The following is a 63258-nucleotide window of genomic DNA, read 5'->3' as shown; positions in this document are numbered from 1 at the left end:
ATTGCATATGAGTCTATGACCATTTAATACCAGGCTTTAAAATTTTTTTTTTAAAAAAAAATTCTATAAGGAGCTATCATTTCCACTTTGATTTTACTACTTTAGTCAAATAAGTTCCATAATCGCAAGGAAAAAAAAAAAAAAAAACCTATTTTACAATGATGGTCCAAAATTTTGCAATATAAAACCAAAAATATAAAAAGATTAATTAAGAATTTTTTGGGAATAGAAAATTATACTAATAATTTGCAAAAAAAAATATTAATTAATGTTGCAAATGGATACATAATTCTATGCACACATTACATAAATAAATGCTAATATTCAAAAAAAAAAATAAAAAGTATAAAGGGAACAACATGAATAAATCATACTTGACAAAATTTATTTCATTTTGTTTGATAAATTATATAAAATAAATCCTATTAAATTAGTTTTAGTGTATTTAAATGATCTAGAAAAATAATGAAGCATATACTTTTGAGCCTAATCACATCTAGCAAAATAATAAAGCATTCAAAATATTGAAAGGCAATTTAAGTTCATATATGCTTGCATGAGATACGTACTTGTCCATAGTAGCAATGGAAGCCTCATCTTTGAGATGAAGAATCAATGTAATGCTAATAAAAAATAAAAATAAAAAAGAGAGAAAGAGAATGTGGTTGATTTTATATATATAAATGATGCAAAAATTCATATCTAGTTAAACATCTAGATGATGAAAGACAACTTGCAAAAGTGACAAATTTAACAAAAAGAAAAACATGGCTAGGTTCTTAGTTGCGCCGACAAAAAAACAAAATGCATCACAGATAATCAACAAATATTAAGCATTGAATCCAACACTACTTTCACTCATCATCCTCATCATCATTGGCTACAGAGTTAATAGCATTCAATCTCTCAATCAATTTGGCCTTCCTTTCCTTGTTTTTTGGCATAGATAAAGATTATCAAATTAATGGAGATATATACTATTTCTTGGAATAGATTTATATTAATCACCTTTGGAAGAATTTGGATTTTTCTTATCCCTTAATAATCAAGTTTTGTAACTTGATATTCTGATAAAATAATATTAATTTAATAATAATAATAATAATAATAATAATAATAATAATAATAATAATAATAATAAAAATAAAATTTAAGTTGCAACTTGAGGAAAATAGAAACAACAAAAACGAGGGATGAGATTTAAATTTAGAAATTTTTTAAAATAGACTTTTAATTAGAGTAGAATTAAAATTTTAAAAATTTAGATGATAAATATTATCTAAATTAAATTTTTATGTGTTAAATATTATCCCTTAATTTAAAAAATATATCCTAACAAATAAAAAATAATGTTAATTAGATGATATATATTATCTAAAGTAAATTTTTGTATATTAAATATTATCCCTTAATTTAAGAAATATATTGTAAGCGCACAATTTGTACCCGGACCCAAACGTGTGATAGGCTCAGGCCCAAATGGCCTTATACAATCAAATTTGTAGAGTATAGGTTTGAAACCTAGGTCTTATGGATAGTGGACTACAGATGGAGGGCTAGATTACCACTACACACACAATCAAAGGATAAAAACAATGAGAAATCCTCCTCGGACGTAAACCAAGGAAGTCTTATATTGTTTTTCCTTGTTTGAACAATGAACTAAAATTGAAGGTGAAGTATACAATGCTTTCTTTCTCTTTTTCCCTTGTTCTCTTGCAATCTCCCTTCCAATACCCTCTCTCCTTCTTTTATATCATTCTTCTTCTTCCCTTTATCCTCCACGTGTAGCACAAATTACCCTATTAAATACTTGTCACATCCACCACCCTCTGGAAGTCTTCAAATAATAACTGGAAGGCTAAACACTACTGTTCAGAGGTCGTTTCCCCATTAATGCGGCCAGAGAGGTAGGTGCAGAGTCTTTAATGCGGTAGTAGCAATCTTTTCCCTTAATATTTTTCATACGTTCTTCCTCTTTAGGACTACATGGAACATATTTTTACCCACCAAACCTTCCAGAATTCTCTCCCTAAACATCACGACGTGTCATGCAATCCATACTGAACTCAACTGAGGAGATGCTTCTCCTCGGACAGCCTCATCACCCTCTCCAGCAAGAGCAAACTTGTGGGCCTCAAAGGATCTTCTCAGACAGGCTTATACCACCAATATCAGGCCCAATGCCCAAATACGTGTTTTAATCATTCTACCCCCACATATATCATAACAAATAAAAAAAATAATGTTAACCTAATTTATTTAATGATAATAATGAATTAGAGTCCCGGTAGTATACTATTCCTTTTTAGTTCTTTAAAAATCTAAAATTTTAATAAAATTTTTGCAATTTGATGAAGCCACGTGGCCCAACTACAACGTCTAAGTTCAACTTTTATTATGTATAATAATATAATATAATACAATATGATGTCAAACAGACACGCGAGTCCACTAAAACAATTGCATGTTTAGCACCTATCAATACATTGATGACTCTAAGTCTCTAATATTACTGAAATAAACTATCTTTAGTATAACAATTCTTTTTTTTCTTTTTTTTTTGATGGGAGTATAACAATTCTAAAAAGCTGTGGATATTATGAGATTTTTCATTATAATGAAAACCGTATTAGGCTTCACACGTCAGCTTTTCGTGATAGTGCAAAAGAATATTTTATTTTCTTACTTTAGTAATGATACAATTATCACGATACTACTACTATAATAATATGTCTAACGGTGCTACAATAATAGATTCTAGTTAGTTTAATTAATTAAGTCGCTTATTGTCAAATAAAAAATTTAGAGTTTAAATTCTGTTTAAAAATTAACTAGTGTCTCGGACCTAATAATAAAAAACAATTATTATGGTACCAGCACCATAAATTAAAATTCTACTGTGTCTATCTAAAAAACGAAAATCGTGCCCAAAGTTTTTAGAGAGTTTCAGCAAATCGTGCCCAAAGTTTGTTGACTTTAATCTAAATTCATGAATGATTGGAAACATGATTTGTCCGCAGTTTTAGCACAATGTACATGTCAATTATAAGTTTGACATGCATGCTATTAACAGCAAAAAGATTCTCATAATTAAGCTTAGACAACGCCAACTCTGAAGATAAAATTAACTAGATTATGTGAGTGAGACGAGCTCTCGTGCACTACGCTAATTGATCACATTTGTAGCCGCAAAACATGGATCAATTATTATATACCTAAGCATGTTGATGAGGTCGATCAAATTTTATTCTATAAGCTCAATATGGACAGTGTAAAGAATAAGGAATATTGGTGCATTATTACTTAAGCACATCTGAATAATGGTCCATTGACTTGATAAAACACCCCCACATGGGTTTCCAATGGCAATCGTTGTCAAAAATTAATAACAAATGAAGGGTCATAAACAAAACCTTTTTTTTTAAAAGAACACGATGTCTCTCTTGTATAGGAAAATAGTAGATACCCTAAAGAAAGGGAAATTCTTTTTATACATTATACGGTATAAGTATAACGTAAATTTATGTTGTAGAAATATAAAAAGTAACAAATATTGTACACATTTGTAAAAAGTGTACAATATTTACTTCTTCTTCTTTTTTTTTTTGCAAATATGTACAATATTTGTCACTCTTTGTACATTTACAATGTAAATTTCTTTACCAGTACAATGTAAACATATAGAGGTCTCTAAAGAAAATAGCTCGAGTTTGGCATTTAAAAAAAGAAAAAAAAAAAACCATCCTCAAAACTAACTGCACATCATGACATACTTAACTTTTCTTCCTTTTTTTTTCAACGCTCTCACAAAAAATTTCTTCCTTTTTCTCTCTTCTTTTTTTTTTTTTTTTTTTTTTAAGGTATATAATAAGGAAAGAGAGAGGTGGAGTTTGAACCCTGCACAAACATGAGATACCATAAATGATATCATTACTGTTGATTTATCACTTAACTCTCATTCAAAACTTTTCAAGTGAAAGTGGAACCATATTTCAACCAATGTCAAAAAAAAAAAAATCAACCAATGTCGTGTAGCTTATGTCTTCTATAGATTAATTAAACAGTCTTTACTATTTAAATTAAATTATAGCTATTTACAAATATCACTCTTGGACTTTATTGTATATGTCAATTTGGTTCTTTAAACTTTCAATTTGATCCTTGTAATTTTACTTTTTCAAAAGAAAAATCTTTGTAATCTATTTTTGTAATAAATTAAACCTTTGACAAGAACATACCATTAAAAAAATAACACATATAACCACATGATATGTATAGTTTTTGTCACATCATTATTTTTTCTGCCCTCATAATAAGTGATAGGAGGGGAAATTTGAACCCAAATTCTTCTCATTTGAAGAATCGAGCAATATCACTAAAGCTACATAGCTTTTGGTGCATCTATCTATACATATACAATATATAGTAATAGAATATTAGCAATAATCTCTTGTTGTGCTATATCAAAAACATTTCTTGTTACTTTTTCTCCCAATCATTCCTCACTACACCATTAAACTTCCTCTCCCTTTCTCAATTCTTTTTCTTCCTATCATTTCTCACCTTACTGTTACTCTTCCTCCAACCTTCCTTCTCCCTTTTTTGACTCTTCTTCTCCCCCCATCTTCTTTTTCATAAATTTGCTATTACACCTCTCTCCCACTCATTCCATGTTTCGCTAACAACGAAAAAGAATATTACTCTCTCATTCTTTGATTTTCTTCTTTTTGTTAGTGGATTTTTTTTATTGCTCACACCATCTCCGTTATGGATTTCTGCTTCTTTCTTGTAGCTCTGCTTCACATAAATACATTTTGGTGCTTGTGGCACCTCTACTTTGGATTGATGCGTTTTAGTGTTCTGATTCTCCCATTAGGGGTCTTCTCTCTCTTATAATTTTTTTAAAAAATTTTACTTATTGTTGATATTTAAATGTTTTGGAAGTGAGAATTTGAGTTTATATCATAACACATTTTATTTGGCTTTACATTCAAATGTACCTACCGCTTGTTTGGATAATTGATTTTGAAAGCTCGGCCCAAATTTATTTGTGTTAGGGGTTAGGAATATCCAACAATGGAAGGCCGCAAAGATGCTGTTGTAGCTTATGAAGGAAAGGACCAGGGGTCCTAGACTACTTCCTTTGTAACCCCCTCTAATCAAAGTGATTCAATGAACGTGGCATTTATTAGCGAAATCCAAGCAAGATTTCGTTCTCCCCGGTATCTATTTTTTCATACCACTCTCGTGACTCTTTCCCCCAATTTTTCCAACCCTCCACCCTCTACCCATTAGTCTCTATTTATAAACTTTCCTTAATGGGGTCGTCATGATGAAAGGGTGGTTTTCCATGTTGATGGGTCCCTCTAAGGATGGGTTTGGATTGGGCGTTTCAGCCCAGCGTCTGCATTTCACGATTTTTTTTTTTCTTCTTCCTAGACGCGCACCGTGCACTATTCATTGGCCATGAACAGTGAATTTAGGCCAATGAACAGTGATTTTTAAAGTGAACAGTAATTTTTACACATTAAAAAATTATTTTGCTACGATATTTTTTAGTTTTAGTTTTCAGCTGTATCCAAACGGATCCTAAGCTATATTCCTGATCGGGTGGGACCCACTATTCGTGACTAACATAACTCTCTCGGAACTTGCACCAAGCGCCAATAATTGCTCGGTAAGTGGATTTTCCCAAGACATTATCCCTTGGCCTTGGTACCTTAGAGGTTGTTCATTAAGAGTTGGGAGCTCGGACCAGGCCCATCAAGGGAGTGGGCTAGGTGCTTGGTTAGTAAGCAACATGAGATGGGCCCATTTAGGAGATATGTCATGAGCTTGATGCAGGCTGATAGTCGTGGACCGTATATTGATTATTACAAAGTCTATCCCTTGTGGCTTTGGTTTCATTATAATTTTAGTTTGTTTCGTTGGATTTTGGGTCTTGGAAGAGTTTGATCAATTTTCTTTCTTTTCTTTAGTATATAATTGCTTTAGATACATTTTTTGTGTTTGATTATTAGGCAGATAAAGTTGGATATTTATGTGAATTTTTTTATTTCAAATCATAGTTTCATTAGGTTTAGGTCCTAAAAGTGTTCGTTTTCATTTTTTTTCTTTTATTCAAGTTATGAATTTTTAGTTACGTACATTTTCTATGAGAGAGAGAGAGAGAGAGAGAGAGAGAGAGAGAGAGAGAGAGTGTGTGTGTTTTTATATTACTATGAATTTTCTCTTTTCATTTTGTTTTTGAATCTTGGCTTTTTTGGGATATTTTGTCCAAGTAAGCTTACCATCCCTTGCATCTCGAGTGTTAGTGACTCAAGTTTTACATTAAACTCGAGTTTAGAGTCTCGAGATGCTAGTTTGTTATATAGTTTTGCAAACTTGACAACTAATGAAAATGTTAAAAAATAAAATAAAAAAAAAAAAAAAAAAAATCCTATAGTACCTCACCTAACTTGATGTGGGATTGCACCATTTTGAGAGAGAGAGAGAGAGAGAGAGAGAGAAAGTTGATAAGCTATATTATCTCACCTAACTTGATGTGGGATGGCAACGTCTTAGTGTTTTTTAGCAACACGCTTGCATGATGTGTGGCATTTTTTGGATTGGACTAGGCATATTTTGGCTAAAATTCCCATATATCCATCATGATACAAATACTATAACCATAAAGTACTGAGTTCTTTTCCCTAGTCAAAGTTCGTATTCATTACTGCTGTTCGAATTGCTGTTGTGCTTGAGATTGGGAGATACAAAAGAGAGAAACAGAAGGCATAGTAGAATCAAAATTGTTCAACCCGACAACTTATATCTATGATGAAAACATTGAAAAGTCTTTGAGCGAGTCCATCTTTCACATCAAGTTCTATGTTTATAGTTTGAAAACATTCAAAGATATTTATAGTAGAATAAGGGCATGTTTAGTATTTAGTAATAGATCCGGAAATGGGATGGTTATTCATGAATAATAAATATTAAATTATTTGGTTGCTTCTTTGTTACAAGCAACAGTTATTAATTAGGAATAGTCATTTCTTAGTAGGTTTAACAACTTTTGAAATTAATATAATTCCAAAAAAATACAAACTTTCTATAGACATTATCTCTCACAAACTTTCTAGATATAACAACTAATTTTACAACCAAACATATGAATAGGAGTAGTTATCCCATTACAACATCATTTATTTCCAATAATAATGCATATCATTCCTATTGTAATCTCCATTTAATATACCAAAGTCGTCCAGTTGCCCTAAATCCTAACAACATTTAGCATTGAATGTAATGTCCTTGGACTTAATAACTCTCTTCAAGTCTTTCAAGGATGAATAGACAAAATCTTTAAAGAACTTAAAGATTTTGTGTAGTTTATATAGATGCTACTTTTATGTTCTCATAAACAATACATATTTAGACAAATAAATAAATCTTAAAATTGTTTGTGAAAAATTCAAAAAAAATTGAATAATCCTTTCCCCCAAGATAGTTGAGGTAAAAAAGGACTCTATAAAATTTATAGGTTTAGTTTTAAATTAACCAATTTTAAATATACAAAAACATATAATATAGAATAAGAGAACTGCCTAAAAATTAGAAGTTTAAAAAAGGAAAAAAAAACTACTTAAAATTTTTTAGGTTTGGTGATGTTAAGGTTATTTAAATTTTTTAGAAATTCTTAATTATGGAAGTTGTATGAAAATCAATAACCTTTCTTTTTGAAAATCTTGAAAATAAAAAAGAATTTGTGTAGACTATAAGCCAGAATTAGTAAAACAAATTAAAAAAAGATTTAGAAAATTCACCTGAGGTTTATTTTCCTAAAATTAAAAAGGTTGATAAACTACTTTTAGCAAATGCTTCAAAGTTCAGACAAATAACATTTGTTTGAAGCTTTGGGTATGCTTTTTAAAAGCAATAAATACTAGAAAACTTTTAACAATAATATGAGCATCATCCTCAAAAGATTCGTATAGGAAATAGATCTAAAACAAATCCTATCCCTAGAAAACTTTTTCTTTTTAAAAAAAAAAATTGCACTTACACATGAAGACTATTATTATTTTTATTTTTTTTTAAAGTTGGCAAACTTTTTGTCAAATAAAAAAAAAAAATCACTAAAGGAAGATTGAAATGGTACAAAGCCATTGCAAATTATACCTAGATGAATTTATTCAAGGATCTAACAAATTTTATTGCAAATTATCTCTTAGCATGAATCATCATGAAGAACTCCTAAACAGGCAACCAATAAAAATTGACCTACATATGTAGGAATCCATGAATCCGAATTAAGGAGCACGTAAACAAGCTATATGATATGATCAGAGGATTCCAACCACAAAAATCTAAACAACATAAACAATGCCAATCACAAATTGATATAAAAAAGGATGTTACATAGACAATTCAATAATGGGTATCAAGGACAGTCTCAAATTTGATGATAACTTAAAGATTTTAATTTTGGGTGAACTATTTTGCGCTTTTTTTTTTTCTTCTAGATGAATAACCATCCATCTTGTGCATTTGGGTTACAGTGGTCTCTGTTCCTGCCATATGCCATTAAAATTTTCCACAACACTCTTGGATAATGCTTTGACATAAGCAAGCATGTCCATTGCAAAATATGGAAGTCATGCTAGGACCTTGAAGTTCACCCCTACCCCAAAGAAAAAAAATAATACAAAAACCATGTAAGGTGTTTAAAACCGTAATAATCTCAAGCAGTGCTCAAAAGAAATACTCTTGAAGGAGTCATTTCCGTCAATCCAACGGAGTACTACTCTTCATTCATGGATTTCCTTAAAACTACAATGACAGATCCAGATGTTACACTTAAAAAAGGCTCTACAAACATAATTATCAAATTTCCAAAAACTAAGCATGCATCATCTATATGGCATATCATGCAGTTCTCAACATCATTCTCTTATATCAAGCATAAAATACAAATTCAAGACTATCCAAAATCACTATGTCACAAGAACATCATAAAGATTACAAGGAATAACAGAACCCAATGGCTTCAATTAAAAGGAAACCATGATGGTGGTGGTGCCCATTCAATTTATGCTTTCTTTGTTGCTCTTCAACATTCCTTCCAAGTCCCAACCTGGTCCCTCACTAAAAGCAACAAATTATTTGACACGTCATATCTATTAATAAATCCATCTTTCCACCCAATACTAAAGTAAATTTCAAATAAGAATACTGGACAGAATTTGCTGTCATGATCCATCTACATTTTGCAACAAAACACCTGCAGAACAAGGTCTCTATCACCAACTCCTTCATGAAATTCTAAGAATTCAATAAAGAAAAATCAATGCATATACGTGTAAGACTAAGATTCTCCAAATAAATTAAACAAAATCTAACTTACTAGTCTTATAAGAGATCAAACTTCCTAGATAAAGCAAATCCACAATATAAATTAACCAATTGAAGACCTGCTATAGTCTAAATCTAAAGTGATCATGAAAGTATAAAAGTTAAACATCTAAGCATTGAGGTTACATAATGATATAAGGTTTGATGAAAGATGCCCCTTTGGAGTCTTTCAAAAAATAAAAAGCCATGAAATTAAGTACACCGAGGCACTTTGTGGTGGATGATTCAGCTTTTGTGCAACTTTTTAAAGCCTCACTTTTTCTCAAGACCACTGTACGCTTACACAACTTATTTAAAAAGAAGTAATAATTATAAGCTCAACCAAACACATACTAAGACAATTGTCTTAATGTTGTTTAGGGTAGCCTCAAAAAAACTTCTTTTTATTATTTAATAAGTAATAATTTCATTCAATAGTTCAAAAAGGGGTACAACTCTAGAACCTGGAACATATACAAAGAAAAAGCAAATAGAAAAGGAAACAATGAATTGTCCAGAATTCACTTTATATATAGTAAAAAAAAACACGCAAACTTGAGGTGGAGTAAGAAAAAGACACCAAAGTTCCCTCATACAATGTCAAACAAACTTTAAGTGTCAAAGAATTTGTTAGGCTATATTATACATAATGTTTCTTTTTGTTTTTAATGTTTAGAGCAATGCGTAACTCCAAGGGATTGGCCTAGTGGTTCCTAAGGCCTCATGAGGTTTTGGGTTTGAAACCTTTAGCCAACATCTTGGGGCCGACCCAAAGGGATTTCTCCCTAATATTACCTAGTATGTGTGGGAGGAGGGAACTACACACACTCAGGAAAATAGTCAGATACTCAAAGAGCTCTAGATACCCTCTTTAGCCAAAAAATAAAAAAGTTTAAAGCGATGCATGACTGCCATTCTTACAAGGAAAAATGAATAGTGTGACTAATATTGTATGGAATTGATACTGCTAATAGCTTTGTTAATGCTAATTCAACAAAACAACCAAACCTTAGTCCCAAAATTTTGGGGTCAGTCAATCACATGTATTCTTTTGCCATTCTATTTTATCTAAAGTCATACTCTATGTTACCTATATAATTGGCATGACCCTTTTTACTACTTCTACTAAAATTATTTTAGGGGTCTTCATCTACTTTTTTTCATTTTTTTTCATTCCATGGACTTAAATCAACTCCTCTTCCTCAATGGTGCATTGTAACTTTCCTCTACACATGATCAAACCATTTCAAACGACTTTCCCTCATCTTTTCATCAATAAGGACCACCCCTATCTTTAAGCGAATTTACTCAATTCAAATTCGATCTTTCCTTGTATTTCTACATATCCTTTTTTTTAATAGGTAAACCATGTTCTTATTACCAGCAAGCTAATGCCACTAAGACTGTATTTCTACATATCCATCTTAACATTTTCATTTCAGCTACACTCATTTTTAACATGTTACTTCTTAACAGCCTAGCATTCAATGTCTTATGCATAGTTGGTGTAGTAGCAGTCTTATAAAAATTACATTCATATGACAGTACAAATAAGCTTAAAATGTCTTAGCAGCGTATTTGTAGCAGAAGACAAGAAATGGTTTTTTCCAGAAGCAAAAATAAATAGATAAAAAATTTCCTCAGAAGAGCACGCAAGGTTTGGAGAGTGATATCATTTTATAGTTAAACGCTTCTTGAACTTGCTTTAGAATAATGGATAAATGACCCTTAATCATTCTTTGACAACATATAACAAATGCAATCAGAAACAAATAATGACATTTGCAAGACAAAATAAATCTGTGTAACCTCCACATATGCAATCGTCTGATTAGACATTTCAAGCAAGCCCTCTTTGATTATTAGCAATATTGAAGGTTATTATGTAAATGATGAAAATCGGTATTTAAAGATATTAATTAAATTCAGAATAGGTTATTTGAATTTCCAGCCAAAAATACCTGTACAGGATAAGGTCCAGAATGATGGATCTTTCAGCTTCCGTGGAGAACCTTCTGAGGATCAAGTTGCCCACTACAGTAACTGGAAGGAACAGCAGAAAGCTCCTGCCTTCCTTTCCACTCCTCACCAGCTTTCAGTGTGATAGATTTCTCAACAGCAGCAGCCTCCACACACAGCATATGCTTGTACTCTTCATCTCCAAAATCAACCATAGCCTTTGCCTTCTTATCCCAGGGATTCCAAACCACTTATGAGGGGAAAAAATAAATAACATAAAATATATAAGATTAATGCTCACAGTGGAAGGGAATTTCAAATAACAAATCAGGAAGTTCAAAATATCTAAACGAAAATTGAAACCCTAGTTTATATACAAAAATCATTTACATTATATTATTCCAAAGGTTTCTAGTTTATCTTTACTAAGGGATAGGAAGAAGACAAGCATGGATGGAATACAGGAGCTGGACAGGAAGGAAGAATCAGAAGTCCTCTCACATGAGGAGAGATTAAGAAGGGACGAGCTAAAGTTGGAATTAGAAAACTTTGCACATCTTGAGGAATTAATTGGCGTCAAAAATCAATATGAGGTATTTTCATAGGCTTGCCAACTCCCACAGACGTTTTAATTATATTGACAATCTTGAAATGGACAGAATAAGCCTCTCAGAAGAGCAGGAAGTGAAGGAATCAATTGCTCATTTTTATAAAAATTTCTACTCTGAATCTGAAGAATGGAAACCCTGAGTGCAAAACCTTTATTTGTTTTCTCTTAATGAGACAAGTTGCAGGTGGCTGGAAAGAGATTTTACTAAAGAAGGCCTTTTGGAGGCCCTTCATGACATGGATGGAGACAAAGCACTCGATCCAAATGAATACACTATAGCATTTTTCAAACATTGTTGGGACAAAGTGGAGGGGAATGTGTTAGATCCAAGAGTTTATCACTCACTGTAAGTTTGAAAACTCCCTAAACTTCACATTTGTTACTTTGATTCCTAAAAAGCAAGCAGCTACAACATAAGGGATTTTCGTCCTAAAAGTCTAATTGGTGGCTAATCGTTTGAAGCATGGTATTGGGGATATAATTTCTGAAACACAGAATACTATTGTGGGGGACAACAGATTTGGACTCTGCGGACATAGCAAATGAATGCCTAGACAGTATATTGAAAATAGGTTCTCCAGGAGTTATTTGTAAACTTGATACTAAGATCTCTTACAACCATGTCAATTGGAACTTTGGTGAAAAATTGTGTCAGTGGATCCAGTTCTGTATATTAACCATCCACTTTTCCATCACGATTATGGTTTCTCCCATAGGTTTCTTCAACAATTCAAAAGGTCTAAGGTAGAGGGACCCTTTGTCCCCATTGTTGTTTCTCTTGCTTATGGAGATTTTGAGCACAATGATATAGAGAGCAACGGATGATGGTTGCCCTAAAAGTAAGGGTGGCCAGCAGGATATATCCCATCATCTCCTTTGCAAATGACACTTATGTTTTGTGAGGCCCTATCTGAACAACATAGCTATCCCAATGGGTTATGTTTCGAACCTTATAGATCTTTTTGACATTCTAGGGTGCAAGGTTGGATCATTACCTATGACCTACATAGACTTAACCCTGGGTTCTCTACTTTTAAAGCCAAAGGTATTTGGAATCCTACTATGGAAAAGGTGGGAAGACAGTTGGAAAAGTAGTATTTGTCAAAAGGAGGATGGGTGACCTTGATTAAGAGTACGCCATCCTCTATTCCTACCTATTTTATGTCATTGTTCACAATGCCTATTCATGTGGCCAATAAATTGGAGAAACTCCAAAGGAATTTTCTATGGATAGGTATTGGTGATACCAAAAATTTCTATTCGGTGGACTGGAGAGTGGTGTGCTCCCCCTTAAAAGAGGTAGGTTTGGGTATTAGAAAACTTCGTTCTCCAACCAAGCCATTTTAAGGAAAAAGGCTTAGTTGAAAGAACTATTACAATTCAAGATACAAGACGGCTCTAAGTGAGGTTTTGTAAAACATTTGGTGTGGTGGCCCCTCTCTGAAAGACTTGTTCCCAGACCTGTTCGCATTTGCAATGCACAAGGGGGGCTCAGTGGCATCTTACTTAGCTAATACTTCTAAAAATGGGGTTAGACATTGCATTCCTCCCTTAATTCAGTCTTTTCAGGATTGGAAACTGGAATCAGTTGCTTCTTTTTTTTGAGTTGCTCTATCCTAATTTGCCTTCGTCATCAGGTGAATACCAAGCCTTGTAAATGCCAAACAAAAAAGGGTTGTTTGAGGTTCGATCATTCTATAATGCCCTTAGGCCATCCACAGGTATTCCCTTGCCATGGAAGAGCATTTGGATGGCCAAGGTCACGCGAAAGGTGTTGCTCTTTGCCTCTTTGTGTGATCTATGGCTCTAGGTTAAATATTGACAATTAGTAATCCTTGCAAAAGGCATATGTTGATAGTAGTTTGATTTGTATGTGTAAATGAAGTGGAAAATACTTCATTGTTCTTTATTAACAGATATATAGTAATTTGTCTTTGAATTATTTGGGCTAGTTTAGGTGGTGCCCAAATATGCAATTGAGCTTTTGGACTTTGGAGTGTTGGCAAGATGATTTCATCACCATAGAGAAGATAAGGTGTGGCAACCCATACCTCTATTCCTACTTTCATAATCAAAGAGCACATTTTGCAGTCCTTGTATAATTGGATGTGTGCCCAGGACAATATCCTTTCAATGTCACTTGTTGATGATCCTAGTCTCTCCACCTTTGTGGTTTGTATTCTTTGAAAAGGGGACTGTACAATCCTACTACGTGTCATTCTCTTTTCCTTTTTCAATAAAAAATTTTACTTATCAAAAAAAATTCTGCATCTAATTCATCTTAAAATAGTAATGTTCATAATATCTGCTTTAGATGACAAATTGGTAATGCCTAAGCTGGCTCAAGGCAAGTAAAAGCATATAGAGACACAGCAGAAAGATAAAGACGTTCTATACACTAGTTTATCCTAATCATGTGTGGTATTTATTGTGCTACAAGGTAGAAAGGAGACCCAGGCCTAAGCAGAACGAAAAGAAACTTCATGATAATAAACTTGGATCCCTACACATAATGAAACTGCAACTAAAGAACATACTGACTCGAGCTCCAATCATAAGTAAAATAACATTATTACGATATCAGGAGGGAGATGGTATCCCTTACCGGCATCCGGAAGTCCATCTTTGCGTAGTACAAATGTCCTCTTTTTTTCATGATCCAGAATTGCAATCTTTGTAGGAGTGCTAAGATATATCTTGTCCACCTATTTAACCAAAGCATTAGAATCAAACTTTCATAAGAAAAATAAAAGGTGCATCTTAAACTCACTTCTGATTCAAATGTTATAGCATCCCCTTGTTCAGTAAAACGCTCCCTATTCTGCAAGTTGTCAAGATAGTCCAAAGTCTCCAGTCCTTCTACACGAACTTCACTGGACACAATCAAGTAAGCTATTAGATACAATCTAAAAAAGCAGATTATAAATCCAACTGTACATTATCTGAAAATAGTTAGAATTTCCAGCAAAAATGACCCACAAAATCATTATACCACTTGGAAAAGTGATAAATATATAGATTCCTCACCAAACAGCCAAAAATTATTACAAAATTTCACTTATTTGATCATACCTTGGTTAATCCAGATATTCTTGTCAAATCTAGTCTCCAAACAGCTCAACTCAAGTTTGGCAACATATTACACACCTGGCTTAAGGTTAACCCCCCTTCCCCCAACCATGCTACAGTATAAGTACAGAAGAAGCTGTCTACAGCAGTTGAACTAGATTAGGTGATCTACACCTAGTTTACATATTACACTCAGAATATTTTGCAAGCTTCATTCAGTTGGTCTTATCTTCATAATTAGTGCCCCAGGCAGTGAACCTTTTTCTTTTTCTTTTTTTGATAAGTACCCCAGGCAGTGAACCTAGAACACAACAAAGGGTTTTTACCTTATACAAGCTTGACAACTTTTAGCTTTTTCAACCAGAATATCAATTGGATGTTGCATAAGGAACAATTTTTGAAAATAGATAAATTGACAAAAGATTACTTTTTAAGTGTTACAACATAAACTCACAAACGTCTTCACCAACAAAGGTACCCACAACAAGGTGTTGTGCAATTTACCTTCTTTGGGTATCATTATTCACCCACCATGGAAAGAATGGAGGTTTATTAGTTATTACACTGACAAGTAATAGGACGTGCATTAACTCTTTTTAAGTTATTAAAACCTCAAGGACACTTACACGAACTTCTTTTTTTTCGATAAATAAAAACCTCATTGAAAAAAAAAAAGGGGGGGGGGGGGTTACAACAAAGAAAGCAGTTACCCATGTGCACAGGGAGTGTACAATGGGAAACAAGGCGTTATACAAAACTACATAAATCTTAAAAATCCAACAAAGAAGATATGGGAAGACCACTCAACACAGTTATCAACTCAAACAAAGATAAGAAGAAGATGCGCTTCAACTCAATGATAGACCACTCCTCCCCTTCAAAAATCCGATTGTTCTGCTCCCTCCAAATAGTCCACACAATATAATGAGGGATAGCCCCACAGATAGAAGCTGCAGTACGACACCGAACACCTCCATTCCAACAAGCCAACAATTCAATCAACCGATTAGGCATAACCCAGGATACTCCAAACTTAAAGACTATTCAAGCAGATCATCATTCTCAAGAAGCTATTAAAGCCTTCTGTGAACTGGAAAGCAGAAAAACCAATCATCGATATACAGTGAACTTTAGTGAAGCTTGTGGCTTCATAACTATGGGAATCAATGAGTATAACCTTGACTGACCATTTCTATATATTCTCAATTTTTTCTAACAAGAATAATAGATAAACAAGCCATAGAGACAGGAAAAAAAAAGTGGTCAACTGTATGCATAATAAACAACCTGATGGAATACAGCCACATCATAAAGTAAAGAATCATAAACCAAGTTCATAAGTCACCTGATATCTGAAACAGAGAAATAGGTGTGATAAGCAAATGTGAATGAGAATGGCTTTCCATCAATACTGGTATTCCTGATGCGAGATGTCAACAGCAGATCTCCTCCAGGGCCCAGTGCTACCCTCAGACGAAACTCAAAACTAGAATTAACACAAAGAAAGATTTTTTTTTTTTTTAAATCATAAAAATAATTATCCAAAAAGAAAAAGTTGTAAAGTTTCTAATAAGAATCTATCTTTCTTTTCAGAAACACATGTTAAAAAGTCCATAAAATGCATAAGAAAGTGAAATATTTTCAAGTAATTACCTATGAGCCCAGATCTTCATATCTTCTTCAGAGGGCTTAAGGATTAAATCAACATAAGTCTTACTGGAAGAAGTAGTTGAAAAAGGAGGTGGGTCAGTGTCAATTGTCCAAAACCTGTTTCTTGCAAATCCATGCTGCTCTAGAGAACCAAGGTTGCTAAACTGCATATGCAGAGAAAATTTCACTGACCATGATGAATGCCACTGAATTAAGCAAGAAAGGAAAATGTGAAGAAGAACATACTTGAGGAAAGCATATTGGAATTCCTCCACGTATTGCTTTTGGGGGCTTAAATGTAGCCTGCACAAGACTTAAAACATATTCATTGGAAATCTCTTTATCTCCAACTTCTCAGCAACCATAAATAACATAACAAAAAAAACATAGAAGTACTGTTTTATTAATGAAATATCTATTACCTATCAAAAAAAACATAACAAAACACAGATGAGAAAGTCTGCGATGGAAACAAAGCATAGAAGTCTTAGCAGTGGTACAATGCACATAACAATGCCAAAGCCAATTAAGCCAGCTAATTCCTTTCTGACCTAAAACTCTTAAACATCAATCCTTACTCAAGAATTCATCAAGAAATCTAGTATAGTGCTGAATTTTGAAAGATCCTGCATCAGTTGGATGTACACTTCATTGGTCTAGGCACAGTATACAAAAAAAACTACCTAGGAGTAAGCCAGCAAACCATCTTAATCAGCTTTACTAATGATGCAAAAGTCAATAAAGCCAACTAATTTGAATATTGGCTGTACAATTCATTGTCTTGCACCAGTATATAGAAAAGCCACCAAATAGTAGCTATCAAGACCAGCTTAATCAGCTTTAAAGACCACCAAAACAGAATGGGTGTTAGAAGGGGAATCCTGCTAGTAAGCCAGAGTTTGCTTCTACATTCAAACTCCTTTATCAGATAAGTATTTGCATACTTAGGTCACAGGACACCACTTCACATGAGGACAATACTTCTATACATACTAGTGCCACCAGAGAGAGTGCCCAAGAATCAAGAAAGAAATAAACATACCTAACCATTATATATGAATCATGACCTATCCTTATCAATAAGTCTAGCACCAGTACAAAAAGTTGGGAGTCTTGCCCTTAAAAATTTAAATACATAATTAGCATGGAAAATCAAGATATTTAAAATAAATTTTTAATTTTATTGTAGAAAGGTAAGTAATTCACACACATGATGCATTCTGCTGGATTATAGAATGTAACACACCGTGAGAACAAGGTATAGACAATAATTTTGATTTGAATTGTGGCCAAGTTGGAGAAGGAAATTTTTCATTTCAGTGAATGATATATTAGCTAGGACCTGCCTAATTCTTAAAACATAATAATAAAAGAAATAAAAAGTTTGTTCCATTTAGTTGGCAGTGCAGACAGGGTCCTAAAACAGTGACAACCAAAGGCATCTTATGTGGGGTAAAGTCTTGGATAATTTCTTACTATTTGGAGAAAATTATAAATAAAATATAAAAAAATTAAAAGGAAGCCGTTACATAAAATGTTTGGGATAACAAGTATTTTTCTGAATTATCTATGTATATTCGTAGTTTTTTAAGAACAACATAAATTGAATTGATGCCACATAACAAACTCAAGTAATTGGAAGAGCCACACATTTTAAATTGGTACTAGCATTGCCTTGCAAGTTGACAAGTAATTTTTTCTTTCGTAAGTCACAAGTTGGCAAATAAAATCGGTGCAATAAATATATATATTGTTAATGCAAATTGACTCATTTCAGAATGTATCAGTAAGAAAGTACAGATCAGTTTTGCTAACTCTATTGAAAGCTTATATTACACAATTACCAAACAGCACTCTTATGCAAAGCTACGTTTTCTGTTTCATGTTTGAACTCATCTTAACAGTTTTGATACACAAAGATCATGGACATGCATAGTGAATGCACATTAAGGATTACAATCAACAATGGACACAATTACCTGTTTGGATAGTGGAGACTATGCATGACAAAAATCAAGTTGAATTATATACCATAGTAAGGAAACACTTTACAAGAAGCAGTGAAAAAGTGGATTTATAAAAATGGTTGACTGATCCTTCCATAGCATGCAAGATATGTGAGATAGAGGACCAGGCCAACCTCACTCAACTATTGGAAAGCCTTTGCAAATAAATCCAAATTTAGCAGAGACCTAGCACATAAATCCAAATTCAGCAAAGCCTTGGCACATAAATCTAAAGAGATTACTACAATACACTATTGTGGTCTGCATGACTGTAACATTTAGAGATAAATTCACTTTTCAAAAATATTTAGAGATAAAGCTCCAGAAATATGGTGAAGGTTGGGGAGGTTGGACAACAGTTTAAGTTCTGGGTTCAAATGGGGTCAATTTGTGGAAGGGTATACGTACGGGATGGAACTCTTTCTCCAAATTCTTACAGTTTGGGTTCGAGATGAATCTAGAGTGAGGTTTTGGACAAACATTTGGTGCAGCAACCAATCTCTAAAGGATTTGTTCCCGATCTGTTTGCCTTAGCAATCTCCTAGGAGGCTTCAGTATTTTATCATATAGTTAACCTGTCAGAGGAAGAGGACCATCATTGAATCCCCAGTTCATCCAGCCTTTACAAGATTGGGAGTTGGAATCCATTGATACTTTTTTCGAGGTGCTATATGATAATTTGCCTACTTCGTCCAGTCATGATTGTGTCATGTGGTTACCATTGAAGAAAGGAGTGTTTGAGTTAAGATCATACTATAATGCTCTTAGGGGTTCTACATGCACTTTTTTCCCTTGGAAGAGCATTTGGATGGTTAAAGTTCCAAGTAAGATGGTATTCTTTGTGTGGACTGCGGGCCTTTTAAAAGTTCTAATTGTTAACAATCTTCGCAAGAGACACATTTTGATAGTTGATTGGTGTTGTATGTGTAAGTGTAGTGGGGAATTCATTGATCACCTGCTTCTTCATTGCTCAATGGCAACAGATAAATGGTCCTTTGTCTTCACTTTGTCTTGGGTGATGCCCAAATCTGTGGTTGAACTGTTTGAATTTTGGCAATGTCAGTTTCAGCACCACAGAGGAGCCAAGGTGTGGCCAGCCTTGCCTTTGTGCATCATATGGAATCTGCGGTATGAAAGAAATAAACGGGTCTTTGATGGAATCGAACAGCCAGCCTAATCAAAGATCATGTTTTGTGGTCATTGTTTGATTGGATGTGTGCTCTAGTTGGCACCCCCTCCATGTCTTTTGTTGATTTTATTGACTCTCTTTCCTTTTGAGTTGTATTCTTTGAAAAAGGGCTTGTACACATCTTTTTATCATGTCTCCTTTTCTGATAAAACTTTTTCTTATAAAAAAAAGGTACATAATTAAAGAGCCAACATGCATCTCATTGATTGCAAGAAATAAACATTTGATAAAACAGAAAATCCAGAATGTGGCACGGGTATGTTTTCCTTTACCATGACAACATCTTAAGTTTAAGGTTAAAAAATAGCGTGCTCTAGAGGAAAAGTTCAAAAGCCAACCACAAGAAATTTGTGGAACAGTCTACCTAATGGCGCAGATACAAGACCCCCAAGAAACCACATGAAGAACATGTTATATAAATTGCAATTTATATGTGTCACACAATCGATCAAGCAATGTAACTTTACTAAATTTTAAGACCTACTTAGATATTATAATGAAGAAACAAATTCAAAGGCAATGGATGAATTTACACTTTTCTTAATTGGTAAGTTACACCTGCATCCAAGGCTCTTGAACTCATGACCTCATCCTCCACCCCTCTCTTATGGGGCAAGTTCCATATGAGCTAAAGCTCAGGCAATGGATGATTTCCTAGAAACACAGAATTTTTTGTGCTATGCTAGCATGACTTGCTTTTTTCACTTTTCTAACTTGGTTTCAAAGATTGAATGAAAAAATTCCTCACCTCCCCCCCACCTTTCCCCAATTAGTGCCATTAGAGGTAGAGCTCATTGGTAGGCAATGGATGAATAACTAGAAATGAGGTCTTTATTGCTATGCTAGCATTACTTGCTTTTGTCACTTTTTGTTTACTTTTTAATTAGTGTTCTTTTCTCACTTGTTTTCAAAGATTGACTAGAAGATAGAGAATCAAAATTTGCATCAAGATAGGAGATGCAAAAATGAGTGCTTTTCGGGGAAGACCTTGTCCGTTTAATTTGCTCGTCAGGCCATTTGACCTCAAACTTTTACAACCAATTCTAAGAATCTTTGTGCTCAAATACTACAAACCTATTCATCACGTATTAGATTGCCTCTTTGAGACTCTGTCAATGCATGGCGAGATCAAATTCACTAAGCTATGTGATTTTTGCCATACTGACATTTACTAATCCAGAATAGATAATTGCATTATAGTATAACAGTTAGAAGGATGGAAATTAAGATGATGTATGCATAATCATCTTTGGTGCGAGACAGTCAATCAGGCAACTAAATAGAAAGATTGGCCCACCCAAATTATCTAAGAGTTATGATTGAAATGTTGATAACCCTTTCTAATTGACAAAAAACACTCCTGTCTACAGCTTCTACTAATCAACATTAATAAACTAATAAGAAAATGCACCTTACTACTGACAAAAAGCAACTCCTCCCCATGGTCATTCTTCCAAGATGTCACATGAGCCCCATATAAATACACCTGGAAAACCCACAAATAAAACACGAAACAAATGAGTATCATAATTTGTAATGAGCATCAAAAACTATATAATTAGGGAAAAGTTGCTCGTATTTCGATGATGGCCAAGATAAATTAGTCCAGCATTATGCAATATCTTATCAGGTTACATACTTATAGATAATGTAAGTTAACTGTATTGCATTTCACCCAAAAAAAAATGCAATACAGAATACTTGATTAACAGAATACTCATACCCATCTGAGTTAACGCTGTTTCTTTCAATTATACAACCGAATGGTACAACCATACAACACAGAAAAGGTGACAATACATTTCCATAAGAAAATTTCCATAGAATAATAATAGAAAGTTTATACTTAATGAAGAACCAAATAATACTTTTTCTTTTAACGATAGAGCATGAACCTTAGTCCTAAAAACAACTCTGACAAGTACATCAGAAATGGAGGCTCCATCACTACCACATGCATCATAAGTTGGATAAAACCCAAGTACCTAACTCTTTCTATCAACACTATCTTTTTGTTCTTCAAAAAGTAAGCGGCAAAGAGCTCACTTCATGGGAACCAGTATTTCAAAGTAAACAATAAAACACTAATACATTTTTCTATAGGTAACAACAAAACATTAATATAATTCAATCAACACTAAAAATCGTGCTTTCAAAACACAATTTCAACCAAATTGGCTGACTTTTTAAGCGAAATCGCGCGTTTACGTGATTTCAACACTGTTTTCCAAAACACAATTGAAAACAGAAAACTAGATTCTGCCAAATTTACATAATTTATTATTAAAATAAAAAAAAAATTAATTTGCAAAATTTTTCACTCATTGGCCTCTAATCATATCTCTCCCAAATATAAATTCCAAAACTCTCCCTAGAAAACAATCCTCAACTTCTGAAACCTTTCAAATCAAATTCACAAACACTGTGTTGAGTTCAACAGAGAGATCTGAGCCTTACGGTTCACAACAACACTAAGCCCTAGATTTCACAAAAAAAAAAGAAAAAGGAAACCGAATTTCCAAAACAAAATCACAACCATAGATATGAAAAAAAAACGAAGCATATTGATCATCAGATTAGGTACCTCGGCGGAGCTTCCGCGTGGATCGCGGAGAACGACCTTGTTGAGGCCATTGATGCCCTTGCAAACCTCAGCGTGAGGAGAAGCCAAAGGAGCAGAGGCCGAAGCCGAGGCTGAACCTGAACCTGAACCTGAAGAGAGAACCTTTTCGCTACTCATAATAATAGTAAAAAAAACTAATCTCTAATCTCTGAGCTCTTTTTTTGCTTCTTGATTTGTTATTTATAGCGTGAATGAATGAATTTCAAAGTTATGGCTCAGACTTCGATTCGAATCCAAGCCATTACTGTCAGTGTTTTTTGCTTTTTATTATTATTGGTTTTTTTTTTTTTTTTTTTTGGGAGAAGATTCTCTCTTTTCGTTCTGTTGTGAGTGAGTGAGTGAGTGTTGTGAGGAAATTTCGCGGTACGGTAGTTCTTTTTGTTGTGTATTTCTTTTTCCACTGGCCCTTTGTATGTCTGTCTGTCTGTCTAGTGTCTAGACTCTAGCGTCTACTGTTTTCGGATTGACTCCGGATCTCCCAACTTTCGATGAAAACCCGACACCTCACCCACCGTATCCTATATTTTTTGAGTTATTATCTACTCAATTTTTAATTGTAAAAGTTAAATTGACTGTAAATTAAAAAAATTGCTCAGTTGATTAGGGCTATATTATTTTTGCTTGACATATTTGAAGAATAGTAGTTTTTAGGAGGATAAATGAGTATTAGACAATGTTTAATAAAAACAAAATTATGATTGTATATATCATACCCCTTCAATTCAAAATTTTTAATTTTCTCTTTATCATACTTGTCAAAAAATTTTATTTATATCATTAAGAATATGGACTTTTTTGCATACTCCTTCTCAACAAAAAACAAAATGGACTTTATTTTTAGAATAGAAGACTAATAACTTTAACTGTTTCTCAAAATAAATAACTTTATAAGAGCTTGTCCAAGTGAATGCTAAAATAATCAAGAGTCTATGGTCCGTATTTTAAAATGAGAATGTAATCGTGGGTTTTAGTTTGGTTAATTGATAAAATTTCTTATAGTTAAATAAGAAATATGGGATTCAAACGTTCAATCTTTACTTATGCCAAAAATTGATTGGTGTCTTGCTTTGATGATAAAAAGCACAATCATTAGAAGTGGATACCATAAATTGAAACTCTATAAATAAATAAAAAATGGTATCATTCTACTTCTACCAAAGCAAATTGAGGTATCATTGTCATTCAAATATATATATATATATATATATATATATATATCACTAGAAGTGGATACCATAAATTGAAACTCTATAAATAAATAAAAAATGGTATCATTCTACTTCTACCAAAGCAAATTGAGGTATCATTGTCATTCAAATATATATATATATATATATATATATATATATATATATATATATATATATATATATATATATATATATATAGTGTGGGAACATCAAAACTAAACAATTAATTAGCACTTAAAATATAATAGGTAAAAAAGATTTACAAGCAATTTAGAAAATATATTTATATATTATAAAAACTCTAGGCTCCGTTTGGGAGTTCATAAGGGAATGCAATAGAATGGAATGAAATGGCCATTAAAGGAATGGAATGGAATAGAATAGAATGGATTTAGTAGGGAAAGGAATGGAATGGAATTAAAAAATCTTGTTTGGATGTTTTAAAATAAAATAATGGAATGGAATGTAAGTAACATTATTTGGAAGTGACATTAGAAGGAATGGAATGAAATTATTTTATAATAATATTACTATTATACCCTCATTTTAGAGAACATATAAATTGATTCTAGTTTAGGGGGAAAAAATTTTATTGTAGCTAAAAATCAAGTTTTGTATATTTCTAAATTGTAAAGCAATTAACGCATCACGTATTTATTTTCAACAAAATAAACATTGTCTAAAAATGCAAACAAATATCTTTTTAAAAAACTCTTGTAATGAGTCTTGTCAAAACAAAACAAAATAATAAAATAAAGCAATCTAAAATTGGCCAAGAAATTCCACACTTTTTTAATTTTTAGGCCTAGACATCAGTGTCAATTGGACACATTTGCGCTCATGATCTAGGTAACCAAAAAACATCTCCTTATACATTGGATTTTTCATCAAAAATATGTAGGCCTCAGTCTTTGATATTGGATCCAAGACCAATACACACAAATTTACATTAACTTTTACTCCATATGACTTTGAAAAGCACTTTGCCATAACCTCAGTCACCCTATCAATTGCCATTAATACATTATCAAATGATTGGAAAATTACATTCTCAAGTTCATCATCTTCTATCAGTGTTCTTTTTTTGCTTTTAGAAGACACTGCATCTTGTGATGACACTCGAGAACATACAACATTAATTTACGGTGACCTCTGATCATCTTCGACTTCAAAGTTCTCCAAAGAAACTTCATTTTGAGATACCAAATTATCAATCTCATCAATAGTGGTCAATGCAGCATACCTAGCACGTTTCTCCTTTGTAGTTTTAGCATGATCGAGCATACCAAAATTAAATTAAAGCACATGTATTACACAATGATGAACCCTGTTCTAGCATACCGAAAATATGGGAATGAAAGGAAAAAAACAAAAACACTACATGTTTTAAAGGATACAAACTGCACTATGCTGACCCGACGCTACTTGCACATCAATGATAGGAATTAAGAACACATGCACAAGCTGAATACATATACCAAAGCAAATTGAGCCATCATTGTCATTCAAAATATATATATATATATATATATATATATATATATGTATATATGTATGTATATAGTGTGGGAACATCAAAACTAAACAATTAATTAGCACTTAAAATATAATAGGTAAAAAAGAATTTACACATGCAATTTAGAAAAAAAAAAATGTTATAAGAGCTCTAAGGGTTAGAAACTTAGAATAGCTTCACGCCTTCACCCCCAAAATAATGAAAACAAAAAGACTATAAAAACCTTACAAATTTTCAACCCATCCATATCTTTAGGGGTAAAATATTAATTACAACCCCATTAGGCTTAAAAAGATGTATTAAAACAAAAAGACCACAACAACCTTACAATTTTATAACCTATATATACTTTAAGGGGTAACAATGTAATTTCATCTTCTTGCCAAACAAACTCATTTATATATATATATATATATATATATATATATATATATATATATATATATATATATTAAAAACTGCATTCTATTTTAAATTTAACATTACATAAGAGGCGTCTATGGCCTCTTTTGGTCCAAGTTCCACCAATCCTAGACCCCAACTACCGATACACAAACCATAAATTTCATCAATGCCATCAAATCCACTAACCCCCATAGATCCACTAACCATATACTTCTATGTCCTCAAAAAACTACCCTGTGAGCTAGTCTTGCTCTAGGACTCATTCCCCGATGAATCCACTAAAAACTTAAACATTGGGTGGGAACATTAGGTATGCATGCTTAAATCTCATGTTGAGGAAGGGTTGACCTCATGGCTTCAACACCACATGGCAAGAGCCTCAATGAAGACAATGGGACAAGTTCAAAAAAAAAAAAATGAAGAGTTCATCAAGTACAAAAAAGAGAGTTCATCAAAGAAAGTGATCAAGCAAGGAGAGAAGAAAATCCATCAAGAGGAGATAAGATTCTAAGAAAGCATCAAACTACGAGAAAAAAAGAAAAGAAAAGAGAAGGTCATCAAGCTAGAAAAGACACCAACAAAAAGGAAGAAAAATAAGAAAAGATGAGAGTGTAAGAATTTCCATCAAATTGTGAGAAATAATGATCTATTCAAAAGACATATGACACATGAGATTCCATAAAGGATTCATTCAAGTTGAGAAGGATGAGAGAAAATATGAAGATTCATCAACAAAAGAAATTCAATCAAATTGGGAAAGATGAGGAAAAGAAAAATCAAGAGTCATTTCATCAAAGAAAAAATGTTCAGTAAAGTCAAGAAAAATGAAAATGCATTAAAAAAAAATGAAGATTCATAAAAGAAATGAAAAGAAAAGAGTGCATCAAAGAAAAATGCAAATTCACCCAAGAAAGATGAATCTTTGTCAAACTGAAAGAAACAAAAAATGCATTTGGTTGAAAGGCAATGGAATCCATCAAAAAAAATAAATCTGCTAGGCTGAAAACCCGAAAGGACAATTTAGGCAGAAGTTAGGGCCAAAAAAACAATTAAGCCTGTTAGGCTGAAAACCTGAAAGGGTGGTTTAAGCAAAAACTATGGCCAAAAAACAAAAACAAAAAATGGGAGTAAGTGATCTAATCATAATATCGTAGGGTTTTGAGCCTTTTATATCATTCCTTTTATAACCTGAATTTGGCCTACATTAAAACCTTTTAATAAAGACTTAGTTGAAGTCTTGCTGATTGTAGGTACACCTTTAGCTCTGATAATATTTTCTTGGACCCAAAAGAAAAATTGCTCAAGATTTTTAAGCCCCACTACATCTTTAAAGACAAAATTTATCAAATTCTCAAGTGACTTGAAAAAACTTTTAAGCTTAGAATACTCCCCATGTTTGCTTCCAACAAAAAATGACTCGTAAGAAACAAAATTTTCAAACTTGAGACATTCTCCCCTCTTGCATGTTTCCAACATGTATAATTTCTAAGCATTTAATTTAATTTTATTTTTTGTCTTTGAAGACTTAATTTAAAAATATTCAAAATGAGAAAGCAAATTTGATTGCATGTTTTTAATGATTTCAAATCCTTCATCGACAATAAGATTGAGTTAACTTTTGAGCATCATGATTGGCCAAAAAGGTTGGTCAAAAGGACCAACTTCTATTCATTTGAAAGAGAAATTAAAAAAAAAAAATCTAATTCTACATTAAATTGCTTTTTCCAAAAAAAATTCATTTAAAAGATTTTTTATTAAAAAATTTCATTTTTCAAAACCAAGTTTTTTCGAATTATGTTTAGACTTGATCCTCTATGAAAAAGGTACATAGACAGCCTTTCAAAAGTCCGGTCACAATCACCCAAAAAAAAAATTAAAAATAATCATAAGACTCAAAATCAAAACATTTGTTTGGGTGAATTTTAGGGTAGGAACATTTGTTTTGCATCAACCATGTCTACACTAGGGGCATTGACCCATTAGTCTTGGTATGCAAACATGTCATCAATCTTCTGTGCAAAACATGTTAGCAACTTTCTGTGCAAGCATGTCCATATTAGGGGCATTGGCCCAAAATATTTTCATAATAACTAATTACTAACAAGCTTATGAAGAAAAAAAATTTGCAGGGGGTGGATATGGATCTTTATTCTACTAAACATTCACTATCAATTTTTAGTTTAGATGTTGCCATATCTCCTAAAGAAAAAAGAGAAAAGGGTTGAAAACATGTCCAAATGCGGAAAAAATGATGATGCTGAGGATGTGCCAATTGGCACACTCTTCCAATTTAGCCTAGTTTTGCAATTTAGACCTTATTTTGCTCAAATTTTGCTCCATATGAGGTCTTTATTTAATAAATTTTTTCAAAATTCATAGTAATTGTTAAACAAGGAGCATTCAACTATGCCTCATCCATTTTTTTGTAAATAATCAACTAGGGGCATTCAGCCATGCCCCATCCATTTTGTATAATAAAAATATTCTCTTTTCTAGCTGTTTGGTAATGGCGTTCTAATAACGTTGTTTATATTTTTTAAAAATACGTAAAAGTGTGTGAAAATGCATGTAATGTTGTTTAAAAACTGAAAACATGTGTTTAAACACATGTACCAAGCAGACCCAGATTTTCAAAAAAAAAAAAAAAGGGTTAGATGTTTTCAGTTTAGATGTTGCCATATCTCCTAAAGAAAAAAGAGAAAAGGGTTGAAAACATGTCCAAATGCGGAAAAAATGATGATGCTGAGGATGTGCCAATTGGCACACTCTTCCAATTTAGCCTAGTTTTGCAATTTAGACCTTATTTTGCTCAAATTTTGCTCCATATGAGGTCTTTATTTAATAATTTTTTTCAAAATTCATAGTAATTGTTAAACAAGGAGCATTCAACTATGCCTCATCCATTTTTTTTTGTAAATAATCAACCAGGGGCATTCAGCCATGCCCCATCCATTTTGTATAATAAAAATCTTCTCTTTTCTAGCCGTTTGGTAATAGCGTTCTAGTAACGTTGTTTATATTTTTTAGAAATACGTAAAAGTGTGTGAAAATGCATGTAATGTTATTTAAAAACTGAAAACATGTGTTTAAACACATGTACCAAGCAGACCCAGATTTTCAAAAAAAAAAAAAAAGGGTTAGATGTTTTCAGTTTAGATGTTGCCATATCTCCTAAAGAAAAAAGAGAAAAGGGTTGAAAACATGTCAAAATACAGAAAAAATGATGATGCTGAGGATGTGCCAATTGGCACACTCTTCCAATTTAGCCTAGTTTTGCAATTTAGACCTTATTTTGCTCAAATTTTGCTCCATATGAGGTCTTTATTTAATAATTTTTTTCAAAATTCATAGTCATTGTTAAACAAGGAGCATTCAACTATGCCTCGTCCATTTTTTTGTAAATAATCAACCAGGGGCATTCAGCCATGCCCCATCCATTTTGTATAATAAAAATCTTCTCTTTTCTAGCCGTTTGGTAATGGCGTTCTAATAACGTTGTTTATATTTTTTAGAAATACGTAAAAATGTGTGAAAATGCATGTAATGTTGTTTAAAAACTAAAAACATGTGTTTAAACACATGTACCAAGCAGACCCAGATTTTCAAAAAAAAAAAAAGGGTTAGATGTTTTCAGTTTAGATGTTGCCATATCTCCTAAAGAAAAAAGAGAAAAGGGTTGAAAACATGTCCAAATGCGGAAAAAATGATGATGCTGAGGATGTGCCAATTGGCACACTCTTCCAATTTAGCCTAGTTTTACAATTTAGACCTTATTTTGCTCAAATTTTGCTCCATATGAGGTCTTTATTTAATAAATTTTTTCAAAATTCATAGTAATTGTTAAACAAGGAGCATTCAACTATGCCTCATCCATTTTTTTTTGTAAATAATCAACCAGGGGCATTCAGCCATGCCCCATCCATTTTGTATAATAAAAATCTTCTCTTTTCTAGCCGTTTGGTAATAGCGTTCTAGTAACGTTGTTTATATTTTTTAGAAATACGTAAAAGTGTGTGAAAATGCATGTAATGTTATTTAAAAACTGAAAACATGTGTTTAAACACATGTACCAAGCAGACCCAGATTTTCAAAAAAAAAAAAAAAGGGTTAGATGTTTTCAGTTTAGATGTTGCCATATCTCCTAAAGAAAAAAGAGAAAAGGGTTGAAAACATGTCAAAATACAGAAAAAATGATGATGCTGAGGATGTGCCAATTGGCACACTCTTCCAATTTAGCCTAGTTTTGCAATTTAGACCTTATTTTGCTCAAATTTTGCTCCATATGAGGTCTTTGTTTAATAATTTTTTTCAAAATTCACATTAATTGTTAAACAAGGAGCATTCAACTATGCCTCGTCCATTTTTTTGTAAATAATCAACCAGGGGCATTCAGCCATGCCCCATCCATTTTGTATAATAAAAATCTTCTCTTTTCTAGCTGTTTGGTAACGGCGTTCTAATAACGTTGTTTATATTTTTTAGAAATACGTAAAAGTGTGTAGAAATGCATGTAATGTTATTTAAAAATTGAGAACATGTGTTTAAACACATGTACCAAGCAAGTCCAAATTTTCAAAAAAAAAAAAAAACTTTAATTTGGAAACTAGGGGCTAGGGTTGTAAATGAACCAAACCGATCATGAACAACTCAGGCTCGGCTCGATAAAAAGTTTGTTCATATTTGTTTGTTTATAAATAAACCAAGTTTGAGCCATAGTTTTAGGCTCGTTTAATAAACAAGCCGAGCCCAAGCAAAAAAATTTCTTCACAAACAAGCTCGTGAGCTATTAGGCTTGATACACAATAATTCAAGTATAGACTCATTTATAAGTTTATATGTGTTAACTAAATATACTCATTACACATATCTTAATAATGACATGGCCAACATGAGACAACTACCCATATTACCCTTTTTTTTTTCTTCCCTTTAAACTGATCAAGAATTACTTTAGACTATAGGTACATTTAAAAATAAATAAATAATTAAATAGGCCACATATGATCCTTCCCTATCAATCATCTAAAGTAAAGTTATGAAACATGTTAGTATTTTCTCATTCATAATAGTTATAAACAAGTATTTTTTTAGTCCTTCACCATCTAACGTGAATGTAATAATTGTATTTTGAACAATTACTAAATCTGTAAATAAAGAATGATGAATGAATGAATTTAATTATGTAAATTATTAATTTGAATAATATCTAATCATAAGTAAGACTAAATGCATGATAAAATGAGTATATTATTATTATTATTATTTAATTTTAGAGATTTAAGCATTTAATGATGTAATTTTTTTAGACCTCAAGCTCAAAAACTTGACCTGAGCTCGAGTTTGAGCTTGATATTAAGTTTGAGTTTAGCTTGACTAATTAATCAAGTCAAGTCAAGCCAAGCCAAGCTCAGCTCAAACTTTTTGGCTTTCCCCCAAGTTCAAGTTCAAACACTATTTTTAGGCTTATTACAAGCTCAAGCCAAACTCGAGTTTTTTATTTTTCCTGACAAGTCAAGCTTGACATTGCACTACTGGACAAAACTTGGCTCGTTTACAGCCCTAGATCACAAGTAGGGCCATTCGGCTATGCCTCGTTCCGGTGAGATCACCCATGTCAAGCTCTGTCAAGTGTAAAATTTTGCATAGCAAAGTCCTATCAGGTAAACTCTAAACTTTTTCTAAAGTTCTACAATACTGAGTTCCGCAAAGATCAAGGAGTTCACTTTGAAAGCTAATACAAGTTAAATAACTAAGAAATGTTTTGTCATGTGCTGGAAAATAAAGGGAGAATACAATCAAGCATCATTTGGGCCACGAGTTCTTCGACGGGAAGATCTCCTGGGGCCACCCCAGGAAGAGCCAACTTCTTCATGACCTTGAGGTTCCTGATTTGCATGAATTTGAGGTCCTGGTTGCCCCTCATGAAACTCAAAGTCTCTGATTCTTTCTTCCAAACTTCTTATGCGAGCATTAGCAACTGCCAGTCTACTGGTCTACAAGAAGCAATAAACAGTTGTCAGTTTCCATCCATGAGTCTCAAAGCAAAAAGATCCAAGAAAAATGATTGTTTCATACCAGTAAATTTTCTTTCATCAAGTGTTGAAAAGATTGGTCACGTGCAACTCTTTTCAAAGCTGCAATCATCCTCATACATTCTTCCACAAGATCAACATCAATCTAAGACATAAAATCAAGATTCATGAACAAGCATAAAGAAAATGAAATGTTAGACTCAAAGAGCAAAGGTCCAAGATATACTGGGCCACTCCAAGGTACATTTTGTGCATATTTAGGCCGGTCCAAGTTCACAAAGCTAAAAGATCCATCAGGATTCATCACTTTATATTGCCATGGTGGAAAATAGGGACATCTCTCCGCAAAAGAAGCATAAGGACCAACATTACTAGAAGGAGGAGGAACAGTCCTACTCGGAGAAAAGCTCCCCAAACCATGTGTAGAAGTCTACAAACAAAGAACATTCAGATATCTTCACATATGACAAAAGATGCAACTTTAAATTGAATAATATCTTATCAAGTTACTTATAGTTATGCATAATGCAAGTTAACTGTATTGCATTTCACCAAAATAAATGCTGCAACTTTAAATTGAATAATAATATTAGCCAAGTGCATAGCAATTTAATATGATTACATAAATCTAAATTGGCACGAGCATAAAAATACTTGATTAACAAAATATTCATACCCATCTGAGTTAACGCCATGTCTTTCATTTATACAACTGAATGGTACACCTAAGAGCATCTCCAATAGGCTCTTTAAAGCCATTTTTTGATAGCAAACACACAAAAAACACCCTCCAACAGCCTCTCTAGACTCTAAATATCTTTTAGAGTTACTACGATAACTCTCTTGAAGAAGAGAGTACTGTAGCAACTACTTTAGCAACTCTAAACATTTTTCTCTCTTAAAATAATCACCCAGTTGAAAAAAAAAAAAAAAAAAAAAAAAATTCTCTCTCTCTCTCTCTCTCTCTCTCATTAGAAGACAACAGGGAAGCAGCGCTCTCTCTCACAAAATCGATGCAGCTCTCTCTCACAAACGATCTGCCACATATTTTAACTCCCAAACTGTGGCTCAACAACTTGTGAGGGAGTATGGAGATTTGAGAACATCTGCTCAGCAACAAAAATCGGTACCCAAAATTTGATTTCATGCGGTTTTGTTGCATCATGCCTGAATTTATTGGCTTATACTAGATTTGGTGGTTTTACATGATTTGCTATTGCTATTGCTATTGCTATTGTCTGGATTTCTGGGTTTTTTTTCTCTGTCTCGTTCATTTATGTTTTTCTTTTTCACTCTGTTTCTTGATCTCATCTCTAGCTATTTAATTAATCTTATTAGAGTCAATAAGCTAATCTTCTTGGATTGGTGGTATGTGCACAAGTGTAATGGTGAATCGGTGAACCATCTCTTTCTTCATTGTCCAGTTGCTATGAATTTGTGGTCTATGGTCTTGGGTTTATTTGGAGTAAGCTGGGTTATGCCGCAGTCTGTTGTGGAGCTCCTAGCCTACTGGCAAGGCAAGCTTGGTCGTCATCGAAATGGTCATATATGGTTAATTGTCCCCCATTGTTTAATGTGGTATCTTTGGAGGAAAAGAAATAGTAGGTGCTTTGAAAATAATGAGAGATCCATACTAGACCTTAAGTTATTTTTCTTTAGAATTTTATTGGATTGGTTGGTTGCTTTGCAAAACCAATCATTCACCTCTTTCTTTGATTTTCTTGATTCTTGTAATTTTTGTATTCGATTGTTGACCCTTGTACACTCTGTGTGTACTAGGGTGTCTCTTTTTTATATCAATAAAACTTATTACTTATAAAAAAAAAAAAAAAAAAAAGGCCTCATCTCTATATATTTACATGCCAATTGTTTGACTCAAGGCCTTCCCTCATTGATATACAGAACCAATGATAATGTCAGCACATTGTTAAGCAAAAGTAATCCACTTTTGGGCGAAATTTGGTTGTTTTTTAATATCCCAAGTGAGACTAACCAGGGCCATAACCATAGCACAATAGTGATGGTAAATCTGCCTGCAAAATCAGTATGTGATACTTAGTGTGCTGTGCAACACAGCCAAAACAAAGTGCCATGTCAAGGAAGAAGCACTGATAAAGAATATCATGTTGATATTTCTTTTGAGGTAAGTATAGAAAATTTTATCAACGAGTATCCCGTAGGCATTATCAGATTCTCTAAGTACTCACATGTCTCTATGTCTCTTAGTAGTATTCCATAGGCACTAATCTCAAGAACTAAATAAATCAACAAGGGAATTGATAGATATTGTAATTTTATTGGTATTAATGCAATTTTTTTTCCTGCTCACCACCACATGTATTGAGTTTGCAGACAATGCATCAAACAGGCTACAGATCTAAAAGCACGAGCTTAGAAATGCAACAAAGGTTAATTGTGGTGACTAATTTTGAGCATAAGATCCTTTTAAAAGACTTATTAGAAGTACCAGCTATCCAGAAAGAAGGGGGGAAAAAAAACACTCTAATGATACATACTGTTCTAATGGGTTATGCTTCCCTTTCTTTCTTCCTTCCTTCTTCTTGTTCTTTTTTGTCAATGCATTTTGATTCATGTGTTAGAGTAATGTAAGAAACTAGAAGTGAGCTGGTTTATATTGCCAAAAATGTCGGCTTTGATTTCAATCAAACTTGACGTCTTAGTAGTTAGAATTGTCCCCCTACAATAATATAACAGTTAAATAATTGATGGGGTCTCGACTTCACTTTACAGAAATGGAATTAATCAATTATGATTGAAATCCTGTTTGTAGTTATGAGATACAATGAACTCTAGTTGTTTATAGCGTAGCCAGATATTTTTGCTATACTTTTTTAAATGTTTCCATTTGCAGAGATTATATCTATGTAGCTCATAACATTTCTTTTATTGTTGTAAAACACCTTGACTGAACTTTATTGAGCCTATATATATATATATATATATATATATATATATATATATGTATGTATGTATGTATGTATGTATGTATGTTCTAGGTTAACAACCATTAAAATTGTGCCAAAAAGGAAAGAAAGTAAACAACGATTAATCTTGTAAATATATGTGAATCTAATCCAAATTCATACGAGCATATTATGTTGGATGCCAAGTTGCCAACGAAGTATGATGCTTTGGTTGAGATTCAGGCTAAAGTATTCCAAGTTACTCTAGCTGAGAAAATTTCTTTTCAAGTGGTTTGCACTCTACAGCTATGTCTGGCATTTTTAGTTGGGCTTAAACATAAGAGGCAATTAGATCTAAGCTCCTGGTTGCTAATTGGTGGAGGTTGGTTTAGCACACATCTAATATACCAAGACATGTTTTTATTTTCTGATTATCATTCAAAAATTGCTTGACTAGTCGGGATGAACTATTGAAATGGGGTAACTAAGGCGACTATTTGTGTGCATTTTTGTAGGAGTTGTATAAAATACAAGGATCACTTGTTCTTTGAATACCAATTCACCAAGAGGATTATGGCTCCAGATTGAAAGCTTAAGCCCAACTCGATCAATTAAGAAGGCAGACCAGGCCTGAACTCCTTCAATGCGGTGTTAAGGACTTGAAAGGAAAAGGGAATCTAAAATCTGTAATCTGTAAAAGTCGTAGGATCATCTAATTTTAAGTTTCATGCTTGCATTAATTTTAATGTCTTTAATCTTTATTGTAATTTGAATTTTCTCTTCATTTATGTTAGTCTTGTGCACGTACTTTAAAAATTCTATGTAATTTGAAATTTATCAAATACTAATATTTAAATGAGATAGAGAAATGATAGAGATACTCTAAGTAGATAGGTAAAAAGTAAATACAACTGTACATTCTCTAAATAGTACAGTAATTTGAAACTGCTAGAGATGCTGCAAGTACCTAACTCTTTGTATCGACACTATCTTGCCGTACTCGAAAAAGTACATAGCAAAGCCAGGAGTTCACTTCATGGAAACAATGTTTCAAAGTAAACAACAAAACATTAATTTTTTTTAGATAGGTAACAATAAAACATTAATATAATTGAACAAACATTAAAAATCGTGTTTCAAAACACAATTTCAACCAAATTGGCTGAATTTTAAGTAAACACGATTTCAACACTTAAAAATCATGTTTCTAAAACACAATTGAAAACAGAAAACTAGATTCTGTCAATTCAAATAATAATAATTAAAATAAAATTATTCTGCAAATTTTTCCTCATTGGCCTCTAATCATACTTCCAAAATTCAATATATATATTCCAAAATTCCCTTACCATTACTTCAGAAAAAATTATAGAAAAAAAAAAAAACAATATTCAATATAACTCTAACTCTCCCTAGAAAACAATCCTAAACTTCTGACATGTTTTCAATCAGATTCACAAAGAATTAAACGCAATTGATGAAGCCCTAGATTTCACAAAAAAAGTGAAACAGAATTTTCCAAACAATGCAGACATAGATATGGAAAATGAAGCATGAATGAGATTGGGGAAGAAGATTTTGGATACCTCGGCGGAGCTGCCGAGGCCATTGATGCCTTTGCAAACCTCAACGTCAGGAGAAGCCAAAGGAGCTGAGGCTGAAGCTGAAGAGAGAACCTTTTTTGTACTCATAATAGTAATAATAATAACTCACTGACCTCTAAGCTCTTCTTCTTCTTCTTGATTTGTTATTTATAGCATGAATAAATTTAAAAGCTTCAGAATCTTGGAAATAATCAAGATTGTATTTAATAACAACCCTCATGCCTTCAAAAAAAAAATCTATCATGTTTCAGTTGTATGATTCTTCCCTCTCGCATGGGCGTGGACTCCACATTTTTTCATGCTTTCATCGTCTAGCTACACCCCATTTCACTGGGGGAGAGAGAGAGAGCATAGGGTTTTTATTTCCTTTTTAGGATCTATATCTTAATGAAATCTGCTTATTTTGCTAAAATTGAAAATTTTTTTTTGTTAAAAGTAACGTAAATAAAGATAAAAATTAGTTAAAATAGTATAGTGAGACCCGTAAATAGTATAAAAAAGTGCAGTAAGACCCATAAATAGTAGCAAAAATAAGCTAAATAGTCAAATAAGTTGACAAAATTAATCATGCCAAACCGACACTTAGGGTCGGTTTAAAATCTGCTTATTTTGTTAAAATTGAAATTTTTTACTAAGAGTATTGTAGATAAAGGTAAATGTTAATTAAAATAGTACACATATGAATAGTACCAAAAATTAACATAGTAAAATAAGTTGGCAAAAAATAAGTTAGCCAAATAGACAATTAGTAATTAAATTTTGTAAGGGTATCCATAACATTTTACATGATATTTTTTAAAGTTTGGACAAAATTTTTGGGAAAAAATTTTCCTTTGATATTTCTGAACTTTACATGATTTACTAATGACATGGGGTAATTTGCTAATTTTCAATATTAATGGGAACTTCGCTCAATTTTAAAGGTTCAGGGGGATTAAAGTGTAGCCCATAGTTGATAAAGTGCACAATCCAAGCTTAAGGAACTCAACTTGATTGGCGTGGAATGTGGTGTGAGCACCTTGATGTGTGATTGGTATCAACCCAGTGTGGGCTCATCCTAAACATGGTCTCCGGAGTACGCCACCAGAAATCTAACAAACCAAATTATAAGTTTGAAGTTAGGGTACAAACTTGGGAAGGTGTTAGAGAAAGCGATTTGGGCTATTTGGTCATGAATGTTAACATTTTGGGTAGTTTGGTTGTGGGGATTGTATATTCTAGAGTTTGAATAACAAAATTGTAGTTTTTAAGGCTATTTTTGGTAAGAGCACGGAATGGTAGGAGTATGGAAATAGTTGGGATGATAGAAAATATATTTTAGTTTTTCATGTGTTTGGTATGTTGGTGAAAAAGTGAAAGAATGGAAAATAAATATAAATTTCATTTGATTAGTTGGGAAGAAAAATGAGAAGAGGTAAAATATAATTTTTCTGAATTTATTATAACACCCATATTACATAAGAACTAGTTATTAAGTAGTATACAAACTGTTTTTATTTATATTTTTGGATAATTCCATAATTAAAAGAATATGAACACTAGACATCCATGTTGGAAACACCAGGAAGTAAAATTGTTCATCCATGACTTGAACTTGATAAAACCAATACCTTAGAAGGATTTTGGAAGGATCCAAACTAAAAATCGACCAATTTGATCAATGCAAAGGTTGACAATGGTTCTATACCCAATAAATCCTCCGAGATCAGTTCAAGTGGCCACCAAGTTTGAGTCAATTTTGACTAATTCGATCACCATGAATTTTGAAGTCATGGTGGTCAATGACTTGTATGGCTGTATTCCCATGATTGACGCTGGGTCATGCATTATATACCCATCGTGATTTGTTTTAAGTGGTGATTAATCTTAAAATCAATTCCGATTGACTAGTGGATAGCCTACCAAGAAATGCTAGTTCAGTTAAAAGACTATCGCTCATTTTAGGAAAATTTTTATGATAAATTAAAAATCTGCAAAATAAAGTTATTCACTTTTTCAATTTTTCATAAAAAATTTCCTTTAATGGTTTATTAATAGATATCCTTAAAGCATACGTCAGTAGGACCCATATATATATATATATGATTAACTAATTGAGATCCAATTTTGCACTATGTGTCCAATTTAAAATTTTTTATTTTTATTTTTGTGCCAAGTTAATTATCTATTGGAAAAAATAAAGAGTCTAATATTAAATGAACCACATAAAAAAAGCCAATCATGCACCTAATTTAATCAATTTTTATTCGGTATAAATACTTATAGTTATAAGTTATAATCTAAATCACCTTAAGCTTGATATTGGAAATTGGGGATAATATGTGGCATTTTATGTACTATATGCAACATGCTAGAAGCACCATGTGGACAACTAATAAGTTTCATTTTAGTACCCAAAAAAGATAAATATTTGTTATTAACCAAATTGTAAGTATATATAGAGATTAATTGGATCAAAACGCCTCATTAAAATTGAATAATATTCTTACATGACTTTTTAAAGAGTTAACAAAATATAAGAATGACTATAAATAGTATTTTTTTAATACAAAATAGAAATTCTACTCTAGTCTAATCTAAGTATATATGTGTGTAAAGTTCTCTCTTGAAAACTTGAACTATGTTCCTTGCTCCCCATACCCTACAAGTACTTAATACTTGTGGAGTGACTATCAATAGTATTTAAATTATATATTATGGAATAATAATATGCATCTTATTATATATTTTAAGTGTATCTATGTATATGTATTGGGTTACAAGCTAGTTTATTAATAATTAAACTAATACTATCTTTCCAAATAATCAATTCAACTTTATTTAGAATTTAAAATTATGTGAATAAAAAAAAGAATTTCAAATTATGAGGTCCATCATAAAATAATTGTCTTTTATGATCTTCCAAGATATCAATTGAATTTTGGCAATCACTTTATCAGTTTAGCTATTTTAGCATTCAAATAAATATAAGAAAAAACCTTCACAAGTATAAATGCTTCAGGGGTGTGGGGGAAAAAAAGTCGAGGTTCAAGTTTTTGGGAAGGAGCAGTACACATATATACACTTAGATTAGGCTGAATTAGAAATTCTATATTGTATAAAATAATAATAATAATAATAATAATAATAAATAAATAAATAAAAATACTCACACAATTTTCTCTTCTATCTCGCCCCTCAAAATTCTCTCTCACACCGATACGAAAGTAATTTCAATGTTGGATTTAAATTTAAAACATGTAACAACCTGTCAATTAGAATTTATTGTAAAAATATTATGAATATAGTAGTTATTTTATTTTTATTTATTTATGGGTATTTGGTTTTTCTGATTTGGGTTATCTGGGTTTTGACAAATTTATATTATTTTAGTGGGTTGAATGAAAAAAATAAAAATAAAAGAGAGTAAAAGAAGGGATGTAAGGCATATTGTGAAACGGGGGTGTTAAAACTTATTGATACGGAGTAACTTTTTTAAGTGCTAAACTGAGTTTTCTTTACATTTTGCTCCGTTCGATCAAGCCATCGCTCCAAGAGAGAGAAAGCTGAGTACGCATAGATGCTGCTGCATTTGATTCATTTTCACCATCATCAAGGTTTGAGCGCTCAATGAAAAAACCAAACCTGTCTCTGTGAGTTAAAAAAAAGTTCATTAAATTTGGTGTAATAATTTGTGTTTGGTGTTTGAGAAACTTGCTATCAATTCCAATCTGGACTTAGCATAATTGTATTGAAATTCTTCTTATTGTGTGTGTGTGTTTGGAACTGATCTCCAATCTGTAAATCACTTTTTTCCCAGTTCATATTTCTCTTTCCATTTCCCAGATTTGCCCAAAAAAGAAAGAAAGAAAAAAATCGACAGACAAAAAGTTACCCACTTTGCTCTCAATTTGATTGCTCAAAAACCAGTTCTTTCTTTTCCTTATGAGTTTCCCAGATCTGGGTACTTCTTCATATTCTTATATTGCATTGTTAGTTTGCTATATAGTATATACAATGTGTAAGATTTAGAAGTTTGATTTGTAATTCTTAATTTATTTTTGCTAATCTGATTCAATGTGCAAAGCAGTCATGTGATTGATCTTATCAACTTTTTCCATGTCTGTACAATTATAAAACATTGGGGCACACTTCAATTACTAACCTCAAAATCATGAGCTTAGAAGAGTGCAATGTTAAACTATGAGATAAGAGGGAATGCATGTATTTGAGTGCATTGTGTGGTGTAATGTCAAGGCATAAGCCCCATTTGGGCCAAATTAAGTTAACAGTATAAAAAAGTAGTGTTTAATAGCTCAACTCCTTACAGTGTTTATTGGCTAGGCTCTTCTATGAGTTTCAAGATATAGTAATGCTCTTGATTATCTTCATGCCCTTAATCATCGATGCTATCTGATTTTTTGGGCTTTTGAATACTTACTATTTGGATTTCTATATAATGTTAAAGCAGTCGATTGAAGTCCTGTCTGTAGAAAAGCTATGATTTTCATTATTAGGGGAAAAGGCCTGCAACATTCTCTTGAACTGTCTTAAAGTTTCCCTATTTTAATGTTAGGTTGGGCTGATGTTTTTAAAAAACTCATCTGCACAGTGTATATCAAGAAACGTTAGCTGGCAGTGATTATGGATGGGGAGGCTCAACGATCAGTGTCTTTTCGGTCAAACCGTAGAGGAGAGCGGAATAACCAAAGCCCATATTCCAAAGGTAAGGAATATAGCACCAAAGTTCCACATTTCTCCAAATCAGTGAAAAAAGTTTTTTTTTTTTTTTCTTATAAAAGAATTTATTATGATTTTTAATTTTTCGTTTATGTGTTTTTGGTGAATCATTGTTTTATGCAATAAAATGATGTAATTCTTTGTTGTAGCACAAGGATTGAATGACTATTATAAATTTTTGGCTAAATTACAAATTGCACACTCTAACTTTGTTCAAAATTCAATTCAATCCTCTAACTTTCAATTTTTTAAAATTCGGTCCTCCCTTTAGTCTCTGTGAGAATTGCGCTGTTAACTTTCAATTTTGTTTAATACAAGATTACGTCATTTTGGGGGTCTTTAATTGCTCAAATTTGATGGAGACTATTGAGATGACTGAATTGAACTAAGTTAAAATTTAGAGGACTGAATTGAATTTTAGGCAAAGTTAGAAGGTGCCATTTGTAATTTAACCTATGTTTTTTTCATTCTTGTGCAAAGTTCCACATTTTTCAAAACCCATGAAACTTTTTTTAGTGTTTTGTATATGGGTTTTTGGTGTAGAATTCTTATGCAATATAATGATTTAAATCTTTGTTGGAGAGCACAAGGGTTGAATGACTATGTATAGATTTTTTTTTCCTGGCAGTGCAAAGTTCCACATTTATCAAAATCCGTGAAAATTATTTTATTTTATGTTAAAATTTTGAATGTTTTGTGTATCAGTTTTTGGTATAGCATTGTTGTAGCATGGCAATGCAAAGTTAGTTATTTATGTTTTGTGGGGGTTTCAATTTGGCACTTGGATTTAGATATTTGGTTTTGCACCATAAATTTTAAGTGGGTTCTGTGACCTGTTGTGTTGTTGGTTGCAGACTCAGAAGGGGAGTTATTTTCTCCAGGGAGGTTGCCCCAAGATTATCCCATGAAGATTGTTTGGAAGAAGGGATTTATTCGATTGGTTCTAGTAGCGGGCATCTTGTGGATGATGCTAATTCTAATTGCATTGTTGTTTCATGTATGGTCTTGCCAATCTTCAGTTTCTTTCTTTTCAGGTATTTCTGGAAGATATAAAATCTTTCCATAGAGTTTTAATCTGTTGCTTTAAGTTTTTGTTTTAAGTTCTGGTTTAGTATCTACTCTAATCTGTACTCAAATGGTTTCATGTGGAAAGGGGAAAAGTAATGTTGCTGTTGACTTGAATTTAATGTTTGTATTGTTTTGTAATTCAAAACTCTGCCTGTGTTTCAAAAGCTGAATAGTTCTACCCTACATAGCTCATTATGTAATTGGAAGCCTCCTTTCTGGAGGTCTTGCTCTCTAGGGGGTGCTGAAAGCTGAAATGTCATAGGTTCAAAGCATTTTCTTTTCATCGAGCTACATATTTGGAGTAATTATATAGGAAATCATATAAGTTCTTTGCATAGGAATATGATGGTAAACTGAGTATCATTGATCTCTGGAATATTACTTGCAACACATGTACCCTTTTTCGATCTCTTGATCTCTTATCCCATGCATATTTAAAATCCAGGAGAATGACTGAGGAAAAAGTAAATTGCTCTTGAAGGCCTGTAAAAGCTATAAATTTGGCAACTATTCATGAATTAATGTGGAAAATAAGAAATGCATTTGAATCAGGAAGAAAGAATGTGTATGGATCTTATTTTTGAGGGGTTCAAGGGCAGGGCTGTGTTCTTATCATTCTGTAACAATTCTTAATATTAGAGAATCTTGTGAATATTTCAGATGTTACCTACACCATAATACTGGATTTCTAGTCACTGATGCAAACATGATAGAATTACATCATGTATGTTTAGTGGAAAAGATCTGCATTTTTAATTTTTTTTTTATACTATATTTGCAGATATCTTTCTCTGGTTTGTGATAATATGACGATTTTCTGCTTGTCATGCAGCTATATGTAACAAAGATAGCAAAGTATTCACAGTGTTAGACACAATGGGGCTCGTACCAAAACCTCAACACCGTAAGATCATGGCAATGTTTCTTATCTGATGTGTTGATCTTTGCTTAGTTGTAATAATTGGTATTGATTTGCTCATATTAACTAGGCTGTCCAATTCCCCTTGCCAACGACCCTGATAAAGTAGTTATTCCAGAGGGAAGGACTCATGATAGACTTGTCAAAGATTTATTCTTTGTCATGGAAGATGACCAATGGAATAATAGATCTCAGACAGCTCCACTGTTTGGAGGACAAGAAAGTTGGTCGCAGAGAGAGAAGAGTTTTAAACTAAATTCAACCATGAAGGTAAAATTAACTATTTTATTATTGTTATTGATGGTGTTGTTCTTACTGTTTGTTGTTTTGTTGCTACTATTAACACTACTAATATTTAGGATGTTTATGGTCATGATGAAGTTAAGCATGTGTTTCAATTGATTATTTGTATTTTGACAATGAAAATAAAATGCTTTTGTCGTATTCTATAGCATATATTTTTACTTAAAAGAAGAATGATGAAGGGAAGGATGCTGTTATCAATTTCATGTTGGTTTTCTGATTTCATGTGTGTTGAAAATTCAAATGGTTTGTAACTATTCTCTTGTCCCCTTATATTTAAATAAGCTATTATTTACTATATGCTGGTCCATCAGGTGCACTGTGGATTTATTCGAAATAGTGGTGCTGAAATGGTTCCTTCAGACATCAAATATGTCAAGAAGTGTCGGTTTGTGGTTGCATCTGGAATTTTTGATGGATATGATGTACCTCATCAGCCTTCAAATATAAGTCTTCGCTCTAAGAAGCTCTTCTGTTTTCTTATGGTGTTGGATGAGATTTCCCTCAAATTCATAAAGGAAAATGTTACTATCAGAGATGATGGTAATGGAGGGAAGTGGGTGGGTATCTGGCGTCTTGTCTTACTGAAGCATCCACCTTACGATGAGCCTAGAAGGAATGGAAAAATTCCTAAGATTTTACTCCACAGATTGTTCCCTCAAGCTCAGTACAGCATTTGGATTGATGGTAAAATGGAACTGATTGTTGATCCATTGCTAATGCTAGAAAGGTATCTTCCAAAATTCCTAAGTATCTTCTGGCATGTGTATCTTTGTTTGCATTTGTGTATGTATATTTGTGTCTTGAGATGGTGGGAAATTGCATTTTATATTCATTCAGTTGAGAAATAGAGCTTTAAATATTCTGTTTGTTATGTTTTCTGGTTTCATTCAGTTGAGAAATAAGCGCTTTAAACTGGCACTTCATTCAGTTGAGAAAAACGAGAGGAAACGAAAAGAAAAATGAAGTTTGAATATTTTGTTTGTTATGCTTTCTGGTTTCATTAAAATGAGTATCTGTTTCAACTTGATGATTTGGTACATGCATTATGCCCTTTCTGCACTTTTAGTCATAGTTTATTTTTTATATAAGTACTTGTATTTATGGTTTGTACTTGCCAAAGGAAAAAAAAAAAAAAGGTCAAATGGTTTATTAGGCTCAGTAAGTGGAGGTTTTTGGTTTCTTCATTTAGAGATTCTGTTCTTCTCTTACCTTAACTCAGCAAATAAATGGTTTAGTGGGGTGTTCATGAGGTGTTGGGGAAGAACTGATGAAGCTTTCTACCTAACTAGATGGAAGGCAGAAAAATGCTTATGATCTGTGATTTGGGATGTTCTCTTTTTACCTTACAAGTGGAATAGTTTGATGTTAAGATTGCCTGTCCAAGATATTAATAAAAAAAAATCAGGTCCATCCAAGATAAATTTTTCCAAAAACCCCGTCATACCAAACTCTTTGTTCTTGCTCTACATTGTTGCATTTCTCTTACTGATATCAAGGAGAAACTGCTTTCTAAAGGAACCACTTTTGGGTTTCAGATATTTATGGCGTGGAAAGCATACTTTTGCTATTGCTCAGCACAAGCATCACCGTAGTATTTATGAGGAAGCTGATGCAAACAAGCGGAGAAAGCGATATGCCCGACCTCTTATTGATCTCCACATGAAAATTTACCGTTATGAAGGGATGCCATCATGGAGACCTGGGGGAAAAACCATTAGTGGTAAGATAGCAGACTAGACATTTTGGTTCTCTACTTGGTTCTCTTTGGTCTTTTTAATCCAAGAGTGCTTGTGTTTACATCATAAAATTTTATTTGTGAGCAATGGAGAATGGACAAAGTGAGCCATTATTGGTGAGAAAAATTGCATTAGAGGTTTTGGAAAATTCAAAGACTTTTGACCATAGTATTTCTTTTCCAAAGATAATTTCCACAGTTTAGTTTATATGCAGAGAGAGGGCACAACCTTTTGTGTCAGAGGAGCCTGTCCCATGATGCAAAAGAACTAGTTCACTGAGGTCAACCTCTACCAAGTTGTTTTCATTATAAAAGTCAATCTTGTATTTTACTCTAGTATAGTAAGCTCATAATGAAGAAGATTTTTACAAGTATGTGGTTAATTAATTAAATTTACCATAGCTTAAGTTTTTGGGACAATAGCTTAAGTTTTTGGGACAATCAGTTATTTAACATGGTATCAAAGCAAAAGGTCCTGAGTTCTATCCTTGTCTCCTTCACTCCACCTCCCATTTAAAATCCCATGTATTGAGTCTCCTATTAAAGAGGTAGGTTCGGCCCACACGTGAGGGGAAGTGTTAGAAGTATATGGTTAAATAATTAAATTTGCTATATCCCAATAGCTTAAGCTTTCGGGACAATTGGTAATTTAACAATACTATATAGTAATATTGCAATAAGGTGGTGCTCTACATTTGTGATTTCAAAAAAAAAAAAAAAAGATAGGGGATTTCTTAATGTGTATATGATACATTTGTTCTTCATAATATTGACAGAGTTGTGAAATGCAGATGTGCCAGAAGGAGCCGTTATCATACGGGAACATACTCCAATGAGTAACTTGTTTAGTTGCTTGTGGTTCAATGAGGTTGACCTTTTCACACCCAGAGACCAATTGAGCTTTGGCTATGTTGTATACAGGTTAGGGGATTTCTTCAAGTTCTTTATGTTTCCAAATTGTGAGTACAACTCACTGTTTGTGCTGCACCCACACACGAGGGAGCATTCTTCTGCAGTTGAATGGGTAAAGAACCTCACCGAGCTTAGTGGGAAAGGTAGTGGAATGAAAGAGAGTAGGGGTGGATTAGGCTTATGGACTCCTTATCCTGGGAAACTTGATTCAGTTGTCCTACCACCTGTAGCAAGAACATCAAAAGCAGGCTGAAACTCAATTAATTTACTTATTGATCATTTCTTAGTAGCTTCTTTGATAATTTGTTCACGATTTAATTCATTATTCTCATCACTGCTTCATTAAAAAAGAACACTGAGGCATTTAAATTTGTTGAGTTGGTATTTTTGTAGGATCTTTATAGGAAGTTAACCAAATTGGCAACCTCTTGAGGCCAAAGAAGTTGCTTGTACAGGTACAAGGGTTTCTTTAAAGATCTAATCTCAATTGACTTGTCACAGAAGTTAAAACAGCTTATCACTACATTATGTAATGAACCTAAATGTTGTAACATATACGAATCACAAGGTTAGTTGTAAGAAATGGCAAGAATGGATCAAGAAAGGGCTGTTAGAGGGTGTTGTGAAATTAGTTGGTTGAGGAGTTTGTTAGCCAATTAGTTACAGCTTACAGGCAGTTTTAAGGCCAACTAAACCTATGTAAGTGCAAGTGTAAAAATTCAATAAAGCAATCTGGTATAACTTTCTCCATTCCTTTCCTCTTATTTTTCTTATCTCTTCCTTCTCTTTCTTGGGGGGAAGATTACCATTACAGTATTTCCTTAATTACACGCGCACACACACACACTTGTAAAAGTGGGAACACAATAGACTAAAATATGTCTTTAGCCCCTAAAGTTTGGGGTTGTCTTCATTTTGAGCCTTTACATTTCAAAATAGATTGCAGTTTATTTAAGTATGCAATGCAAGTTAAAGGAACTTCTTGCTTTTAATCAGGTCAAACCTGCCATTCTTGAGTTATTCGAAGGGAATACACAATAGATTTTAATAAGGTCATTTTGGTAGCCTTTGATAAGATCTTTCCATTCTTTGGTTATTGATTTAACCCAGTCAGCAACATGAGCAAATATTTCCCTTTTAGGCTTGTTAACAAACATTGGAAGTCCGACATACTTGGCATTTGGGCCAAGTGACTAGGCTCAACAAGCTTTAGGCCACTTTGAGAGCATAACTCCTCGATTAGTCTTCCCTTAAGATTTTTGCTAAATATCTGAAGGATTTGAAAATTTTAACTGTTTGCCTCAACCGGTTTTGATAGGATTGAAGACAGTGTAATAGTAATAGAGTTGCCATGTAGGAATTATTTTAAGCAACAAAGGTTTTAATGTGTTTGCCAAAATCTTTAGACAACATTTTTATATATTACAGGACATAAATTAAGGGGCATGAAACCACTTAATATGAAATCTCTATTTGATTTTGGCACCAAGACTATGAAAGGGTTATTCATTTGTGTAAGCATATGGCCTTAAGTAGAGAAAATGTTCAGACTAACAGCGTCGACAACATCCCTCTCAATAATAGACCAGTTTTTGCTTTGTAAAACGGGCGGGTCGGGTTCGGGTCAGGTCAATCTGGTTTGTGGATCAATTGGGTCGCGGGTCAAAACGAGCCAATTGGTTGTGGGTCAATCAAGTCGCGGGTTGGGTTGGGTCGAGTTGACCTGTATTTTTCAAACAAACCTTTTATTTTTTTTTTCAATTAAAAAAACAAATCAATGACAACCTATTTGGAGAGAATGAATATAATTAATTAAGGAAATGAATTGCACTTAACGCCGCTTGTTAATATTTTTTCAATTATGACAGTTTTAAGCAATAGAGGTAGAGCTGCAAGCTTTGTGCGAAACTGAAAAAGTGTGAAATGTGTGAAAGTGTCAAAATAAGGGCAGAGGCGCAAGAATAGAGAAACTAAGGAAGTTTTGGCCTTTGTGGTTTGTCATGTTTCACGTTTGTGTCTTTGGCTTTGGAGTACAGCTAGTCATATTGAATGAGATTTTTTTTAATAGTTGTCTTGTCTCATTCTCTCATGTCTGTGAAACTTTATTGGTTGTGAAGCTCAAATAGTCAAATTGAATGTCAAGCTATTGTCTTGTCTTGTCTGTTGCCTATATCTATAATTTATTGATTATTGGTTCTGGTGCTTTGTGCTTTTGTGCTTTATGCACTTAGTATTAGAACGTAATCTAAATATTTTTTGAGTGATTTTTTTTAATGGGTCGGGTTAGGTTGACCTGCAAAAAATTGAGTTGGGTCACGGGTCAACCTATTTTTGTTTCGGGTCAAAAAATCGAGTTCGGGTCAAGTATATTACAGATCAGGTCAGAAAATTTTGACCCGTATTGCCATGTCTACGTAAAACACAGCTAGGAAAATCATCCAGTCCAAGGGCTTAATGAGATGAGATCCCATACCAAATGCTGCTTTGATCTCTGTAGAGTCTAGAACTTGCACAGTTGATCAGTAACCTCTTTGGTTATGCATCCAGAAATCATTCCCACAAATACCACTGAAAAGCATGGATCAGATAAATCCAAAATAGTTTATAAAACAAGGACCTATATATATATTTCTTGTAAACAAATTGATTTTCAATGGGCTATATACATTCACACCTAATGTTGTTGTTGCACAAATTGGTTCATTCTCCACAAGATGGAATTTGTTTGTGAGAAAATTCAAAATTCTTAATTTATTGCCACTAGTAAGTGTTTTTGTTTATTTGGGTTAGAATACAGCTAAATTTGGAAGCTTGTAACTTTTACTAATGGGTCAGAATATTTATTAAAAAAAAGAAAAGACAGCCCTTAACAGAAGGTACAATTCACACACGTTCTTCCATTCCTATCAACCTTTCAAGGGTCACTGACTTCCAATTTACCAACTACCAACATTATTATTATCTCTGGCTTTCATCCATACAACACCCACCACAATTATTTACCCCATTAAAACTACAGAAAATAACTTTGTTCTGGGCTCGATTCTCAAAGTTTATAGGCCCACAAAACAGTATGAACATATACAAACACCTACCACAATTATCCCGTTAAGACTTTAGAAAATTACTTTTTCTAGGCTCGATTCTCAAAAACCAAAAAAAAAAAAAAAAAAAAATTCAAGGCTCACAAAACAGTATGAACATATGCACTAATGCACCTTCCACAATTATCCCATTAAAACATCAGAAAATAACTTGTACTAGGCTGGATTCTCTAAAAAAAAAAAAAAAAATCTTCTAGGTCCACAAAACAGTATGAACTTATGGATAAATCATCATGATACCAACAAATTACATGTATCACCTTATCGACTAATGAGATTTTTGGGCTATTTCTTGGGTATGAATTAGATTAGTCTAGCAGAGCTGAGATACCACTTTTTTAATAATGAATAAAAAATATAATATTTAAGGAAAATGAGACCCCCACTTCTTCTTTTTAATAAATAAATCTGTTAGCACAAAGTAGCTAATCATAGAATTGAAAGTTTTAACCTCGTTTCTTTCTATGGAAAAATGATACACAAAATGAAGTGGGCTACAATTCATGAAACACAGTAAAATTAATAACAAAAAAAAAAAATTTAAGCCCGGGATCTTGTATCAGGAATTGATTAAAAACCCATCTTTTTGTTTTCCACTTTTCCAAAAATAAAAAAATCACACCTTTATTGTCAAAAACAAATAAATAAACTGAACTGGTTCTTATGCTCTGCTGTACACACTTCCATCCTCAGTTATCAATACAACCTAAGTAGACTCTGCATTCGCAAGACCCTATCGCTCTACTGAAAATCAATTTGAATTTTTTTCAAAAAAAGAAAATGAAGATGAACAAAAATGCAAGCTCACAACAAACCTGTGACCAAAAAGAATACCAAGCAGCTAACTCAACAAAGAAACAAGGCTAGACATTCAAACCACCAGAAAAAAGGGGGGGGGGGGGGTGGGAGAAGGTAGGAGAAAAAATCTCTGGTTGTGTCCATTTATCAAGAAAACAAGCTTCTTGGGAGCAGAAGCAGCTAAAAATGCACTGATGCTGTCCCTTGTACTCCTGAGAATGAGTTCCCCCACTGCAAATAAAAGTACAGCAGTTAGAATGCTGAATGAGTTTTACTAACGATAATTAAAGTGAAACTTTCGTGAGGAAAGAGTATGTACAGATTTGCGAGCAAGCTTTCTTCCACCTGCAATTTAAACTGCAGGGAGTTGCTGAAAAGGCTGGGAATAAAGGAGACTCAGAATAATTGCAGGGCCATTTTGAGCTTGTTCTGTTTCCATTTGGGCAATTTGTAAAACGCATCCTTTCCCATCCCGAATTTCTCCCTGAATTCCTCTGATGACAGATATGTCTGCATGCAGTGCATTAAACGAATGTCAGAATTGAAATGAGAATGATAGAATGTAAAAATGATAATATATTGTTATATTGCTTCCTCAATATTCTTACCTCTCGCTTGGTCACATCAATCTCTGCAGCAGGATCTGTTGACGAAATTTTTAGGCGTTCATATGGGTATATTGGGAGACCTTCATCATCTTCAGCTTCACCCTCTTTCACATCTTCCTGTATAGTAAGGGATTCTATTCTGCTGCTCATAGAATTCTCCTTATTATCATTCGTCTCTGGTTTTGGCTTTGGCTTGATGGCCTCCGGGCTCACTTCACCGATGACAATAAAACACATCAAATATAAGCAACTTTGTAGATTGAGGTGCAATAATAATAAAATTTGCTTTCAAGAAACTCAAAAATGCATACCCTTGACAGATCGAGGCATAATAACTTCTCTTGCTGGTGGTGGCTGTTCAAAAGTGGCAGTTAGTGCTGCTATAGCTGCAGACTTGGATGCCAGTTTTGCTGAATCTGGGGTCACAGATCTTGGGTAGAGTTTTCTGACGACCGGAGGTGGAGTTGAAAGATTTCTGGTATTAGGGTTCTCAAAAGTAGCCGCTAGTGCATTGAAAGCTGGAGACCTACCCCTTACACGAACTCGGTCAGGGCTGAAAGACATGCTTCTAGAACGCTGATTTTTGTCTGGAACACTGGATCTTCCTCCATAAGATACAGGTGTTCTCCGTTTGGGTTTCTAGTAATGCATAAACAAATTATATGTAAACAGAATAGTGGCAACAAGAATCCAGAAAAAGTATGAGTCAGAACATAGTAGTTAATTGGTTAGTCTGTTAACATATCTCATCAATCTATTTTGTTTTTCCCAGACAAGTCATATCAAGGTGTTCCATCTAAATATGAAGATGGAACTGAAAGTATTAGTAAATTGATTCGTATGTTAAGATGTCATATCTATTTGTTAAAACAAGCCAAGTGTTAGCATTTTAACTTTCATCGAGAATCAAGTTATGTGTAAGCTTTGATGACTTTATATGTTGACTTTTTAGACCTGACTATTTGATGACTTGATAGAAAGATTGATTATGATACTTTAAGAAAGATCTTAATTTTTTTAATAATTCAAAAAAGTTAATAGAAAGTGAAATCCAGAAGGAAAAAAAATTGAAGTGCAGCAACATAATAAAATCAAAGTACCTAATGTACAATATTTCCAAAGGCAAAGTATGCGTATTTTACTTTTACATCATAAAATGGTGAATGGATAATGTGATAATAAATGACAGTTCCTTCTGTCACATATATTAGTATGCAACAATTATTGAAGATATACAAAAAGATTTGAATCGATATGACAGATGAAATCAACATAGGATGACACAGAATTTCTGGTGCAAAAGTAAATGAAATCCTAAGAAAGCAGTTAAGATCAATGAAATCTTTAAGCAAATGGAAAAGATTAAGGAGGTCTTACATCAACAGTTGGAGCACCCCCATTTTTCACTAAGGTAAGTTTCCTTTGAAATGAGTTCCCGATCATCTGTACCCAAATGAAAAGATTCTTACAAAAGATTTGAAGTCATGTTGATTATTAAAAAAAAATTATAGAAGTCACTTACAGAAAATTTTCCAGAGTCCCATGTGAAGAAGCGTGTGAAGAAAGGTGGCTCACTCCCTTCCATGACAATATATACTGGAGCTTCATGGGATAACTTTTCTAGAAGAAAATCACGCTCAAGAAATTTCTGTTGAAAGTGAAAAACCAACATTAAGAAAAGCAATGGAAGTATCCAGGAATTAGAAATCTTGAGAGATTATTGATTCTAAACTTGCAATTCAATATTTAACTGAAATCAAAGACTTCAATGAGAAGGTGGGTATCTGCTAGTAAAGTCTCTCGCCATCCTTGAGATCACATCCTGCCTAAACCAGGAAAAGGAAGGCTTAAAAGAAATGAGATGACCACCTTCCTTTGTGTAGCCTCTAGGTCCAATAGGCCCCTAGCAGATCCAAAAGAAAAAGGTGGGGGAGGAGGAGGTTGGAGAAGAAAATTGAGCGAGCTTAAATATAGTGGTAATTAGCTTCCATGAGATTCTTATCAAGCCAATGATATAAGATTTTTTGATTACTATAGGTACATGCTGATTAAGCAAAGTAAATGTATTTCTTCCAGCCAAATCCTAATTCTTCTTACCTCCCCAATGGTTAAAGCATGCACTCTATTTTTGGAATCAACCTGTTGACCAACCCAGACAAAGATCTCTGACTGACAGTCCAGGATGAATATATCTTCAGTCATCAAATCGTCCTGGGTGAAGTTGTATATCTCTGTCACCTGAAAGAATGACATCAAAATAAACTCATGGTGCAAAAATAAAATAGAATTAATATGGTATGACTTTCATATAAAAACGCTGTAGGACCCTTATAGCATGACTTTCCCCATGAATGGTGAATAATAAATCATCTCATTATTAAAGTTTCATAGATATTCTCATATGATAAATATAACTGAATATAAGGCAAAGTATCAAACCATCAGGAACTAAACTAGACAAACCATAGAAACACACGGAGAACATAAGCAAAAGAAAGTACTTCTAGAACATGAACGCATTTTTCATCACAAGCATAAATGATATTAACTTTCAGGATCGCATACACTGATAATTGTATTAGAAATGATCAACTAAAAGATATACACACCTTCAAATTTCCTGCAGATTGGTGTCCATTTTGATAGTAATCAAAACCATGGAAAGAAAAAAAAGAAAAAAAAAAAAAGAGTCAATTTTTATCTATTTAAAACAAAGTGAAAGAAACAAATTTTACCAACAAACACTTAAATTATCCATACCTTTTGAGAAATGGCAAGAAAATAGGTGAGGATCACTTTCAGCTTCCTTGACAATCTTTTGGCTGGGGTATTCGGATTTTCCTCCTAACAAACCCCAAAACTGTTCAGATTCGGCACCCTCCTTTTGTGTTTTGGATTGTATATTTGGCTGCAGACGATTAACAACATATGAGAAATAGATAGACAAGAAGAACTGACCATACAAAGAGAACATGAATATTCAGCAAGGACCTCCTGATGTGCAACAAAAAAAAAGTAAAAGAATTGTAATAAGCTTCCTTTAATTAAAATTTATGCCCAGATAAACTGATCAGTCAAATTGGCTCTAAAGTAATTCACCAATGACTTGGTTGACAAAATTCAATATATAATTAAATATGTATTAATAGAATAGAAATGTATTACCAATGAAAAAATAATAAAAATCTATAGAGAAATTCTTGATAATATCTCTGTTCATTATGAATATGTGGCTGAAAATATAACACGCAAAGAATCTGCACGTTGAATCATTTAAAAAAAAAAATTATTATTATTATTATTTAGGAGAAGAGATACAAAAAACAGACCTTTATCAGATCGAGCTGCCTCTCAACCAGCTCCTGGTCATTTGCAGATGTGAGGTTTCCAGACCATGTAAAGACGGTGGAGTCACTATGTAAAATGTAACAGTACGAAGAATTCAAAGACGATGCAGCCTGATTCAACAAAAAGGAAGTGAAAAAGATGTAAATTATTTTAATATACTAAACAAGTGTATGCCCACCAAGAAGGGGAGAAAACCCACAAATCTATAAAGTCTAGTAGTACAAAGAAGGGGAAAAAAAAAAAACGTACTGCTTCAACTTGTATTGCTTGCATATTATCAGGTCCAGTGCCCTGGACTCGAAATAATGCAACTCCATCCTCTTTATACGTCTCATCTGGAATTTCTTTCTCTGCGATGTAATTTTTGTATCCATCGCTAAGACCGCCCTGAAAATTTGAAGAAATATGAGTTTCTTACCTTGAATTTCTTTCATGGTATATTAGGATTCTACAAACCTTGAAAACAATAAAGCTCTGGAAGATTGAATAAAACTGAATTGGTTCTTTTCCCTCATAGATGCGAGCCTAGCATAAATATCAAATACCATCAGTGTGAGTCATTTGAAAGGAATAAGGACATAATTTTATCAATAAAACAGCAGATTCAAATATCTCATGCGAAGAAAAACTACCTGGGTGGGCAGAAACTTCAATGACTCAACCATCTTGCTTGCCAGTGACATTGCTGAAGCCCTTTCATCCTATTTTCAGTAGCAAATGCACTAAAAGTAAACAACAAATAAATTTATAATAGCAACATTGCGGTATATTTATAGCAGAGATACATATTTATATGTTCCTGTAGGTGTGATTATTCAAAAAGAGAACCATTACAACCAAATTAGCTATAGACCAAAATAGAAAATAACAACTTCTGGTCTTCAGAGTCCAGAAAGAAAGCAAAGCAGCCTCCAAAAGAATGCTATCAGGAGTTAATCAGTACACATATACCCTATGCTATAAATTCATGTTTAAATTAAGAGGGTTTTGTTTTATATCTTTTTTCTTTTTATTTTATTTACAATTGAATCTTACTTTGTTATTGTATTCAAATAAAGAGAGGAATGATGGCCATTCAATCTTTCAACATCACCATTATAAAATGTGGGGGGATTGTTTGTGGGGGGGGGGGGGGGGGAAGTTTAAGGCATAAAAAGCTAACAAAACGTTAGTGTCAATGAATGCTGCTGGATTTTATTAACAGTATTATAAAAACAAATAATAAATAAAAAATGAACTTCATCAATCAAAACACAACTGCACTATTTGTATAATGATAAAACAGACAAAACATATGCAGGAAAAGAACAAGGTACAACTAAAACACTAGGCCATTAAACAAGATCTTACAGCTTCTGTACACTTTTTTTTTTTTTTTTTTTTTTAGATAACGAAAAATTTTATTAATAAACAAAAAAGCCAACCTGAGTACATTGGGATCTACAGCTCCTGTATACTCTTGCAATTGAAAAACTAAAGCTTAATTGTTTCCCACTCTTAAAATCATCAGCCCTATAACTTCCCTAGGCCTTTCTTATGGAAATGTTTGCAGCGTTTAAAATGCTCTATGATATGCTCAATATAGTGTTGAAATAATCAATTTAAAAAAAATAATTAATTACAGAATATTTTTAAAAATTTCACCTCAACACTCAGCTTTCCAAACCATGTTCCTATAAGGTATTCCTCTTTATCTTCTCCAGGATACGAATACTGAAAGATATAGCAATCTCCACTGTAAAATTTCGACTGATCAGAAGCTGGATGGAGAGTCTTTTCCTGGCCATTCACATGCCAGACCTGTGCAAATAGGATTAACTACCATTAGCAACACAATTATAAAGCAAGGTAAAAATTAACCAATGGTCTATAAACATATTTACAAAATTTCCCCATGGGAAGGAGTAGGAAGTAGGTAATGGACATCTCGTATTGTGCATTCCCCAAATTCTAGGAAACACTCATGAACCAAAAAGAATCAATTAATTGTCTCATGCTTCTTAGTTGTTTCCAGAGCCCTTTCTATGATAAGTAATGAAATATTTCTTGCAGACCCTTTCAATCCCTTATGTTTCTAATTAGTTGCCCAAAAATTTTACAAATGATTCCAACTATTTTTCTTATATTTCCTAAAATCTCAAGTTCCTGTTTCAGATATGCCTTGTATGTTTTGGACCATATTTCCTGCTTTCCCATGCCTTTTTTGGCTTCTGCTTCCCATTTAGGTAAACATGGAGATTCTGCAAGCAGCTTTGGAGTTTCAAGGTAAGCAGTAGGGCTACCAAAACTCTTGCTGACAAGCAGTTTTGCAAAAAGAAATAGTAGGTTTACTTGGCTATTAAAAGAAGGGGGGACAAAAAAAAAAATATGCCTCCATTTTCAAGTTCCTGACTTAACTGGTTGACTATTATAGATATAGATAAACATATTGCTTATAAAAAAAAAGAGATATAAATAAACATATTGATACAGCACCTGTAGATTTCCAGTGCAGTCAATATATGGCTGAGGTTCTTCTTTAACAGAATCAGCTTTCAACAGACCCTTCACGTTAACCCCTTGGCGCTTTAGCAATGCTACAAAATCATTGAGAGAGAACAGAAACAAGAATTTATATGGTGAGGTGCAGCTATGGCTTATGTCATGATAACGGTGATGGTCATAGGGAAGTATAAACTATAAAGTATGGCAATGACAAAATCATGGAGAAAACATTTTAATCACTGACCTGCAACTTTGCCTCTACCATCCTCTGACACAGCTATATTATTTGTCTCAGGCCATGAATCAAACTTGGAGCGGAACATCACTGTCTCGAAGCCCTCAATTACACGAATAATGTGTGCTTCAGGTCTATCAGGGCCACGGACTAACTCCTGTTTGGTGAGATCAATAATAATACAAATGTCATTGAAATTTTACATAGAAGTGCCAAAATCATATTGGATAAGAACAAGCATTGAGCATTACTTCTGCAGCTCCGCTTGCACTCTTTCTATCATCAAGAGAGGTATTTCTCCCCATCCATACAAATACTTCTATACCACAATCTAGTACATAGCACATATTTGTGTCTAGCAAGTCCCTTGTCAAAGAATCAGCATCGACAGGTCCTGCTTTCCCCTTCTCAACGCTTAAAAGGAAAATATGTATCTGTCAGAACTACAACATGATTGGGTCCTATATATAATAAATGAAGCTTCATCTTACTATATGAAGCAGTAACGATCATAAATGAATTTGCATCTTTGAGAATTTTTTTATTGATAAATTTGGACTGGTTATCTTTTATCCTAAATTTAAATAGGAAAAGCCTTGGAAAATTTGAAAGTAGAAAAAAAAAAAAAAAAAAAAGTTCACATGCATATGCAAATTGTCCTTAGACCATATTCCATCTCCTCCCCTGTAAGTAAGAGGTTCTGGTTAAGTTACAGGTTCAATTCTGTGTGTGAGCGTGTGTTGTGTATTTACCTATCAAAAAAGATGGGGGGGGGGGGGGGGCAGGGAGAGAGAGAGAAATAAAAATAAAACACACATGCATGTATGGATTTCTAAAATAATATCATGGTGATTGATATAGAAATAATGGGATGCATTTTTAGCAAAGATCCTAGGAATGATATCACAAATACCGGAGTAGCTTAGTAGGATGAGAATCAACAGCCTTATCCTCATCGCTAGCTGTTTTCCTAGGAAGTGGAGCAAAGCCACCAAAGAAACCCCAAAATTCACCAGCTTCAGCATCAGCCATCAACTTTCCATCCTCTGCATGGAAAGTCAAGTACATAGAATCAAAAAAATGATAGCAGTTAACAATCATCTCTGAACTCCTCAGTATATTGGTCCACTTACCAACAGCAGCTACTTCACATTTGCCATCATGATAAGTATCTTTGATGTACTGGACAACCTCCAATGCTTTAGCCCTCTCTTGAATAGATGAGTTGGAACCATTAAATTGAAAAATTTTAGACTTGGTATCCAGAATAAAAATGTCATCATGATTAAGGGAAGATCGAGCAAAGGGAACCTGTCACCAACAAAAACAACTCAAAACGGAAAAAAGATACTTTATATTATATTGTGCACACACACTAGCACACTAAGACTAATCCCTCATCAACACAGAAGTTCTCCATGGCCTAACCTCCTTTACATGAACAACATGTTTTCCTTTGCAAACATATAACTGAGTCTTGTGTTCTTCAGCCTCAGCGTGCTTGAATCCTGAAGAAACTCCACCTTCTTGAGGTATAATACACGGTTTAAAATAGGATAGAAACTTTTCAGTTTCATGGCCCTGTATTTCACGATATTGAACAGCACGTCCTCCAAGAGCTGCATCAAGTTCAACTGTCTTGATGGCTGCCGTACCAGCTTCATCCTGATTTGACAATGTTGTGGTCACCAAATAAAAATTCATATCCTAGGAATTGAAAATTGGACACGAACTAGAACTATGTGACAATAGCTTACCTGAGATGTATCTTTACCAAGCCAGTAATGGATATCATGACGCAAGGCACCGCTTTTTAAAGCAGTCGTCTGCATGGAAAAAATTATGTTGTGTAAGTTAACAACTAAATTAGCATATGGACTTATTGATATCATGATGTAAGGCACCACTTTTTAAGGTGGTTGTCTGCAGGCAACAAGTAAGAAAGAAAAAGATTACTACATAATGAGATTCTTAGACAGCTACTAAGTTCACAACTCAGACAACTAAAAACACCTATCAACAAAACTGTTTCAATTACATAGGACATACACCATAAAAACAACGAAGAAAACCCAAAGTCAAAGTTTAAATTAGTATGCAGCAATTCAAACACTAGGTATGATGCTACATATATGATTAAAGAAAGCCACATCAGTCACAGTAAACGGAAAATGGAGGTTTAGAATTCTGTATTGATGCTAGGACTTGCAAAAGCACAATATCCATGTTGCCTGGATTTTGTGCAGACACAAGGGACAGGCACATGATTGAAATTAGAATTACCAGATCAAAAAATCTAGAAATATGAGTACCCATGTCACTAAAGGTACACATTATTATTTAAAAAAGATATGATTTTATATGTTAAAGCTAGCCAATATGCATTCCATAAATGATAAGTATTATCTAAAGCAATAGAAGCATCATATAAAGTCAAAATGTTTTAATTTGACTAGCTCTATAAAGATATGCAAGAGAACATTAATTCTAAACCATTATAGAAAGCATTGATATTGAGTCTTATTTGAGGATCTAGCACATACACAATCTACAATGAACTTCATCCAAAACAGTAAAGATGATTGAATCAAACTCGTATTCCATAATATGCTCATGTTGCATAATTCCTTCTAGCCAGACGCAAGTAATGTTGTTCAAAAATAGAGTTGTGTGTGCCACTATTATGAAGGAAGAGAGTCTAGCCATCATAATAACCAACAATAGCTAACTGAGAAATATTATAAGCCACATTCTGCTAGAACAACAACAACAATAAAGCCTTAGTCCCAAACTTTGGGGCCGCCTATGGATCCTCGACAAATTAGTATGGTTCCATATGAATTCATTTCCTCCATTCTATTCTATCTGAAGTCATGCTCTCTGTTACTTCCCTAATTGACGTGTCCTTTTTTATTACTTCTACCAATGTTATACTTAGCCTTCCTCTACCTTTTTTCGTTCCCTCAACTTAGATCAACTTACTTTTTCTTATTGTTTCATTACTCACTTTTCTTTGAACATGACCAAACCATCTCAAGCAACTCTCCTCAACTTTTTATCAATAGGAGCTACTCCTATCTTTAAGCAGATTTCTCATTTAGAATCCTATCTTACGTGTATTCCCACTTATTCATCTTAACATTCTGCTGGAAAAATAATATAAATACATGAGAACAGAATTTGGATCACCATGAAATCAGTTACCTTCAAGATCACATAGGAGTCTCCCATAAAAAATTTGCCATGGGAAGACTTTGGCACAGGAACAGGACGAAAGTTTTCAATGCGCCAAATTTCAAGTCCACTATACATTGTCAAGGAGAATAACAGGGGAGTCTTCCTAAGTAAGAGATTGAATTCAAAACCCATACCCAAGATAAAAAGAACTGCAGTCGCAGAAGCAGCATAAACACTACTGTAATACTTGTCATATTTACATTTTTATACGTTTACCCTAATTTGCAACCTAAGTTTATCAGACTTAAAACTGTAAATAAATTGACTATTCATTAGATAAAGGATACGCCTTTTGTCCAGCTCCCTGGAAAATTTCATCCAAATCTCTCATGGAAACAGACATACTGTTGTTGGAGCTTTAACTACTTGGTTTTCACGACTCTGGCTTGAAGATAGAAACAGAAAGAACCTGAAAAATGATTCACTACTTAGAGTGAGAAGGGAAGGGTAAACAAAATTCACAAATTACTAAAGAAAACAGAAATAACAAAACATTTATGGTAGCTACTCTATTGCACAGGAGACAACATACCAGCATAGAAATTTCTTGCTATCAACACTTAAAACATGTCCGTCATAATTTTCCATTAAAAAAAAAAAAAAACAATGGAGTAGCAAAATATCCAACCATGGATTTGACCATGGTACAGGAGAAATGAAGTTATTTATGGCAGGAAAAATTGAATAGCAGTTGGCTTTCTGTCAAGTATATGTGAAGTTTCTAATAGTACATGCGCATAGAAGTTTACGGCCATATAATTTCTTAGCATTTAGCCTAAAATCAAGGAACTAGAAGGGGCACACCGCACACATGCTCACAGTAAAAATTTAATCTACACTTCGGTTCCTGTTTTGTTTCAGCGTAAAACACTTTTTCAGAAAACATGATATCATATTTTCTTATGTTTGGCATGCAACCCAGCTTTTTCAGGGCATGGCATTTGATCCTATCTCTATATATGCTCCTCCAAGGCCTAAGGGTGAATTGGTAACTGAAAATTGCTAGTCAACTGAAAACGTTTTAATAGTCAATGGAAAATTGCACCAAAATTCATCACGGCCCAGGTTTTCATCTACTTTCTTATTGCTTGTCAAACTGAAAACGTTTTCATGGTCAATGGAAAATTGCACCAAAATCCATCACCCCCAGGTTTTCATATACTTTCTTATTGCTTGTCAAACTTAATTGTGAAGTTCAAAACTTATTTCAGATGGGTGTTCCATCTATGGTTAACTACTTAAAACATTCACAGCATCAAAATTCAAAACACGAAGTTGTCTACACAGAAGTATGTGGCAATGGCACACCAAATGAGTGCAAGTTAAAACCTTAAAATGAGAGACACAACCAGAGACAAAATCCACATGAGAAAAACTCAAGACGTGCACACTCACAGACTGCACAACATCCAACACATTGCTACTAAATATCCCAATAGAACCAAAACCAAACAGAAGATGTATCAAAAACCAAACAGAAGACAATGGCAAAGACAACATTCACATCAGCAAACAAGTATCACGGCTTCCAATAGCATTCTAAATACATAACACACATTACTGTTTGCTCCCCCCAAAAAAAAAAAACCAAATTACAATACATGGCACGGTTTTCAGACATAAACTAATCTCGAGAAACCCAACATTCTTATTACTTGTTACAAATACCAAAATTACGAAATTCAATACCATGTGGTAAAAACAATATATTTTTTTTCCACATAAATTCAAGCAAACTCAGCTCAGCTCAGCTCAATAATGCAAAACAGCAAGCTGTTAATTCGACCCAGATCAGTGAAATTCAACAGTCACAGACCAATCCATGAATCAGATCAAACCCACCTCTCGAAATCATAAAACAAAGCAAAAAACACATTCAAGTTCTCTCATTTCCATAACAATTCATAAACAAACAGCACAGTCTCAAATGGGTCATATTCAAAAAACCAAAAAAAGACAAACAAAAAAGAAATCTTTGAATCTGTGAGAGTACCTGGAAATGAAGATGATAATTGAAATGAAGAAGAACCCAGATCCAATCTCAACGATTGAGATTAAAAGAGAGGATCAAAATATGAAATTTTTTAGATTTTTTTTTTTTTTTTTTTTGTGGGATGGAAAAGAAAGAAAAGTGAGACAGAGAAAAAGAAAAAGAAAAGAAAGGAAAGTGGGGCTGAGAAAGAAGAAGAAGAATTGTAGAGAGAGAGAGAGAGAGAGAGAGAGAGAGAGAGAGAAATGAAAGATGGGTTGGAGGGAATGATGGTGATGATGGAAGTGCCAGGCGTGCTTATCACTAACGGCAACAATAACAGCTATACCTTCACTTCCTCACTCATTAAACTGTTTCATGTTTTAATGTTTAATGTTTGTTTTTGTTTTCTTTTTTTAGCTTATTATAATTCTCATTTTTTATATGTTTTTTCTTGATTTAAATTCACTACCTCTCACTCATTAAACTGTTTAATGTTTACTTTTTTTTTATTTTTTTAGCTTATTTAATTCATATTTTATATGTTTCATTTTTTTTAAGTGTCTAATCAGTAATCACTCTATATATGGCTTATTATGGTATGTTTTGCATTTTTATTTGAAAGGTAAATGAATCAATCAGTGAGAGTAATTTCAGGTGCTTTTTGTTAAATTTAAATTCTTTTGAGGTGAAATCTGTTTTTTGGTTGTTTGCTAGTAAATATCAAGTTATGTGGTGGAAATTCAAATTGATGGAGAAGGTGAAAATTGAGAAGAACAGTAAAAAGGTAGTGGCAATGCTATTAAATATTTTGAAAAAAAAAAGGTTTTTTTATTTTTTTTATTTTTTAAAAGTTTAGGTACCTTTACAGGCAAAATTTGTTGGAGCTGGACCTGTTGGTATTAGTCTTAAAAGAATTGTTCTTGATGTGTTGGTATGTTTGTATTTTGTGACAATGTGCATGCCATTAGGTTCTCTTTTGTAATTTAGATTTTCTTATATTTTTAGATTCTCAAAAAAGAAAAAAGATTTTCTTATATTTTTAGAATATATATTTTTCATATTTAGAATATGTTTAAAGAGAGAGAGAGAGAGAGAGTGAGAGAGAGAAAAGGAAAGGGGATGATGGTCCGAGAAAGACTAAAAAAATGGTTGGTGATAGAGAGAGCTGACTTCCGCTTTGTGAGGTTTGATTTGGATTTAGGGGGAAACAAAAACAAAATAAAAAGTAGAGAGAAAAACTCTCTTTGAAGAAGGGTCGGTCACCGTCCATCATTCATGCCATAAAGCCTTATTGGTGGGGCTACTTCTTTTTTTTTTTTTTTTTTTTGCTAACTATGTAACTATACTTTCAGTTTGAGGACCCCGCTACTCCTACAACTTTATCATAATTTTGTTGCGACTTTACTACATGGTGACTCATGAATAGTAAAAATAGGTTTATATAGATTTGTTACTTTATTTCTACCACTCATAAGTGGTCACGTAATAAAATTGTAACAAAGTTGTAAAAAAGTTTGTGGTGGCTTATTTTTTTATCTCATTTTCTTTACATTTTTATGTTGGGTGTTATTTTGCTTTCAAAAATTTGACAAATATGATCATATTCCAGCACACCCAATGATACCCCTTCCTTTTGAATGGAATATTCTTTCTTTGGT

The 63258-nt window shown here is 33.2% G+C and overlaps 4 protein-coding genes across 11 annotated transcripts; 1 reads left to right on the top strand and 3 right to left on the bottom strand.

Annotated features, from left to right (window-relative positions):
• Positions 1 to 8766: 8766 nt before the first annotated feature.
• Positions 8767 to 22851, bottom strand: LOC142643075 (putative glucose-6-phosphate 1-epimerase). 2 transcript variants are annotated; one of them, XM_075817615.1, is made up of 9 exons: positions 22446 to 22851; positions 21273 to 21347; positions 16913 to 16969; positions 16670 to 16830; positions 16362 to 16502; positions 14718 to 14820; positions 14553 to 14652; positions 11340 to 11587; positions 8767 to 9268 (listed from the first exon to the last, which is right to left on the bottom strand). In XM_075817615.1, exons 1-8 carry the CDS (start codon positions 22599 to 22601, stop codon positions 11373 to 11375), a joined length of 1008 nt encoding a protein of 335 aa, XP_075673730.1. In that variant the 5' UTR covers positions 22602 to 22851; the 3' UTR covers positions 8767 to 9268; positions 11340 to 11372. The 2 variants fall into 2 exon arrangements, with proteins under 2 accessions (XP_075673730.1, XP_075673731.1); XM_075817616.1 differs by having other exon boundaries at positions 8767 to 9132.
• An 8221-nt stretch (positions 22852 to 31072) lies between these two features.
• Positions 31073 to 36360, bottom strand: LOC142643076 (uncharacterized). Of its 2 annotated transcripts, none has more exons than XM_075817617.1 (4): positions 36138 to 36356; positions 31854 to 32057; positions 31671 to 31772; positions 31073 to 31588 (listed from the first exon to the last, which is right to left on the bottom strand). In XM_075817617.1, exons 1-4 carry the CDS (start codon positions 36240 to 36242, stop codon positions 31391 to 31393), a joined length of 609 nt encoding a protein of 202 aa, XP_075673732.1. In that variant the 5' UTR covers positions 36243 to 36356; the 3' UTR covers positions 31073 to 31390. The 2 variants fall into 2 exon arrangements, with proteins under 2 accessions (XP_075673732.1, XP_075673733.1); XM_075817618.1 differs by having other exon boundaries at positions 31250 to 31588; positions 31872 to 32057; positions 36138 to 36360.
• A 3252-nt stretch (positions 36361 to 39612) lies between these two features.
• Positions 39613 to 46321, top strand: LOC142644717 (putative hexosyltransferase MUCI70). Of its 5 annotated transcripts, XM_075819297.1 has the most exons (9): positions 39644 to 39787; positions 40747 to 40860; positions 41729 to 41908; positions 42775 to 42846; positions 42932 to 43131; positions 43479 to 43894; positions 44703 to 44887; positions 45694 to 45823; positions 45919 to 46183. In XM_075819297.1, the coding sequence occupies exons 2-9, from the start codon at positions 40779 to 40781 to the stop codon at positions 45920 to 45922; spliced, it is 1269 nt and encodes a 422-aa protein (XP_075675412.1). In that variant the 5' UTR covers positions 39644 to 39787; positions 40747 to 40778; the 3' UTR covers positions 45923 to 46183. The 5 variants fall into 5 exon arrangements, with proteins under 5 accessions (XP_075675409.1, XP_075675407.1, XP_075675412.1 ...); XM_075819294.1 differs by having other exon boundaries at positions 39613 to 39751; positions 45694 to 46321; XM_075819292.1 differs by having other exon boundaries at positions 39619 to 39787; positions 45694 to 46321.
• Positions 46322 to 49526: 3205 nt separating this feature from the next.
• Positions 49527 to 61889, bottom strand: LOC142643395 (villin-4-like). Of its 2 annotated transcripts, none has more exons than XM_075818008.1 (24): positions 61622 to 61889; positions 59916 to 60037; positions 59596 to 59695; positions 58149 to 58217; positions 57820 to 58056; positions 57525 to 57702; positions 57305 to 57437; positions 56643 to 56805; positions 56401 to 56548; positions 56148 to 56248; positions 55317 to 55472; positions 54305 to 54373; positions 54129 to 54197; positions 53922 to 54059; positions 53654 to 53782; positions 53085 to 53232; positions 52934 to 52944; positions 52422 to 52562; positions 51847 to 51972; positions 51702 to 51767; positions 50636 to 50963; positions 50325 to 50536; positions 50036 to 50226; positions 49527 to 49947 (listed from the first exon to the last, which is right to left on the bottom strand). In XM_075818008.1, exons 2-23 carry the CDS (start codon positions 59969 to 59971, stop codon positions 50113 to 50115), a joined length of 2892 nt encoding a protein of 963 aa, XP_075674123.1. In that variant the 5' UTR covers positions 59972 to 60037; positions 61622 to 61889; the 3' UTR covers positions 49527 to 49947; positions 50036 to 50112. The 2 variants fall into 2 exon arrangements, with proteins under 2 accessions (XP_075674123.1, XP_075674124.1); XM_075818009.1 differs by having other exon boundaries at positions 50062 to 50226.
• Between the last annotated feature and the right edge of the window lie 1369 nt (positions 61890 to 63258).

This window comes from Castanea sativa, chromosome 7 (genome assembly GCF_040712315.1).
Source record: "Castanea sativa cultivar Marrone di Chiusa Pesio chromosome 7, ASM4071231v1".
Lineage (NCBI taxonomy): Eukaryota > Viridiplantae > Streptophyta > Magnoliopsida > Fagales > Fagaceae > Castanea > Castanea sativa.
The sequence above is the reverse complement of the archived record's forward strand: the minus strand, read 5'-3'. Positions and strand labels throughout refer to the sequence as shown.

What these genes read in the sequence shown, in the direction of transcription:
- LOC142643075 (XM_075817615.1), bottom strand. Translation starts at nt 22,601, where the DNA reads ATGAGTAGCGAAAAGGTTCTCTCTTCAGGTTCAGGTTCAGGTTCAGCC. An exon ending in CTATAACATTTGAATCAGAA is followed by an intron (nt 14,653 to 14,717) that starts GTGAGTTTAAGA and finishes TTGGTTAAATAG; the next exon opens with GTGGACAAGATATATCTTAG. An exon ending in AGATGGACTTCCGGATGCCG is followed by an intron (nt 11,588 to 14,552) that starts GTAAGGGATACC and finishes TCCCCTCATAAG; the next exon opens with TGGTTTGGAATCCCTGGGAT.
- LOC142643076 (XM_075817617.1), bottom strand. Translation starts at nt 36,242, where the DNA reads ATGAGTACAAAAAAGGTTCTCTCTTCAGCTTCAGCCTCAGCTCCTTTG. An exon ending in GCCTCGGCAGCTCCGCCGAG is followed by an intron (nt 32,058 to 36,137) that starts GTATCCAAAATC and finishes CTTTGTTTGTAG; the next exon opens with ACTTCTACACATGGTTTGGG. An exon ending in ATGTACCTTGGAGTGGCCCA is followed by an intron (nt 31,773 to 31,853) that starts GTATATCTTGGA and finishes TTTATGTCTTAG; the next exon opens with ATTGATGTTGATCTTGTGGA.
- LOC142644717 (XM_075819294.1), top strand. Translation starts at nt 40,779, where the DNA reads ATGGATGGGGAGGCTCAACGATCAGTGTCTTTTCGGTCAAACCGTAGA. An exon ending in TTCAGTTTCTTTCTTTTCAG is followed by an intron (nt 41,909 to 42,774) that starts GTATTTCTGGAA and finishes CTTGTCATGCAG; the next exon opens with CTATATGTAACAAAGATAGC. An exon ending in CGTACCAAAACCTCAACACC is followed by an intron (nt 42,847 to 42,931) that starts GTAAGATCATGG and finishes CATATTAACTAG; the next exon opens with GCTGTCCAATTCCCCTTGCC.
- LOC142643395 (XM_075818008.1), bottom strand. Translation starts at nt 59,971, where the DNA reads ATGTCTGTTTCCATGAGAGATTTGGATGAAATTTTCCAGGGAGCTGGA. An exon ending in TTGGAAAGCTGAGTGTTGAG is followed by an intron (nt 54,374 to 55,316) that starts GTGAAATTTTTA and finishes TACTGAAAATAG; the next exon opens with GATGAAAGGGCTTCAGCAAT. An exon ending in TGAAGTTTCTGCCCACCCAG is followed by an intron (nt 54,198 to 54,304) that starts GTAGTTTTTCTT and finishes TATTTATGCTAG; the next exon opens with GCTCGCATCTATGAGGGAAA.